Raw genomic sequence first — 72,089 nt, 5'->3', positions numbered from 1 at the left:
TTTTTCTGCCAAGTGCCAGTCACTCATGCTGTGTGCTCACACACTTTATAGAGCCTCATTTCTGGCTCTGCCCACACAAGTAGCAGTAGTCCAGCGCATAAGCTTTCTGCCTGCCATGCAGGAGACCAGGGTTAAACTCCCCACCTGGGCAAAAGCGACAACACTACACAACCTACAAACAGCATAGGGTGGGTTACCATGCGGTGGCAAGCACGGTCAGTTTCTGCTTCTTACTTTTTAGTGATTCAGACGCGCACACCCCGGCAACGGCCCCGAGGCACTCTCAAAATTTCCGCGGGGAATTTTCTATATTAATTCACTGTTGGGCCTTCAACATTAGTTCACTCATGTTGAAACAACATCACAATATCAACGTTGATTCGGTTTGCAAAATCAAAACCAAATTCAACATTGATTCACCCATGAGTTATGATGTTGATTCAGTGTTGAATAAATGTTAAAATGCCAGCTGGGTGGCGGAAGGCAGCCAGAACCGGCCCAGAAGTGACTGCTATCTGGGATCCCACCTGTGCAGCTCCCCGGCTCTCTCCAGCTTCCTCCGGCTTTCTTTTTCGCTGGAAATAATATTCAGTTGGCTTCATGGCTGACGAAAGAGGGACAAGGCATCAGTTTATCTGCTTCTGTACTGTGGGGGACTGCCCGCACTTCTGACGGCCCATTATTCCCAAAGCCCAACAGTCCGAAAAATGTCCCGTTGGGCCGAAAGCCATCGCTCCCCGTTGTCCCGGAAAAAGAAGCCCACTGTTCCCAGTCTGACAGGCCGTTATGCGGGCGCGCGCGCGCGCACACACACACACACACACACACACACACACACACACACACACACACACACACACACACACACACACACACGCTTCGTAACAGAGAAGGTGACTTTATGAACGGGAAAGTGAAAGTTATGTCAAAAAAACATACTGATACGTATCTTTGCGCATTTTCAAGCGGTTAAACGGAAATGCGGGACCTTTTCTAGTGGGTATACGCCGTATACTTGCGTATCACGTAGACTACACCACTGGTAATGGTTATGGTTATGGTTGGGGTTGGGGTTAGGCCGACTTCAGGTCAGATGACGGGCTGTTGGACTAATGTGCATCTTTACCTAACGGGCTTTCGGTCCAACGGGATAATAATTTAAATTCCTATGTATGAAAAACACTGACTTGGATCTCTCAGTATTGCCATAAAACAGATTAAATGTCCATGTTTAATTATATTTAAAAAAAAAAAAAAAAAAAAAAAAAAAAAAAAAAAAACAGGTTTTCATGAGGTGTGCTATTTTTTCAATGATGTCTCGTTTTTCTCCTGTTTCCAGCTGAGCTGTCAAACAGCTCTGCGCTAACTGAGAATGCTCAAGTGTTCATCACTCAATGTTACTGCTGTTAGTTCGCTAGCTTCAGATATGCTAACGTTAGCACCGCGTCCCTCAGCACTTTTCAGTGAGCAGGGCTTACCACACGCACGCACGCGCACACACACACACGCACACACACACACACACACACACACACACACACACACACACACACACACACACACACACACACACACACACAACTGCAATCTTCCATGAAATATACAGGCTGTTACCTTTCCCATTTGTCAACATTACAACATTATCTATAGTTCTTGATGATTTTATCTGACTCACATTTTCACCGTTCAGCCACTGGTCTGGCCTGCCCACGTGTTTCAGACCTGCGCTCTGATTGGCTGAGGCGCCTCGTCATTAACCCTTTGTGACCTGGGTGACAGCAATTTCGTCACAGTCAGTCCTTGTTCAAACCGTGACGTCACAGTGGTTACCTCATCACCACCTATACAGATGTCATTAAAGGGAGTGCCAGCTAACAGATCTCAGCCCCCACCCTAGACTCACCACAACCCCAACTGAAACATGCAGCGACCGCATGCAGAACCCAACACAGTGGAAGAGATCACAATGATCCAGGAAGACCCACTGAGAGAAGCCAAACATCTCCAGGAACAGGAATCTGAGCTGATGGGCCAAATATACCAAGAGCCCGAAGCCAGAGGCCTGGAACCTGACGACCACCTCAATGAGGTCACCTCTCCACCTCAAAGAGTGGAGAAGGAGGAAAAGGCACAATGCTCTGCAGGGGACATGTCCCCCAGCACCGCCAAGCCACCAGAGAAGATCAAGACATGGGAGAAAGAGAACCAACCCAAAGGCCCAGAACCCGGCGACCAGTTCCATCAGGTCAAGCGGTTCTGGCTGAAGAAGGAGGAAAAACGCTGTGTGGGAGGCATGTCCCCCAGCACCGCTAAGCAACCAGAGAAGATCAAGACATGGGAGAAAGAGAACCAACCCAAAGGCCCGGAACCCGGCAACCACTTCCATCAGGTCAAGCAGTTCTGGCTGGAGAAGGAGGAAAAGGCAGAATGCTCTGCAGGGGACATGTGCCCCAGCACCGCTGAGCCACCAGAGAAAATCAAGACATGGGAGAAAGAGAACCAACCCAAAGGCCTGGAACCCGGCGACGAGTCCCATCAGGTCAAGGGATTCTGGCCGGAGAAGGAGGAAAAATGCTGTGCAGGAGGCATGTGCCCCAGCACCGCTGAGGCACTAGAGAAGATAAAGACAAGGGAGGAAGAGAACCAAGATCTCCATCAAGAGCTGGAGCAGCTAAAAGAGAAACTAAGAGCCAGCGAGGCTGAAAAGCAGGTTCTCTGCCAAAAATTGGCAGTGAGCGAGGGTGAATACCAGGATCTCTGCCAAAAATTCAGAGCAAGAGTGACTGAAAACCAGAATCTTCTTGAGGCTGAAACAAAGGCTTTCCATCATGAATTGAAGACCAAGGAGGCCGAAAAACAGGTTCTCTGCCAAAAATTGGAAGAACTCGAAATTCTCATCGAGGAAAAGGACAAGAAAATCGAAATGGTTGACTTCAAGCCCCAACCAGACAGATTGGAGCTCGAGCAACTCCGAGCAGAAAATGCATATCTGTACAACACCCTTGCTATACAGCAGGAAACGTACGAAGAAGCAAGAGAAAACATGGAACAGCAACTGACAGAGTTGAATTCCGACTATCTGCACGCAGTCAGTGCAGCCCAAAAGGAGAGAGATATGCGGGAAGACTTGGAGGTCCTTCTTCAAGAAACACTGAAGCAGGTTAAGTCCAAGAAGAAGCCTTCAAGGATGAGGAGATTCTTCAACTGGATTTTTTGTAGACCAACGGGGCAGTAGCCTAGACACAAAGAACATTAAAGACCCACCCACAAGACCCCAAACCCACCCTCATCCCCCACCAACATGCAACATGCCCCCAACAGTGGCTCCAAAGTAACAGAGCTCACCAAACTCTACCACCCTAACCTATCACAATAATAATAATAATAATAAAAGTAGCAATAAAAAACACACTAAAATGCATCTATTGAGTATATATAGACCTTTCATCTTTGAACCTTTGCAAGCTATGAAATATTTCTGCACAACATATCAACATATGTTTGTGTGTGTGTGTGTGTGTGTGTATTTGTGTACATAATGCTAAAATGATTGCTGATGAAGAAATATTCAAAGTGGATACATATTCATCATCACACATTTTGAAAAGCGAAAATCTCACACCTCCTTTTAATATGATAAATCTCAAAAATAATAAACAGTACACTCACAGAATCATACAACATTGTATCAGTGTCATGTGACTGTTAGGATTTGTAACACATTAACAGAAATATGACAGCCTCTGCATTACAATGAGAATTGTATTGCATTAACAGGGTTATTATTGTATGGATGGTAAAATCTGACAGTAAAAGCTGCAGCAAGCAGTGGCTGAGTGAGCCACTAGGTGGCAGTCTGAGCTTTGCAGACTGTCCAGTTTAACTCAGCTCAGACAAAGCAAGCTCATTTTAAACTCAGGTTAATGTTGTTTGTTCAACCAATGAACTTCTGTCCCATTTCTTCTTCTTCCCTTTGCACCAACATCCAGTTTTCTTCAAATTAAAATCCCTCAATTCCCTCCTCACTGATGCAGTAAATTAATTAGTAGTTAGTAAACATTATAATTATTCTGGACCAGAATCAGATGATGTGAGACTCCAGCAGGAGGCAGAAAAGGTGCTTTATTTTTACAATATTCAATGGCCACAGAAGACAAAGAGCTATGAAGTGGTAGCTTGTATTTTTCTTTGACATGAACAAAAAAGAAAAACAAAACACAGGTTCAATGTACAGTTTAATTCCATCAAGATTCCTTAGTTTCAGAAAACAAATGAGTTGTGATGTCACTCTTTCTTTGGTTTTGAACCGCTGACTTCTTTCCAACCACTTTGTCTGACTTTGACTGGGTGCACCCTCATACAACTGATTCACAATCTCAATTCTCAATATTTGGGTCCAATATTAGTTAGTACATGCTGTTAATACAACCCCTGCTTCAGTTGAAACTGACCTGCAGGCGGTGACATTAAGCTGCATGGTTCCGCCCTACTGACCAAATGAAAGCAGCGTTTTGTAAAGCAAAGGAGAGTCAAAGTCAATCATTTCTGTTTCAATTTTGAAATTCACCCACGGGCCACAAAATGAAGGTCAGCAGGCCGCATGTGGCCCACAGGCCGCCAGTTGCCCATGTCTGATATAAACATTCCGCAGTTCAGTCACTTAAACCAGTGATGGTCACGACTCGGTCCTTCCACAGGCACAGGGAATGTGTTTGAGAAAAGTTGAAGACGGTACGTGTTGTTTCCAAGTCAAGTCAAGAAAAAAAAAAAACTTCTAAAAACGCTTTCAGTGTGGACTGGTCAGAGTGGAACTGGCCTTGTGCAGTTTGTGATCTTGACACAGCCGCCGTGGCAGGAGACAGCTGAGGCTGGTGGTTCTTGCCTCTTGAATTCAGACATCTGCCATCCAGGGATCCAGAGGTCTGGTCTGGGTTGGCTCGCCCTCAACTTCAAATCAGCAAACAAACCTGACCTGAGCAGGGACTGACACACCTGATATTAAAAAAGCGAACAAAAAAGAGACCACAGTTACATAAAAAGTCCTACTTACAGTATATCTGTCTTGTAGATAGACTGTCTTGCAAACAGATTTGCAAGACAATCTATCTATCTAGAGATTTTTTTTACTTATGCTTTAGGTTTGTTTAAGGTTATTTAAAATGTATTTCATTTTTACATACAATATACACTGCAGGGCTGGCTATCGGTACTCAATACCTTTTAAGCTATCCAGCGAAATAACCCAGTACCAGGTAGTACAGAACGTCTCCAGTTAATGATACTTGCATCTGATCCTTCTGTACCCAGACTGAGAAAAAAATGACCATTTGCTTTGTACAGTTTTATACAGTTATTTAATAAATATTTCAATTCAATATTTATGTATATGTATGTTTATTTATATTTGATGGACAGGAGTGGTGGCATTATAACAACACAGAGATATAAAATAAAGTTAATACAAATAAACCCATTTGTACTTTATTTTTCTTCCCCTTGCCCAGTGAGATTTGATAAGAGAATCGTTAAAGAATCGAACTGATAAGCAGATTCGATCATGGAATCGGAATCGCTAAAATATTATCAGTATCGGTAGTATCAGTATTATCATTATCATCAGTGGAGCGCGCCTGGAAAATCATCCAAAAATCTTCTCTTTAACTTGCTCAAACCCCCACAATTTTCACTTCACATCCATAAAAAAACGTAAAGTGGTAGGAATTTAATTTAATTTTCAATTCAATTTTATTTATTTATATAGCCCAGAATCACAAATTACAGCCTACTCTGTCCTTAGACCCTCACGTCAGATTGTTGAGGAACAACTCCCTAAAAAAAAAAAAAACTTGAACAGGGAGAAAAACAGGAAGAAACCTCAGAGGAGGGATCCCTCCCAAGGACAGACAGACATGCAAAGGATGTTGTAAGCACAGAAAACAGAGCACAGATAACATAATGCCAGCACAGAAGCAGTATAACAAAATTATAATACAAAAGATGTAATGTTAACGGTTGGTGTATGATGAATGAGATGAGGATGCCGAGCAGAGCCAGATGTACTGGAGCAGCCTGGGACCTGAGCCACACGATCACCAACACCATGGAGACCTGGATCAAGAAAAAACTAAACAAGCACTAGGAAGACTCACATTGACCATTCACACACACATACACACACACACACACACACACACACACACACACACACACACACACACACACACAGTCATACGTGATAACAAGAATAATCAATAATTGGATCTCATCAATCAATAATCTCGTCGGCAGGTGAGTTCTTGGTTTACTTCATCAAGACCGAGAACCAGCCCACTGTACCACTAATTGTCTGACCATAAGTTAAGCTGAAGAGATAAGTTTTGAGTTTAGATTTCAAGGAATCAACAGATTCTGATTGCCTGATGACAGCAGGGAGGTTATTCCATAGCAATGGGGCACGATAGGAAAAGGCCCAGCCACATGCTGGCTTCTTGTTAACTTTTGGTAGGCACAGGAGCCCTGCATTTTGAGAGCAGAGAGCCCGAGATGGAAAACAGGGTTTAAGGAGATCAGAAAGATAAGATGGGGCAAGCCCATTTAAGATTTTATAAGTTAACAGAAGCACCTTAAAATCTGATCTAATATGGACAGGTAGCCAATGAAGGGAGGCAAGAATTGGGGTAATGTGGTCAAATTTTCTTGTCCTAGTTAAGATTCTACCAGCAGCATTTTGAACCATCTGGAGGCTTTTGGTGCTGGCACGTGGCAGACCTGAAAACAGAACATTACAGTAGTCAAGTCAGGCTGAAACAAATGCATGAATTAAAGTCTCTGCGTCAGCCATGGACAATTGGTTCTGCTTCTGAAAATCTCACTACAGAAGCAAACCAGCTTCGACTTTTGACATACTGAGCCTTAAAGAGGCAGGAGTGCCAGCTCTCTGCCTCATAGACTTCCATTATAACTGAAACCCCAAATCTGGGGCGCGAAGGAGAAAAACACACTTTTTTACCACCCATTTTTGGGAGTTGGCACACATTTTTCACACAATTTGCCAGTCAAAGCCTTACATTTCTGCCAATCCATTCTATTTTCTGATTGGACTTACTGTCATTGATTAATTTGTTTGAGGAGATTATCTCACAACCAACACTGTCACTCATGCTGTGAACTTTCTAGAACATCACTTCTGTCTCTGGGCAGACAGTGACAGCTTGTCATTGGCTGGATGACACACACACACACACACACACACACACACACACACACACACACACACACACACACACACACACACACAGTGGCATTTAAGGTTTCTGTAATTTTCATTTCTGTGTGCATTTTGTGCTATGCGGATATTTGTATGCTGGATATTTCTACAGTGCAGGGGTATGACTTTTACTTTTGTAGAAGATCAAAGTATGTCTTTCATCACTGGCCATGAAACTCACATTCATCTATTATAGCGCCCCATGATGTAGCTACACTTTTTCAGGGTTTTATTTTAACTGTTGATATCCCTGCAAGATGTATTTGTGGTTTTGAGTATCTGTGGTCCGCTAAATATAGTTTCACAGCTCCTCTCTCTTGCCTTTCTCCCGGAGCTCTGGCAGCACGGTTCGTTTAGCCAATCAGAAGAGAGAATCAGCATCTCTCCACTGATTGGCTGACTGTTTTCTGAGTGACATATGGTCGGGCCAATCACAAGCAAGTAACTGAAACCAATGTTGCTCAGCGGAGCTCAATGGTGCTCATCGGTAAACGGGAATTATCATCTTATATAGATCTATATTATGTATGATTGTCATGGCTACCACTGAGCGTGATTTTATAGACCCGTTTACAGCCTACATCATCGAAAAGTAGGGCCCTATAAATTCTGTTTTATTTTTTCCCAAATTCCGTTTTTTCCGTTTTCATTTTTGGGAATTCCGTTTTTTACCTTTTACTCTTATTTTACTACCAAAAAAAGAGTGTGCTTTTTATGTTAATTACTAAAATGTTAATGACGATACCATTTTTTCCTTGCCAATCCGAGTCCGATACTAAATTCTGCCTAAAAGCCAATACTGATCCAATACCAGCGTGCTTCTGCTGTACCAACCTTACATGATATGATTGCTGTCATCAGGTTAAACCCTTTGTAAAACATGAAAGAACATACAGAGAATGAATGCCACAGAACTGTTCTTTTATTATCCAACTTAGTTTGACAGTCTAGACACCGTTTTGCCAAATGGCCGACATTTTGCAACTTACCGTGTTGACCCGCATAAAAGATGGCCCTGATTTTAAGACGACCCCTCTTTGGAAAAATACTTTTTATATGGACAAAATCTTGTTTGAATAAAAAAAGCCACTGGCCAGCATCAGGCCGGCCGCGGCACCGGTGCATCAGGCTTCACAACGTTTGGCTCAGCAACTCGCTCGGCGGGGCCTCACGTGGTTCAAGGTCGCTTGAGACGGTGCGTCTCCGTCATGGTTTTGTCAATAACTATACTTTGCACCAAAAACAAGCGCTCCCTTACAAGGGATCCCCTACAGAAGCAATAATAGCTTACCGGCGTGGCGGCGCCCTGCGTGCATCCGCATCACGTGGTGGTATCGGTGTATTAACTGGCGTACTCGCCAATTCCGACATGACCAAATAAGGCTATATCGGGCACTTCCCGATACCGGTATCGGTATCGGTACCATCCCTACTAAAATGCACACAAATGAAATAGAAATGACCTTAAACTAATTGAGGTAACAAATAAACAACACTTTTTTATTTATTTAACAATTATGTTGTTATAGCAATAAAAGGTGAAAATGATATGTTATTAATGATTGAACAAAAATGATAAGAGGATGCATCAGTAATTATTTCACCTGAGGGTTGATGTTGCATCAATCCATGCACACATTTAAATTACAAGATTGTTAACCGAGTGTTGACCATTGTACGTACAGGCTATTCACATTAACTTAGAAATGACAATGTTTAGGACGCTGCAGTCTCTTGCATCAGTGGTCTCATCCACAACAACAGAGTACTTTTTACCACGGATCTTTTGTAGCACAGAGGAGATATGTTGCTCAAACACTTGGTATGTAGTGTTAGTGTATGTTTATGAGTTGTAAAACATAATGAATTATCTTGAAGGAGTAGATGTTTATCAGTAAGCTTGACTCCAATAATTTAACAATATGTTGAATTATTTGTTTTAAAAATGTAAATTACTTATAAAACAATTCAACTACCAATGAATGAGCAGTAGTATGCATGTGATAACATTGAAAAATAAGCCTAAGTGATACCGCTTCTCTGAATAGACAAGCTAAGCCAGTGTGCTGCTACAGAGCCGAGTGGCAACTCTTCGCTTTGTTACACAATCTATGTCAGTGTGCTGCTGTAGCCTAGAAAGTTTCTTTGCCTTTTGGACTGGTATGGTGCCGGTGCAGTTGTTGTAATTTTTTTTCTTGGTGGTGCAGGCGCAGGTGAAACGACTGGAGGGGTTGTGCCACCCACATTTGCTTCCTTCTATGTCATTTTCACCAGACATACATTCATATTCCACACAAAAACAACAATTCATTCAAATTATGTCAAATTCCGTGATATTCTGCATTTAAAATAGATTCGGTTTTATTTGGCTTAATTCCGCGATTTCGTCCGCGATTCCACAATCGCGGAAACTATAGGGCCCTAGAAAAGCTGCACGCACAGTTTGGTAACAGAAATACTACTACTTTGCCCCGGCCGGACAAGTTAACAGCATTATATAATACCGTCAACAGCATCAAAATGTCGGGTTGTTGTGTATACAGTTGTCAAAATCGGAATTCTAAAGGTGAAACCGGCACTGTATTGTGTCGGGTTGATAAAACAGTCAGCGCTGAACAGACGAGCAAATTTGGACTAAAATCCTGCGGGACCCGGGGAAAAATTGACATCAGCCACTGGTCTCTAACGTGTGTTTCTTTTGGAAGAGTGTGCAGTGAAACACGAGTCTCCTTGCATCCGTCTGTGGTGCAGCCACGTTTCTTCGGCATGTCGCTAACTTGTTAGCTTGTTGCCTGGGGAGCAGAGGCGGGCTGGCTAGCTTCTTCGGCCTCGTTACGACATCATAAAGAGGTGGAAGTGCAATCTGGTCGTTTTACAGGGAGAGTTTCAAATAACGGGCTGTGTGCACTTCTCCGTTCATCACAGGTTTAATGAATGGGAGAGTATTTATGTGGCCTCGAGACCTTCCCTATCATGCAAAAACAATGAAAATTGCATTTTTCATGCCATGGGGCCTTTAATATTTACCTTTCAGTGTAAATTTCAAAGCGATTTCAGTTTGACCCTAGAATTCCCAAATGCCCCTGAATGCCTCTATGTTTCTCTCCTCTCCCAGCCTTTGCCCCAAACACCAACGCAAGTCCCTAGCAATCACCCCAAATACCACAGCAACAGTCCAGAACACCATAGCAACTGCCTAGCAACACCTTAGCAACCATCAGGAACACCATACCAACCACCTAGCAACCACCAGGAGCACCAGAGCAACTGCCTAGCAACACCCTAGCAACCACAAAGAACACTCTCGCAACCGCCTAGCAACGCCCTAGCTACCACCAGCAATACCATAGCAACCGCCTAGCAACCACCAAGAACACCAAAGCAACAGCCTAGCAAGGCCTTAGCAACCACCAGCAACACCGTAGCAACTGCCTAGCAACACCCTAGCAACCACCCAATCAACCATGGCAGGTACCCATAGACATCATAGTGGCTACTCAAAAGGTGCTAACAACTGCCTGGAAACAACCCGGACCACAGTAACTGCCTGCTAGTCCTCTAAAAAAAACACACAACCTAGAAATGGCATTGGGCTGGCGGTTTACCACATGGCCACACGGCCAGCAACGGTGGCAAACACATTTAAAGTTTCTTCAGAAACTTTAGCAAAGTCTAGTTTTTATTATTATTCTGCACATTTTTTGCCACGCCACTCCTCCCACAGTTTTCTCATTATCCCCATAAAATAAATTTGAAAAATGTGCGGCCCAATTGGGAGAAGTATGCTACTATAAGCACGTTTACTATAAGTTGTGTTTTTTCGTAAATTCCGTTTAAAATCGCGCTTTTTGGCCTCATTGGAAAATAATGGTGAACTGGCCAACACACATGCATTTTCAAAGCCTCACAGCTCCCTCATTCTTTGGCCAACAAACTCCACTCAACGCTTAAACAGGTCAACAGAAGTTCAACTTTATCTGGGTCAACTTCAATTTTTCAATTTTTGTAACTTGTTAAAAGGGCCAGAATTTTCACTCCACATGAATATAATTTTGTAAAGTGGTAGGAAATTGATTTCGCTTCTTAAAATCGAACTACAGAAGCAAACCAGCTTAAACTTTTCTCACACTGACACTTGACGAGGCAGGAGTGCCAGCTCTCTGCCCCATACACTTCCATTATAACTGAAACCCAAAATCTGGGGAGAGGAGAAAGACACTTTCCATGTTGCAAAATGACATTTTTGAGAGTTTGCACATAATTTTTTAACAGTCTGTCAACCAAAGCCTTGTTTCTTCTGACACATTTTATTTTTCCTCTGATACATTTATTTTCCCGATCCGACTTACTATCATTGATTAAGAAGCATTTCTTTTACCATTACTTTGAGGAGATTATCTCACAAGCACCACTGTCACTCATGCTGTGTACTTCAAGTATCATTTCTGCCCCAGGAAACACAAGCCCTGAAGGCAGAGCGGTTAGAGTCTCTGCCTGTCATGCAGGAGACTGGGGGTTCCATTCTCTGCCAGGACAAGAGAGCATCCCTGTTTTATTAGCTAATTTTGTTGTTGACAGTGAAGTGGTTGTTATTATTCTACCTGTCACTGACTAGATGACACACACAGTGGCATTAAGGGATTCTGTCATTTTCATTTCTGCACTCTTTTTTCATCACTGGCCACAAAACTCACATTCATCTATAGTACAGGCCAAAAGTTTGGACACACCTTCTCATTCAATGCGTTTTCTTTATTTTCATGACTATTTACATTGTAGATTCTCACTGAAGGAATCAAAACTATGAATGAACACATGTGGAGTTATGTACTTAACAAAAAAAGGTGAAATAACTGAAAACATGTTTTATATTCTAGTTTCTTCAAAACAGCCACCCTTTGCTCTGATTACTGCTTTGCACACTCTTGGCATTCTCTCAATGAGCTTCAAGAGGTAGTCACCTGAAATGGTTTTCACTTCACAGGTGTGCCTTATCAGGGTTAATTAGTGGAATTTCTTGCTTTATCAATGGGGTTGGGACCATCAGTTGTGTTGTGCAGAAGTCAGGTTACTACACAGCCGACAGCCCTATTGGACAACTGTTAAAATTCATATTATGGCAAGAACCAATCAGCTAACTAAAGAAAAACGAGTGGCTTTCATTACTTTAAGAAATGAAGGTCAGTCAGTCTGGAAAACTGCAAAAACTTTAAATGTGTCCCCAAGTGGAGTCGCAAAAACCATCAAGCGCTACAACGAAACTGGCACACATGAGGACCGACCCAGGAAAGGAAGACCAAGAGTCGCCTCTGCTTCTGAGGACAAGTTCATCCGAGTCACCAGCCTCAGAAATCGCAAGTTAACAGCAGCTCAGATCAGAGACCAGATAAATGCCACACAGAGTTCTAGCAGCAGACCCATCTCTAGAACAAAGTTAAGAGGAGACTGCGCGAATCAGGCCTTCATGGTCAAATAGCTGCTAGGAAACCACCGCTAAGGAGAGGCAACAAGCAGAAGAGATTTGTTTGGGCCAAGAAACACAACGAATGGACATTAGACCAGTGGAAATCTGTGCTTTGGTCTGATGAGTCCAAATTTGAGATCTTTGGTTCCAACCACCGTGTCTTTGTGAGACGCAGAAAAGGTGAACGGATGGATTACACATGCCTGGTTCCCACTGTGAAGCATGGAGGAGGAGGTGTGATGGTGTGGGGGTGTTTTGCTGGTGACACTGTTGGGGATTTATTCAAAATTGAAGGCACACTGAACCAGCATGGCTACCACAGCATCCTGCAGCGACATGCCATCCCATCCGGTTTGCGTTTAGTTGGACGATCATTTATTTTTCAACAGGACAATGACCCCAAACACACCTCCAGGCTGTGTAAGGGCTATTTGACCAAGAAGGAGAGTGATGGAGTGCTGCGGCAGATGACCTGGCCTCCACAGTCACCGGACCTGAACCCAATCCAGATGGTTTGGGGTGAGCTGGACCGCAGAGTGAAGGCAAAGGGGCCAACAAGTGCTAAACACCTCTGGGAACTCCTTCAAGACTGTTGGAAAACCATTTCAGGTGACTACCTCTTGAAGCTCATCGAGAGAATGCCAAGAGTGTGCAAAGCAGTAATCAGAACAAAGGGTGGCTATTTTGAAGAAACTAGAATATAAAACATGTTTTCAGTTATTTCACCTTTTTTTGTTAAGTACATAACTCCACATGTGTTCATTCATAGTTTTGATTCCTTCAGTTAGAATCTACAATGTAAATAGTCATGAAAATAAAGAAAACGCATTGAATGAGAAAGTGTGTCCAAACTTTTGGCTTGTACTGTGTGTGTATTAATATTTACCTTTCAGTGTAAATTTAAGAGCAATTTTAATTTGACTCTAGAATTCCCAAATGTCCCTGAATGCCTCTATTTTTCTCTCCTGTTGTGTCTCATTGGCCACTAGCACTGCTGCCACTACATCCCAGCCTTTCTGGGAGTTTCTTCAGAAACTTTAGCTAAGTCTAGTTATTATTACAACACTGAAATATTGCTGAAATTCTTTTTTTAAAGGTCCCATAGCCTGAAAAATGCAATTTTCATTGTTTTTCCATGATAGGGAAGGTCTTGGGGCCATATAAATACTGTCCCATGCATTACACCTATGATAAATGAAGAAATGCACACAGTCCGTTTTTTTTTTTTTTTTTTTTAAACTGTCCCTGTAAAATGAATAGATTGCACTTCCTTGAAGTTTTGAAGTCAGTGTCTGTCCTGACGTCAGTGATTCCACTCACAGCGCCTGCGTCCCCAGGCAACCAGCTACCAAGCTAGCGAACTTAGCCAGTACTCCTCTGCTCCCAGGGAAGCAAGTTCACAACATATTTGCAACATATTTAACAAAAATAACTTACCATTCTGAAACATCTTGTAATAAACGGATTTGAGGTGGGTCGATTTCTCCTGCTGTCTGTGGTTCGTCGTACGGTCGCATAACATCACGCTCAGGGTCCCGGTTTCCCGGGTCCCACAGGGTTTTAGTCCAAATTTGCTCTGTTGGGCTCATTTCAGTGCTGACTGTTTTATCAACCCGACGCAATACAATGCCGGCTTCGTCTGTGGTTCGGGATCGGAGTTGGGCTCAAGTACGTGCGGTTGTATAACATCGCGCTCGGCGGTAGCCATGACAATCTTACAGAAGATGATAACTCGCTTCCAACAAGTTTTCAAATAGTTACTGTATCTTGTTGGCTCTGCTTTTCTCTCGCTCAATATGGCGGCGCGCTATTGTTTACGTCCCAGCATGCATTGCGCAGTGACGTCGGTTGATTGGCCCGACCATATGTCACTCAGAAAACAGTCAGCCAATCAGTGAAGAGGGGCTGATTCTCTCTTCTGATTGGCTAAACGAACCGTGCTGCCAGAGCTCCAGGAGAAAGGCAAGAGAGAGGAGCTGTAGAGCTATTTTTAGCAGACCACAGGTACTCAAAACCACAAATACATCATGCTAGGGATATAACAATTAAAATAAAACCCTGAAAAAGCGTACACCATGGGGCCTTTAAAATCTGCTTTTCTGTTTTGATACAACATACTTTGAAAAACAAACAGTATAACATGGGCCCCTTAATAAACAAACAAACAAACATACCTAACAAACAATTGCACTAGAGTGAATAAATGCTCTCTCTGAATAATAATAATGAGATCCTAACATTGGGGAAACATGTGATGGTTACCTGTTTTAAGTAATGATGCTACATTTCATCTGAACACACGCTTGTGTAAGCCAGTAAATCGTTTCTATTTGTATTTGCTGTAATCATTCATCATCATCACAGTGAACCCTAAAATCACCAGGATTTCCTTGTTATTGAATCCCTTTGCAAAATAGAAGTTGATGAGGGCTTCAACTTCAGGCGTAAAGCACAGCAAGCAGCAGCATCTGCAGTGTGTGTCTGATCCAACCTTTAAAAGTCAAGTGATGGGTCCTAATAATAATTAATATTTTTAGTTTTCAGATTTAATAATCACTGAATCTTTGTATTTTTGTTAGGTTTCTCTGTGTTCCATGTAAACATCATACCCCAGATATGCTCAAAGCCAGGATAAGCCTCAAAACCAGGACACTAAAAGACCTTGTAAACACAGTCAACGTCTTAACTCTCAGATACACAGACAACATTCCAAGCCAATAAGAAGTTTTAATGTCAACATATTCAACATTTTTGTTGAATACAACTCACATTTATTCCCACTGACTTGATAATTAGCATATCCCTGCTAAACAGATACTGTCACCACTACCTGTATTCATTTGGCTGAGGCAGTTTTTGGCAATGCATAGAGGTAGCACAATAAAAACATAATGAAAACTATAAAAATATATTCAAATGGTTCTTTTCCACAATGTCATCTTAAAGCAACAACACCCAAATATCTGACTGACAGCTGGAGGACATAGCCTTCTCTAAACATTGACAAAGTGAGGTGTCCTTCATATTCAAACATACATAGTATCTTAGACTACCATACTTGCTATTGGGTACATTTGGGTATTTGGTTACACTGTGCAGCCTGTTGCTGAATCTCATTGAATCTTCCTTCTAGTTTGTCTGCCAGTGAGCTGAGCTGTAAAGCCCTCAGCATCTGTGGGAGCTTCCTCAGCTGCTCCTCTGGAGCCTGGGCCAGCCAGGCTGTGATCTGATCCAGGAGAGGACTTCTGTCTCTGGGCAGAGTGTTGCCATTGAGTTGCTCCTGTCCTGCCCTCTGGACGTGCCTGGTGGAGGGAGATGGTGATATTTTGTGGTATGTATTTATGAATGGATAGGCAAGGTGAGTAGTTAATGGTGATAACAGGAGGGAAGAGGAAAAGGAGAGTCAGAGGCAAAAACAGAGGACTGGACTGGACAGTCTATTGGCCTACCTGGCGACCAATTTCCTCATTTTCACCACACGCATCCTGTGAAATGCAAAAAATCTTGGGAGGAATGCCCTGAGTATCTTCACTCCACCTGAGGAGGAAAATAGCAGTGAACCAGAATTTAGAAACAGGTGTGCATGTGCTTGTCCAAAGACATATTTTAATATATGCAATTACCATTGATCACACTTTTCTTTTTTTCTGCCCATGCTCTGGATGAACCAACAATAAGTTGCTTCGGGATTTTGTCCTCCGCTGCTTACTCAGTTTATCTGCAATACCTTATCTGACTTGTGCAGGTATTTTAGGGTGTCATATGGATTTGGTCAGTAAATCTAATCAGCTCTTAGATCTAAAATAAATAAATAAATAATAGGGGGGAGTTATCATATAAGAGCCAGAATTGTGTGCTAATAGCTGTTGGCACATGGCACGTTAATTCTAAAACTTTCCATTAAAAGTCAACAGTCTTTAGACGACACCAACCTTCATCTTTAAGATCGTCACAGGAGCCACACATGGTGTCATGATAGGCTGAGCCCGGCAAGAGGACCACTTGTCCGCTAGAAGCGCAGTCCTGCTGCTTTACGCACGGCTCCAGCGCGGAGGAGGAGTCGGAGAAGAAGCCATCCGCACACTTTTCACACACCGTGTCCATCTGCGACGTACCTGGGAGAGAAAACAGTTTACTCTAGGTTAATTTTAACAACGTGTTAAGCGCTACCACTGTGCCTCAAGAGTGTGTGTGTGCCCTGCGTCTTGCGTAATTCGGTGGAGTTGCCATGTGCATTTCGTGAATTTTTCACTTAAATACGTTAAACTTGAATCATGTTCATAAGCCGCCACTATGTCAGGTAATGACTGATTAATGTATTTAGCCTATGTATGCTGTCTTTGTATTATTTTGATGTTTATGTTCAGTTCATTTGATTTATTCAGGACTCAGGACAAGACTTTGACGGCCGTGTGTCCATATTTCTTGCTGTGCAAAACGTTTATAACAAGAAAAAAAAAAAAAAAAGATGAATGTTTTTACACATACCATTCGTTATAACCCCGTGTCCGATGCCGCACTCCTTGTGTCCGATACAGAAGTCATCTTTCGAGTAGAAGCCCTGCTTGCACCGACAGACCCTGTTGTTGACGGGTGAGCACTCCTTCTCCACCTCCTGGTTCTCTCCACAGTAGGTGCTGCAGTACAGACACCGGTTCAGGTAGTTCCACAGCCCGGTGTAGTGCTCAGCTTTGCACGGCACACACTTCGTGGGCGATGTGGCGGTGCAGTGCACGGACATGTGTGTGCCGGGCTCACACTTGTTGCAGGTAAGGAGCTCTCCAGTTAACGGGTCCTGGTGCTGGTAGGTCGGTACCTCTGTCAGCAGGACTCCGTGGAGGAGATCCATGAGTACCAGCAGCACCGGCAAGAACAGCTGTTGAGGGAACCTCGGTTTGTTTACTGTTGTCACTTCAGCCACTGTAGTGGAGTAGCCTATTACTGCTACTACTACTACTACTACTACTATTACTACTATTACTGCTACTACCACTACTACTGCAACACTGCTGCTATTGTTACGACAGATATTACTACCACTACTACTACTCCTAGTCTACTCCTCCTCTTTCTCCTACTGCTACTACCACTATTACTAATGCCACTACTATTGCTGTTTCTAGGATTTAGTTCTACGGGACTACTGGACCACAAGTAGTGTGCGATTACTGCTACTGTTAATATTACTACTACTAGCTTACTGTATTGTTACAGTAGTAATAATTTGTCAAGAACTTTTTGTGTCTTTTGTGATAAAAGAACTCCTTTTTGTTGAATAGAAATAATAAACTTATGTGGGCTTGGCACCAGTACTGGTGTATGGCACTATAATCAGTCAGTCAAACATTTTATCAATCAATAAAACTACGCCGCTAAGCTGTATACTGTATACTGTTATCACTCCTGTATGGACCATACTCCACCATTTACACACACTAGAGATATAGAATATTGTGTAGTGTGTGTCTGAGTGCATCAAACAGACACCTGACCTGGATGTCTTTGGAGTGTGTGTGTGTGTGTGTGTGTGTGTGTGTGTGTGCGTGTGCGTGCGCGCACAGTAAGATCACAATATACTCACCACTAAGTACCACAGACACACCTTAAATCCCCATTGGAATATTATATATATATTAATGATAAAATGAAGTAATTTGTGACTTTTAACTCACTAATGATTACTACACTGTCTCACATCAGTCCCAACAGGAATGTCATCGGAAATTTCAATGGACTTTTTTGTTGGGATTCGATACACAAAACCAAACAATAATTTATGTTCAATACACGTACGACTAATTCAGTTTTAGAGCAAAGTAGAGCTGACACTCAGGCATAATGTAACACAGCTCAACATTTTGCAGACCTGGTCAACAGGATTCTTTGCTGCCAGAAGTTGTAATGTCATACATTTTTGCTTTTGTTTTTACCAAATATGTGTTGTATGCCACGGCATATTTATGTTTTTCTATAGTTTGTTAATGGTTATACACTCAGTGGTCACTTTTTTAGGCACACCTGTACAATCTAATGCAATCCAATTGAACTGCTCTGCCATAAGGTTTACATTTCTGCTGTCTATAATGCTGAGGTTTTCTTTCTGTAACAGTAATAGAGGTGATTATTCATTTCTAAGTTTGGCATTGAGCTCATAGATGGTGGTGCTGTTGGACTGGACTGCACTTTATTGAGAGGTGTTTCTTCTATTCTGTCCCTCTCATTTATATAGATAGGGATGACAATAAGTTAGAAACGCCTCTAAATATAATATAGTCCAGCACAAAACATCTGCAAACTACAACCTCAATAATAAACATAGAATTAATTTTACACATTCTCCACAATGTCAACAAAAAGTGAAGGTTATAAACTTTCTTAAAAGGTCGAATTTATGGCAGAGCTGTTGCACTGCATTAGACTGTACAGGTGGACCTGATAATGTGGCGACTGAGTGTACATTCAACAACATCTGTTATATCTGTTCATGGATTGTCATATATTAATTTTCCATATCGGATATTATATAAAGAGTCACTGAGCCTCTCTCCTCACCACACTTTGCTACATTTTACACAGACTCCTATCTTACACAGAATACTTACCATGGTGATCTTGTGCATGTCTTCACCTGTGTAGAAGAGCGTTTGATGTTGGGATCAGGTTGAATTTATAGTGTTAGTTTAAGGAAGTGATGTAATTGTGTGTGTGTGTGTGTGTGTGTGTGTGTGTGTGTGTGTGTGTGTGTGTGTGTGTGTGTTGGCGGTGGGGTGGGGTGGGGTGCATTAGAGGGCTTGATGACTCTATTGTATCACTCAACTCTGAAAGTTCCACTTGAGACTTCAAATTTAGACCTGAAACTTAAACACTGCTGATAAGTGGCTCATTTTTTTAGCTGATATGAAATAAAAGATTTCACAGTGTTATTCCTGCCATTATAGATACTCAGGTCAAAATATTTGCACATAGATACGTCTTTGCCAAAACTAGAATCAAAAGACCTCTGATAATGTCATATGGTCAAACACTTCTGAATCTGACTGACTGTTCAGGAATTTAGGTAAATGAAATATACTCTCAGTTAACTCAACCAAAGCAATTCAGTGGTGCCATCGAGTTGCATTTTACTTTGGGTTGTATGACTGCAGAGCTCTCAGCTGAGAAACAGCACAAGAGCTGGAAAAAAACTGACCCTAAAACCTCATTTTTGTGGTATCTCTCTCTATGCCAACTGTATAGGCATGTGGGTGCTCATTACGTTACAGCTTTTAACTGGGAGCTGTGATGTTAGGGCACAGATCAGACATTCATTTGCCTATACCATGATGTCAGCTGAATGAGACAAATCTGTGTCAACTCGCCTCTGTGTATGACATCGTTTTTCCTTGGAGAGATCTACATGATATGTTTATACAATGTGTGAGTCACTGAATAGTACACGGCACTCCACTGATAAAAATGTATTTCAGCAAAGAGATTTATCTATGATTTACCATGAGACTCAAACATGGCTCTAGCTCTAGTAGAGTCAATTTCTGAGAAATGGAAATGATTGCTATAAAATATGCTTACACTGAAGGGATAATTCACCCATTTTGAAAAAAATTGTATTATTTCACTTACCCCTTAGCTGTTTTGTCAGACAGTAGTGATGCTATAGTCCCACCCCTGTTACTGAGAGCTTTCTGGTGATTTCTGAGGATTCTGGCTGGATGCTTGAAATAATTAATGCCCCTCCTCCCCTCCAAACAATGTCACTTCTCAAATTTGTTCCCTGAAACAGCATAAATCCAGTGTATTGTGAAAAACAGGGACATTTCAGGTGACACTTCTTGTAAAACAGGATGTCCCCTGTGCTTGATGTTGAAATTCAGTAGTAGCACTGATGGGTACATTAAACCTCGTGGATCCCCGTCCCTGTCAAGCTCCTTACTGTATTTGCAGGAATAAAGCTCATGACCTTATGGAGGATTATCCATCTCCACTGCAGTGACTGCATTAATTTCTAGCTTGACATTTGGTTGATACTGTGATACATGCTGTGATTCATCAGCAGCAGTCACATTTCCTGGATATGACGGCTGATGGTAATTTCCTGGTCGCTCTACATTATAGTAGTTTCTAATATAAAAGGGAATCACAAGGCAAAACCACATGTAATCTGAAGAGGAAATTGAAATTGTCATAGATTTTTTTTGTTTTGTTGTGGTGCTGACTAAGGCTTGAGTCATGCATTCATCTGTCCATCCACCAGAATGAAGTATTTTATATTCTTTAAGAAGAAATGTGTTTCAAAAAAAGAACAAAAAAATGATTTTAATCATTTTGACATTAGTGTTCACAAGTTACAAGAGCTTAAAAAAGGAACAATCAAGCATATATATACAATAAAGAACATACACTTAATAATATAAAAGTGATAAAACAAAATATAAAACAAATATCACTTTATGAATTGCAGCATTTGGAATCCAGTATCTTTGATAAAAGTAATAAAACAAGCCTTTACATACTCAGTAAGAAAAATTATTAATTTTTAAATAGAAAACAATTGCACTCCTTTGTACATTCATAAGGCTGACATTTTCCAAAAAACAATAAAAAAAAAATCTTTCAGATGAGCTTTACGTGTCAGCAGTCCAGAACAAACAATCAAACCAACAAACAAACAAAGGAAAACCTCAGAAAACATTTCATTATGAAACCAAATCCTTCCTCTCAAACAGTGAGAAAGCAATAATAACAACACAATGTCTGCCCGCCCTTCTCCCATAAAATAGTGTACTATGTACATCTTAAATAGTTTTTCTTTTTTCACAGACTGTGGTCGAACAGCTCCCAGGAAACATTTTATAGAACTTGTTTAGGCCTGCCTAAATATGATGAAAATTTTATTTCATCATATTTTATCACAGACAGACAGATTGAAGGTGGGTATGAATGGATTAGTGTCCATTGTTACCACATATTTCTAAACACTCGACAACAGGTTTTAGAGAATAACGTGGGCAAATAACAAGAATTTACCTTCCAATCACGCCCTTTGTTACATTTGGACAAAACTCTTCCTGGCATGCAGTGTGTAATAGCTTGATAACATTTGATATGTTAAATGAATCGACTGTGATCTAACATTGACAATTGACCCTTGTCTGTTTAATCTTTCACATACATTTATCCTCCTCCTCACTTTGTGTGTGTATCAGTTTGTGACTGTGTTTATGGGTGTGCATGTGTGTGTGTGTATGTTTGTGTGTGTGTGTGTGTGTGCGTCTGCGTGTGTGTGTTCACTGTTTGACAATGCAAGTGTGCATGCGGATCTGCATCAAACTGCATGAGATTGTGTTTGTTCGCCCCACCCCTATTCATTGTACGGCTTGTGAGTCTTAAAACACGAATCATCCTGCAGCATGTTGACAAACATCTTCTCGTACATCTTGTGCACCGAGGTGGTTCCTATAATGCGGCTGATCTTCTTCAGTGCTTTCATCAGGGTGCGTGGCGCCCCCTGGCTGCGCAGGACCCTCAGGCTATGAGACAGACCTTTGGCTAGATCCAGGTCGAAGTTTGCCGTCTTCCAGAGGTGAAGGAGCTGCAGGATGTACTGCCTTGTCGGGCAGGACGACACCACAGCCCGCACATCCTCCTGACGAATTCGGATCCCCGGCAGGCTGTTGGTAACCTTCAGGAGGTCGTCCAGGGTCAGGTTCTTTACGCCAGCACAGCGGGACACCTTCCTCTCACAGTGGTTCACGCCTGAATTGACAGTGAGTACACGTTGTCACACTTGAAAAGTTTCAGTGAGTGCCACTGAAAGCAATTAAAGGAATGCCTCACTCCGAATACAAAAAAAAAAAAAAAACATCCCACTTATCCCTAGCTCAGTCTATCCATCCAGATACAAAATAGTAGGGCTGGATGGGTATTCTTTCACAAAGCTGTGAAAATGTATGTACAAAACACTCAACAGCAACAGTTCTTTCCAAAAACAATGACACAGATAAGAGTTTCACCATAAGACACCACCAAACTGTATCTGTCCTTAACAATGTTGTGATCTCAAAAGTTTGGAAAATAACACAGAGGCCATCAAAATAGATAGGGTAAGTCAAATATATCCTTTTTTTTTTTTTTTTTTTTTTTTGTATTTTGGGTTCCTTTAGAGATTAACCTGGGCTGTCATTACTTCATGTAGTGTATATAGGTGCTTTAACTGTGTCATAAAGCTTGATGACCATATTTATACTATTCAGGATACTGCTGAAAAACTGCGAATTTCCTGCGGGATGAATAAAGTATCTATCTATCTATCTATCTTACAGAAACACAGAGGCCCCTCATACACGTGTTCATCTGTGTATACAGCAACTATTGTCATCTGACAACCACCACTTTTTGTATATGACGTATTACACTGTCATGTAGGAGGAGTGATAGCCAGACAAACGATTGGCTGAATCAGTAGGTTTTAAAAATTGTTTCACAAAACAAATTTATTATGTAATTGATTATGTAAATAAAAAAAAAAGGACTTTCAGCGCATCCCCCTCAAATGTCGACATGTACTCCCTCCTGACCTTGTATGATTCCGTACAGCTTGTCCTGGTCTTTGTTCTGCTCCCTCCACAGTCGCAGCAGCTGCAGGACCTGCTGCTGCGGAGTGCAGGCCTTCTTCAGCCTCTCCAGACTTTTGCGATCCACCCTTCGCCCTGGAAGACTCTCCAGCAGCCGCTCCAGGGGCACTGAGGACAGTCGCAGCGATGCTAGAGACTGGAAAACAGCCTCCTCACAAAGGGTCACATCTGGAAAGAGAACACAGAGACAGGAGAAAGAGAGAAATCAGGGCTTAGGTGATACTTCTATTGGCTTTATTATAAAGAAATGGAAATGGAAATGGAAAGAAATGCCTAAGGGAGAGAGCTGAGAAACCTGCTTAACTAATTCTGCAACATGCTGAATTGCGCTTTCTCGCCCTCACATAGTCGGTGTGTTTGTTGCACTTGGTGTTCTTGATCACAGGACAAAGGACTGCCGAAAGCCAAATTTTATGTAAGAATTAAGGTGGAAAACAAGCAGGATAAACAAGTCACATCTCTCCACACATGGACTAGGCCGATTCTAACAAGATTTATTTCCCAGAGGGGCTTATTTGATGGGGCACAGGTGGTGATTAGACTTGATTCCAAATGTTAAAACTCCACTGATTACATGGCAGGGTCTCTGAGGAGTCCCAGAGCTTATTATATGTCTGGATCTGTTTGTGTGCATGTATGTGTCTGTAGCCGTTAGATTGTAACTAGACCTCAGCAGAAATAGGGGCTTTCCTCTCTGTGTTCCCCAGTAACAGTCGGGCGTCACACTGACAAGCCAACCCAAACTGAACCCATCTGTATTGCTCCACACTAAACAAATCAGAGGTGAAGTGCTCTTTAATCAGACTAAGCTGGGCCGTGCTATGCTATGCTAAACCGAACAGAGCTAAGTTGCCAAGCTTCACTGCAGTACGTACAGTATGTTCATATTATCCCCAATTGACAATTAAATGACAAATTATTTTTTTAGGCACACCTGGGGTTTCAGGATCCTAGGTGGTCCAGTGTGCCATAGTATGTGCCCTGCCCCAGCCAGTCATCCAGGACGAAAACTAAGAACTTTTACACTGGTGAGGTAATGCAGCGTGAAATGCAGCTTTAAACTGGACCACACTGCGGTGTACTCGGCTGCATCACACCATTAAATTCCCATCGTTTCTACGCCCTGAAGAGTCCTGAGGAGTACACAGAGCTTTCTCATTAACCGCTGTCCCAACCTGCCGCCAATTACTGGCGCCAAACATTAAAAAACATGATGTTGCGCATCTGTCAATATGAACAGTTCTTGTAAATACAAAGTATCTCCTTACATTTGTCCCTTTCTTCCAATCAGTGATAATGAAGCATCAAGGATCGGGTGGTTAAGCGTTATTGACTCACAGCACTGTGGCTATGTCACAGAGAGACATCCAAAATTAAGAACAAATGTTTTGTGAATTTCATCTCGGTGTAGTTTGAGCACCAATCGCCATTCTAATGTGAAAAGATTATCGGGCTTGTTCCTCTGATGTCCATATGATGTAAGAGCGCCTTGGTCTGTAATTGACATTGACATTCCCGTGGTTTCTCCAAATCACACTCAGATTTGGGATCCCCAACTGCTTTCAATTTCACAATTTTAGTTTAAAAAAACTGTTAAACTGTTCCAAAGTTTGCTGTAGACACTCTGTGGTTGCGCAGCCCGCTTGAAGACAATTTGTGAATGAATTTTTGAGGAGAGCATCGCTTCCCTGAGGGACACAGTCTATAGCTGATGTGTATGTGTGTGTGTGTGTGTTCCAGGGTGTGTGCACTGGTCTTGTGTGCATATGCTTGTTTTGTGTGTGTGCGGTGATGTCGGGGTGTTCTACAATGACTGCGGTTTGTCAGGCTATGGGAATCCAGTGTCATATTTGAGGCTTCCCCATTTAAATTAATTGCCAGCATCTGTCATGGTTAAATTCTGAGCAACAAAGCCTGACCAGCTTGTCTCGTGTCTCATTCCTGTTTGAGTCAGTTTCCTCTGTTATTGTTGTTTGAGGATGTGACAGTTAAAACATAATTGATCCATCCTGGGTCATTATGACAGCAATCCCATAAACATCCCATTCAAGCCTCTCGTCTTTCTTGTCTCCCTCAGACACGCAAGAATCTGGAAAAGAATGGAATCTGAACAACGAACCTGACCAAGGAAATCCCCTGTCTTCAGTGAAACATTTTGACCGCACATCTAAAATAATCCACTATTGACTGATGTTAAATTGTTGACAGTTTGCTTGGCACATTATCACATGAGCATCTGTGTGCACTGTGTACGCCTTAACTGATAGAAATCTCTGATACAACAGATAGAAATGATTCCACCCTGCGTTAGCACTGCAATCTTCCTCTCAGTTCCTGCTGAGGCTGGCACTCGACTGCAGCCACCGTCTATCACCATCATCTACAGCGTGTCGTACAGTGTCTGTGGTCTCACCAGTGTGGCACCGCGCGTGGTGCTGAGAGCACTCTGGGACGGGGTGTTTGGTCTGATTCTCACAGAGGGTGTTCATGGTGGAAGTTCCCTGTCTCAGTGTCTTCAAGCTCGAATCTGTGCAGTTCCTGTGGGGTAGACACGGCTCTGTGGAGGAGCTGCCACTTGAGAAATGACCAGGGGGGCAAGGCTCACACTTTGTGTCACTCTCCGGCGTACCTGGAGGGGATGCACAAATACAGACCGTGTTGCCAAAAATATGCATTTAAACCTTGACTCAAGCCTAAAAAAATCATTGAGGTTTTCCTACTTTACAATGATGTCAAGATACAGAGAAACATGTAAGAGAACAACACTCAGTGAAAATGACTGTGATGAAGTGGTTTAAGATCATCATCTTGGATTGTCCAGGGGTTATGAGAATGCCAATCTTGAGGATTTGTTGTAGTTAATTTCATTTGTTTGGTGTTTTGGAGTTTAACACAGTCTTGTGGTCCAGTCCAGTGTTGACAATATATATAGGCTGGTGAATGTCTAATAAGGGATTTATGGATGAAAATATACAAGCGATTACCAACCAACTTTGCTATATAAAATGCAATGGTGAGTGTCATACAAACTGAGCCCAATCAAACAATTTGTATAGCACTTTTCATACAAACAAAATGGAACACAAAGTGCTTAACACAAAATACACCCCTCCCTGTGTGCGCACACGTGCACACACACACACACACACACACACACACACACACACAAAACCACAACCTCCTTCCCCCCATCCATTCACTCACAACCACAGCAATTGTTAAAAATAGGAACAGGAACTGGAACTGAACTGAGAAAACACTACTGTATGCGAGGAAACACCAGAAGCTGAATAAAAGCTCAAAGTGAAAAAAAAAGAATTAAAATCAATCAGTCAATAAAACTCTAAACAGTAGGTAAGAAGTCAATAGATGGTAAATTGTCCAGGGGTTTGAAGAATGGAGGCAGCAGAATATCTGTAGATTATATCACCATAATCTAGGACTGATAGAAAAACTGCCTCAACTATACAATTCTGTACAAAAAAAAAAAAAAAAACAGTTTTGCTGCAATTTGGTGATGAGATTCTGAATATGACATTTACATGTAAACAATTCATCCAATATAATTGTCATTTTAAGGTTATTTTGTTAGATTTTGGGTTCCTTTTTTTTCCAAAGAGAAATTTGCTGACCAGAGACATAACCTTTTCATGATCATTTTTTGCAAGTTTTATCTTTCACAGCGCAGCAATTTCATGCACAATTCACTTCATAGGCACCAAGTTGCAGATGAAACAGAAAGATGCTGTGATTCCAGGAACGTCGACCACATCAACATGTGAAGAGCACGTCAGAGCAAGAAATGGCTTTGTCAATCTGAGACTGAGAAAGTCGTAACTTTGTCAGCGACACCGCCCTCTCGGTTTCTATTATGTTTGAAGAATGATACCATGGTAATGCTCCAAGGCATGTTACAAAAGGTGAGTACTACAATCAGCCTTAGCAAAACATGATTCTCACATTCAGCTGACTGAGGTGAGCGGGAAAATTATTTTCCAGCATAAAAAAAATACGGTTACCTCTCATCGTCTTGCGTCATGCTGTACTACACCTACCGTTGCCATATGAATCAACCAAAAATCATGCAACGCACAGAGGAAAACAGATCACTGCTCTATATTACTGTCAATCTTATTTGTCAGTGAAAACACTGACAAAAGTGGAGAGGAAAAGGAGGAGGAGGTTGAAAATGATGAAAATGGTTAGAGAGACTACATGTAAGCTACAAGTTTGATCCGTGTTACATGCAGTAATGCTGACCACCTCCTCTGACCCGTGTCTCAGAGGGATATGAAAACTAAAAAATGCTGCTTAGATTGTGTCTAAAGACTGAGGGCTAAATGTAATACAACTATATATAAGAATGAATCCCTCCCAAACCTGTTTTTAATATGCCACATAGCAACTGATCATGTAATAAATTGTCAAAATGTCCCTTTAAATCAGTTGAATATGTAATAAAGCCTGTTTAGATTAAATGACAGTTAATACTTCATAATGAATGAAAGATATTTTTAAGTAAGCATACTATAATGAGAAAGTAATATCTTTATTAGTCAATGGGATTATTACATCATCAGTTAGAAAGTTACCTCAGATGAGATAATAATCAGAGCATGGGGTTGTACATTATCCACCACCAAGGATAATAACAATAATAATAATTAGGCTATATTTTCAACTGATCTACAGTGAGTGAGTACAGTACAGTGAGTTTTTTGTTTGTTTGTTTGTTTGTTTGTTTATTAATTTTGACCCCATAGTATACTGTACATAGTAAATTGTACATAGTAATGGTACATAGTACATAGTAAATTGTCAGTATACATAGTATACTGACAATTTACATATGGAGTTGAAGCAGTGGAACTGGTACTGCAACCACATCCTTATTTGATTTTTTTTTTAACCCCTGCAGGGTAGAAGTGAGAGCATGTAGGAGGTAGAGAGGTACTTATATGACATTTAACCTTTGACGCACTTCCACACTATTCATGACATAGCACGTGTTTTTCTTGAGAACATTTCAACCTTTTACGGTAGTCGCATCAAACTCTATTTCATTTTAGCATACGTTACCGCAACGCACCAGCTAATATGCAGAATTTGTGCAAATGGGGGCAAATACCTCGTTGACCACTGCTGACAGGCTTTAAATTTGCATGAGAATGATTCATGGCTACACATGCTGATAAAGATCTTTCGCTCTGAGAATTTCCCCAACCCGCAATTTGTGAAAAATCAGCACATTAGCACTTTGCTGTGCGCCTCAGTGTTACCGGAGCAGGCCTGTTTTAATACATCTGTCTCCTACACAGTAAAACCTCAAGATATAAATTGGTTACGGTTACACGCATAAGAAACTTCTAAAATGAATAACTGATCGATTCACTTTTTGTTTGTTCATTCATTTGTCCATTCATTCTTTTTCAGTTCATGAGGTACAGATATTCAGTAATTGTAAATACAACTTTTAGGTATAACACACACTTTTAAACATTCACTACCACTGTCTTTCCTCACCAGTACCAACCAATGCAATGCCTTCTCATTATGTATGTAAAAACACAGGCAAGCTACACAGGCAAGCCAGACTCCAGTGCAGCTGTTGTTGTTGTGTTAAAGCAAAGTTTTAATTATGTTTTTGTATGTGTGTTTCTAAGAGAGAGAGAAAAAATGGGAAAAGAGAGATAAAGAAAGGCAGAAGAATAGAGAGAGAGATGGGGTAAAACATCAAAGAGGTTTACTGTTGGGGGCTGAAGCAAAGGCTACAGTATCTAACATTCTGTGGCTTAAAAACCACAGCAGCTCAGGACATTACATAATATGACCCTGTGCCTCAGGGAGGGGAATCCCTTCAAATGCTGTCTCATGGCTGTGTAGCTTCACTGACCTCCTAAGTCACATCTTAGATCCACATCAATGAGGGATTTATGGAAAATACCGTCTCATCTTCAAGTAGTGTCAACACTGCGGGGGACAGAGCCGTGTATACAAAGGACTCATGGAAAACACTGTGTCATCTTTGCAGCAGCTGGACTGCTACACTGAGGAAGTCATGAAAAGTGTAGTGCCACTTTCTCTCTCACGAGTTTCAGTAGCAATTGGTATCAGACTCTACTTACTGGTTCTCATGAAGAATTCATTCAAATTATTGTGTCACACTTGTTTATATTTATGGTGCTTATCATTACTGCTAAATATGTGATGACAGGCATCATACTTGCTTCAATGAATTTTCCACAATGCTGACAGCTATAATAACGTGGGTAACTTTATATTAAGAGGCACTTTGGTAAATTATACTGTGGAATCAAGAAATGCAATTTGCATTGAAATGGACCTTTAGGCTTTCTTGACCTCATTCATTAATACCACTACAGATTACATTGTGTTTACAGAGTAATATGCAATGAAAACAACACAAAATGCACATAACTTAACATAACACATAACTTGAACAGCACCTTCTTGTTTGTTAATCACCGACTCACATTTCATTTGTCACATTTCTTTGTAAAGAAAGGCATCTCAGAAAAATGCACAGAACACAGAACAGTTACTCAATTTGCAAAAAGTGACGCATGCATGGGTGTGCACATGAACTTCTGCTTCTCTGGCTATTTCCAAGAACACACATCCAGTGTTACTCAGAAGTGAAAACAAAAAAATCAAGAGCAATAGAAATTTGTACAATAACCTCTTGTCATTCTTACAAAAAAAAAATGACAAGAGTTGCTAACTAACCCAGGAGGAAGAAGTATTTCCACAGAAAGCCACAAATAATCACAACCGCAGGATGATTCAGTTGGCCCATGCTTTATCCACAAAGAAATCTCCATAATGGATAATATAACTGAGCTGCTAAACCAAGACAAGCCAAACATAAGTGCATTCCATGAGGAACCAAGGCTCAAGGAATGCAGGGAAAAGTCTCCGCCACTGTAGTGATAAAAACAACCGATAAGCTACTGCATTAAAAGTCTGCAGTCTGTTTAATCAAATTAAAATCAACTTCTACAAGGATGTATGAGAAGCAGAGATAAAACATCTCATGGAAACAGTTGTGTCATCCCCTTTATGGTTATCGAACACTTGAAGATGATTTGATGTTTCCGGGCCAACAGAAATTCATCGCTCCATCTCTGTTGACAGGTTTTCTAAACTAATCCAATAATCTCTTGTACGACGACCAGCTGTGCCACTGAAACCAACACCAGCTGACACACCTGCAGGCTATGAGGAAACAGGACCTTGAGAATTCAAGGGAAAAAGTCCTTAACTGGGTTATTAAAGTTGACGTGAGCTTTTCCAGATAAAAGTCATTATGGCTGCGGTGGTTTCTGACTGACAGACGCTGGACTGCAGCACAGTCATCAGTGATGTATTAGGCTATAATTTCTTACAGACAGTGTGGGTTACACCTGCATGTTTAGAGGAATCGGGAAAACGTTCAACCATCTGTGGGAATGGCACTCATGTCGCCAATATGCAATCAAAGATGACTTATAGATTCTGTGGAGATGAAAATCGGTTATTTTCTTTGCCCAGATAAAACCTTTTGAGCAAAAGCCAACGCAGTTCCTCAAAATAAAACTGACAGATATCGTATAGCCAACATTCATGACTCATATTCAATCCCCGCGTATGCACTCTCAGTGTGTGAAGACCTGCGGCTGAAAATGACTCAGCTGACCATACGGATATTCATCACTGTGATGGTTTGACAGTAATAGAAGTTGTGTCTCTGTGGAATTAACTGATGACCTGTCACAATTTCCAATTTGACACAGTGAACACAAACCATTGGCCATAACACCATACATGGAAAATACAGGAATGATAGAGTTCATGGAAAATATCAGGCTGTCCTTTATTTCAGTGCCATAGTAGCTACCAGTCTGAAGATGACATTATATTTCCACAACTACCTCATGACAATGAATCTCATGACACTCTCTTCCACTAAATTTAAAACACGGCTTCCTGATTCAGAAATTATTTAATGCTTTTTAGTCTACTGACCTGAATTCAGAAAAGAGGCACTAGCTTCTCTCTCAGACCAACATACTTATTTTCTCTTTTAAACATTCCTAGATGCCTGAGTGAGTTCTCCCATTCATCTGCCATAATGTCCCTATAATTAATACCATATTTCAATCTGAATGAAAACAAAGTGACAGCTAAGGAAGATAAACTAATCAACTCAACTACAGGTCCTTAAGAGCTTTAACACACAAATGAACCACACCTATAAAGAATAATCTCCTATTTAATGTCGGGCTTAACATGTAGAGAGGAGCATCTAGTTGAGAGTGAGAAAAAAAACTGAGATCTTTCTCTCACTCTCTCTCTCTGTGATTGGAAAAAATGACAGATTGAGCAGATTGGAACAAACCAAATATTCTTTATCCAGTACAGATGCTTCAGTCTAGACAGATCCTGTGCTCGCAGCTTCACAGGACAGCAGCTCACTTACATTAAACTGAGCCACGGGCTTTATTGTGCTTTTCAAAACTGCTGAAATGCAAAAAAAAATTGTTTTTTTTTTTTTTTGGTCTGGAACTGGCAAACATTAAAGTTAAATGATGACTAAGAAGACACCGCCACCCTGCAGTGCAGGCCAGGTAAAGAATTGCAACCATGAAAAACTACATAGAGTCTATACTGACACATGCCAACACACATGCACCCACACACACACACACACACACACACACACACACACACAAAGTGACCGTAATAGAACAAGCACCGGCTGTGTTCTTCATGAGTATATATATACAGAATGTGTCTTCTTTCTGTGCTAGGAAAAAGAAAACAGAGACTCAGAGGAAATCCCAGGCAGATCCAGTTAGAAAGGAGAATATTGCCCATGACATACTTCTATTCATCAAACTGTGACATATCCAGGAAGCCTCAAACCGCACTCGGCCTATGTGTGTGTGTGTGTATATTTGTTTGTGTGTGTGTATGTGTCTATGGAAGAGAGAAAGACAGAGATGGAAAAAAGCAGATGTCCTCACAGACATGCACATTCAATACTAAATACATTCTATGGTCACCAGTGATGCTAGTCTGCAGCTGTGTATGTGCATCATTTATGTATGTGTATATGTGCGTATGGGTGTGTGTGTTTGTGTGTGTGTGTGTGTCCTCAGCCAGACAATGTCCCTTTTGGGAAAAGACTCATCTGTGTCTGGAATGGGTCTGATTCACAGAAACTCAGCAGGGAGAGGAAAGAGACAAAGAATGAAAGAAAGAAATTCAGAGGAAGGAAAAAAACAGGAAGAAAAGAATTAAATGGCTTACAGATTAAAATAGATTAGTAATGTTTTTTTTTTTTTTTTTTTTTTTTTTAATGTAAACATAGCCAATTCTAAAGACAAAGTCAAACAATTATATTTGTACTTTGTTATGCTAAAATCAAACGTTCTTATGAGTAGAAAGATCAGTGATCTGGCTTAGTACTGCTGGCATACACATTTGGACAATGCACATGTCGTCTTTATAAATAAGTGTCTGGCAGACCGATTTATTCATCAGTTGATCAAGTGACTGTTGACTGATCAGCAGGATGTACTCTATTAGTGAGTGAGTGAGCTGGTGAAGGTGATTGCTATGGCGTCTATCGCACCCACTCTCACTGCCAAACATTGTCCATGAACAAGGCACTGAATCTCTGACTTATACACTGTGGCCAACTCTGCACGCTGAATCAATTCATACCACAATATTTTCTATATTAATGACAATAACAGCATGATTATTCACAAAATATGGACGTTCTGCATTTTAACTACAAAGGCCATACAAATGTCGACTAAAAATGAAACGCATATTATATTATCAGCATGACAAATTCATCATTAAACAACCTAACATAGTTTGCTGCATTCATATTGTGGCAATATGTGGTGGATGATTAATTGGTCTTTGTTTTCTACAGGGAACTGACTGTAAAAAACAAACAAAAAAAACAAACAACCAAAAAAAAAAACCACTCTAACAGTGCCTCCTATCACATCTGTAGATTCAGATTTTTCCCAGCTTTAACCATCTATTGTGGCGATGAATAAAGGGATGTTAAAACTTCTTGAAAAATGGATATAATGTAGATGCACACATATTTGTGCTCTGGCTGTTCATTTTTGGAGTCTGGTAGAAACGCACCATATACCATATACTGATTTGGCTGGGCTATTCCACTTCTCTACTTTGGCGCCTTGTCACAATAGGAATCATGTTAAAAGACAACCACGAAAATCAGACACCATGAACTGAGATGAAATATTGAAAATGAGCAGTTTGCTTTTGCGGTTTTCTGACATGCTATGGCACTGACCAGAATGGCCTTTTTGGAAATGTGAATGCAGAATTAGACACTTGCATGTTTGTCACTGTAATAATAAATTTCATAAAGTGCACATTAAAAAGAAAATTTCCAGTAATGCCACTAAAATAATTTGAATTTAATTCTAAACCTTCACCTTAATCTTGACTAGTTCTGTGCAGTACTTGTTGGAACTGTAGTTAGGATAGAACAGTGATCAGTCTTACCCAGAGCTACGACTCCATACCCAGGGGAGCAGACGCTGTGTTTTATGCAGAACTCCACCACAAGGTGGAAGCCTTTTGCACACTCACACAGCTGATCATGGGTGCTGTTGCACTGCCTTTTCACCAACTGTCTCTCCTTACACACCTAAACATACACACACACACACACACACACACACACACACACACACACACACACACACACACACACACACACACACAAAAACACATTAAAAAATGTGCCTGGTTGGTCCTCACACACCTTGACTGCAACAAACAGGAGAGAACACACATTAATATATATGGGCATATCAAAAAATAAAACACACTTTGCAGTAATAATACAATACTGATAACATGACATGACTGAAAACCAGGTATGGATGCTGTTATTCCAGCTGTCTCACTTAATTAAATGCAGACAAAGGACATGCAGGACAGACTAGAATAGGAAGATGAAAACACACAGGTGACAGCAGGATAATAACAGCTGGCTGATGATAATCTTGCACAATTTACCAAGACAAAGATGACAACAACATAAAAGAAAGCTCATTCTATCGCGCACTTAAAAGCCTCAGACTTTGCTGTCTGTAGACTGTAGTCTCTGTAGTACCCCTTCATTTTTATTTTCTTTTTCTTTTTATGTTAGTGAGCGTTGCTTTTTGTGTGACAGTTACTCAGGTTGACAAGTGAGAGCTGTTTGCCTACTCCTAGAGCTGATATGGCTCCGTGGCAGCTGTTCAAAACAAATTGAAAGGATTGAATGAGCTTTGATAGCCGTGGACTTGTATAAACACCGGCCTCATGTGGATTTTTTTTTTTTTACTCTGAGTGAAACTGACACTGACATTTTTTTCTGTTTAGTGGCCTTCTAACACCTTAAAGTATGGCCTTGCATACATTGGCAATGGACAGGACACCAGGGAGGGAATTCAGTAGCACACATAAGAATAACACAAAGATTTCACTCTGACATCATTAGTTGGAGTTCTCTCTCTTCTCCTAACACCTGTACACATTCTATGGCAAATGCTGGGGAAGGGAGATGTTAATTACACAAAAAATGGTTTTTGTTAATGCAAAACATGTTTAGTCACACTCCCGCTTTACTCATCCTTAGCACAAATACCTAGAAAAAGGAAAAAAACAGGAGAAAACATGCAACGCTGTGGTATACAAAACACACACCACAGCAAAGAGAGCAAAAACCAAAGAGAACAATTTAATAAGAGGACACACAAGTCTGTGGTGTCACATACCGAAGTGCAGTATTGGCACGTATCACCCCAGTGCCAGTTTTCAGCAAAGTGTTTATCAGGGCAAGGCTGGCACTCTGTGGGTGTGTTGGCAGTACAGTGCTGTTTCACGGCCATGCCAGGAGGGCACTGGTCACACAGTAGGAGGTCAGAGGTCACGGGATCACGGTGCTGGTATTTAGGCGGTGTAGCTTGCTGCTGGAAGGCCCAGGAGAGAGAGGCAGTGAAGAGCTGCAAGAGAGAGAAGCAGGTTCAGTCACCGAGCAAACAGCAAGAAATACAACCTACCACAGTGAGTCCATGGAAACTAGGCTTGCTCAACATTTGGGGATGCAACAACTGAAAACCTATCTAAAGCAAAAAGGAGAAAGAAAAACAAAAAGTCAGAGGACGCACAATTTTAAAGTGATTTCCTTTGCTCATAGTAAGCAGTTCTGTCAAGTCAGAGAAACAGGAGAAAGACTACGACGAGATTTGTGGTGATATAAATGGGGAACGTTGTCATTATATCGTTCATTCTTATATTTTCCAATTCCCATCCGTGCAGATGGCAATACTGCTTCCCTTTACTGCCTCAACATGTCTGCATATAATTCTGGGCCTGCACAATTATGGCTACAAATGATTATCCTGCTCGTCCTGATAATTTATCTAACTATTGCAATCATGCATGTAATTCATGATTAATAGTCTTGATGAGCTTAATGTCAGAGCTGATTTATTGCACCTCTGGCATTTTATATCAACATCTTGACTATTTTCAACCAGAGATGACATTGTAGATTATATGAAATGCTTGTATCTTGCCAATGCTCTGCGGATATTAATGGTAGAAACTAAAATGTCAATAAACAGCGTGATTACAGACCATTAATCGTGCAGCTTTGTGCCATCTGATCTGAGCAACAGTTTCCTAACCATCGTAGTAGGTCTGCAGGTTAGTGAGGGAGGCTGCTTTGTGGCTGAAAAGCATCTGATGTGATCGACAACACGGCCAACATGCCCGTGGGCAAGAGCACTCCACACCCATCTATCTGTTCAATAACACGTTCAAATGGATGCTCTGTAAAGTGGCAGGCTGTTATGAGCCTCTGTGCGGGGCATCTGTAGCCTCAAAAACAAGCCCATTTATCATCGCCTTAGTAGGATCTGAATAACATTACCCGAACCTAAATTCTAAAATATCAGTTTGTGAGTGTGTTTGACATGTAGCCATGCAGCTGGCTGAGGCCACATGCACACCAGATGTCACACAACAGACTCAGCCATCGGCTCTGCGGACTTTCCCCTTGGCCTGGATACATCCTCGCTGCCTGGACACACTGGCTAACAATAGGCTGTTCTTGCTTTGTGTGTGTGTGTGTGTGTGTGTGTGTATGTGTCTGTGTGTGTCCATGTGTCTGCATGCCTGTATGTGGTTTCCTGCATACAACTGTGCAAATGTGTGAGTCTCATAGCGGTACATACATGTGAGCTCTCATGTATTACTGTATCAAAGTCATGACTGTGCGTGCGTGTGAGTACATGCATCTGCTGGTGTGTTTGTGCATATCCACATGGGCACATGTTTGTGTGTGTTTTTCAGCATGCATGTTTGTGCGTGTTTATTTCCAAGTCCTCTCTTCCTCAGCCTCTGTCTGTGTGTCCTGTGGTCTCCTCTCCTGGCTGCTGTTCATATAGAGAACTGTTGGAGGTTGCTGGGCTTTCCCCATTCACCACCAGGATACAAAACATTCACCCACGCCGGTATACAATTTACCCGTCACACACCATTGATCTCAGGCCTGTGTTTGTGTGTATGCGTGCTTACCCCATTCATCTTACAGTACATAACTTTTAAACCACAAAACAAAAGTAAGACTTATGTATGTGAGCACATGTGTGTTCTCATTCACTATAATGTTGCAAAATGTTTACTCATAAAAATCTACTCATCAGCAAAGTATGTGCGTGCCTATGTGTGTGAGTAAAGGGACAGCTGTGTCTTCCCCATCTGCCATACAGTACATATTGTTCAACTTCAGTCTACTAACTGTGTGTGAGCCCGTGCACGTCTTCCCTCTCTATAATATATTCTACTCACATTACTCCCTTCCTAGAGTGATGCACCGACCTGAAAAAGGGGGGGTGGGGGTACAGGCGCAGTTCACATTCTTAGATTTCTATTTCCATTTGAGATGAGGGTCATTGAAAAAGATAGTAAAAATAGATGAATGGGTTTGACACACCAAAATAGAAACCTAAGCTTCAAACAGCCTGGCGAGCGCAGTGGTTTTCCCGGCAAAAACCTATCGACCTCCCAGCACAACATTTGGTGGATGGCTTTCATCCAGAGGGACTTGCTGAGCAGTACCGTGACTGCATGTGTTTGTTTGTAGCATGGGTGGCCCCGGCGGGAATCAAACCCATAATCACAGTCTTGCCCTTCAAATTAAGAAGTGTATGTACACACTATTAAGCCATGAGACCACATCTAATCGATTCAGAAATGTCAGGAGGGTGGAGTGTACCCAGGAAGTGACTGTGGGTCACCTGATTGTAGCGAATCTGGCTACAGTTACACTTGTCGTTTCAATTTGACTGTAATCATCGGTTCATGTCAGGATGCGTTTACTGGCAGATCTGGACAATGCTCAGTCGGTGCCGAAGAGCCAGACCGCATGTGGAAGTGGTCAGGCTCGCATTGTTTTCCAAATTGTACATACAGTACAGTAGTCAGGCCACAATGCACATCAGATCAATGTGCAGAGATGGAGAGATGGAAACAGAAATGAAGATATAAAAAAACTGCAGCCATAAGAATCAGCTATTTTGGGCCAAGAGGGGATGCCCAGAATTTCAGCTTTAAAACAACACAACACATCTGAAAATTCACACTGAAATGACAGTTTTAAACACAGTTTCCCATGCATTCTGCGACAGTAGAGAGCCACAGTCTGGTTTAGTGCACTGACACCCAGCTCTTATACTCTTAGACTGGACATTATGCGGTCTGGTTTGCAACTTTTGCAGCATTTTCTTCCCTGCCTTCTCTTTGCAATTGCTCTCCATCGTGAATTGTTCAATTCAGCAAATGTACAATAAGTGCCAATCTTTGGCAAAAAAGGGGTCATCACGGATCAAGCATGCGAGTTGAGACTGAGGGCTGCCTGGCATCCATCGGCTCTAACATTTTACAGCTCCTCCAAAATAGACGGGGAGCTTGGAGGCTTTTGAGGTTTTCAGGGTGGCCCAAAAGACCTGTGCATTAGACCAAGGGAAACTCCTCCTGATGAGAAGGCAATGTTTGGGTCTTTTAATATCTCAGGCAGAACTCATGTTGATATTGCCATCCAGAACTTCTAATCAAACCAAGCCAACCAGGACAGTAGCTGACTACTGCTGAAGAAACTGTCAACTTTTTGCGAATTGGCTTATTGGTAAAATGCATCGTGGTGCGTGCATGTGTGTCCATCAGCTACTAAAAGAGATATTGAACTTTTCACCCTCCTCATCGCTTTAGAAGTTGCCATCTGACGACATTGGGTACGACCGCTGGAAACCCAAATTACACAGCAGCCAGGGGCCACTGACAGCCATAATTATACTGTTAGCATCATCAGAGGGAGACTCAGTGAGAGGCATATCCTATATGGAATGTGGCCAGCTGAGAAGAAAGGATGGAGTTCAAGGTATGAGGCCTAATGAGCAAGGTACGGACAGAGAGAGAGAGGGAGAGGGAGCAGGTGAGGTGTTGAGTAAGGCTGCTGCAGAAATAAATGCAAAGTGTAAGAGAGGTTGGAAAAAAGGGCCTGTGATTGGTTGCCAGGTCAAGTCCCTTAACCAACTGTGAAGTGAGGCACTGAACCTCCAACTGCTCCAGCGGCCCACAGTAGAAGACTGTGTTTAAACTGTGCAACCTGCATGTGAGTTTTCGTAACTGCATGAATGGAAAGCAGGAGGTTGGTTGCTGGAAAAGAGCAAGAATGCTCAGTGAAATTTTCCTGGATAAACAATGGTTAAAAGACACATATATATTTGTGTTTGTTGAGTCTGGTTCAGCTTCCATGCTTATGTATTTCATGCCGACAAATCCCATTTGAACAGAGTTGAGAGAAAACCGTGTGTTTATGGAGGGGGAAAGATGATTTTTACCAGATTTTTTAACAGAAAACACATGCTATTGAGCAGATGTTATCCTTTTGAATGAAACAAACAACAGAGCACAAGTGTAATCCAGTCACTGATGGCACTGGATATACAAAGTCATTTTGGATGAAGCAGATAGGCAACGCTTCCGGCAACAGGCAACAAAGTAAGGCATGGGGTCAAAAATTCATTCAGATGTTTCCTGGCAACAACATGGTGCTGCACTTACGAGTCAACTGACCACACGTTTAGAAGCTGTGATATTCCACAACTGGAAAAATAACAATCTTTTTTATGTCAAAAGGGTTTATGACACTCTGGGTTTGCAAAGCCTATCTATTGTCAAAAAATACCCACAGTGATGTCTTATGATGATGATGATTACCTGCTGCAGTGTCAGTATAGTGAAACAACATGCAGGCAAAGCTTGGCAAATGGGGATAAGCTACGTAACTATGGGGGTCAGATACCTGACAGAAATAGCCATAAATGTAATCTCACTCCACGTGCTTTCCATATGACCCCATGTACTGAACGACGTGTGCACATAGTGGGCATTGCTTGTCAGAGTTTTCCATATGAGTTAAATAAAAAAAAGGCAGATTTTAAGAGAAACTCGATTAATAAATTTAATAAATGGTGCATGCACATCAAATTTCATTAGATTTCTATATTGCAGCTGAAATGTTTTTCATTGGATGTAGCCTTGCTGGCTTTAAATGTAAGCAAAAAGAACATTAAGTACATGTGGTCTAGGATGCATATCAAATAAAAAGAATTAGCTTGACTATGGGCCACAGGGCAGCTCCACAGGTTTAAAAATTGCTGACATAAATGACATAATATCCATGTCACACGCAAAGCTTCCTCGGGCTCTGCAACATCAAACCACGCACACTTATGATGGTTCAGTAAATCATAATTACATTTTGAAAAATAAAGACGCCCTGCATTGTTTTTGCAAATACTTTAAACTACTTCTAAAGTCTCAAAATATCGCCCACCATGGTACGCATGGTAAGTATAAATGTCACATTGAAATTTAAAGATGCAAAGAAATGCAGGGAAAACGATGCCTGAGGTCAGGTTTAGATCCATGGCACAAAGGGACCAAACCACACTACACCAGCTTATCCATCATGGCACATGGCTTCAGTTAACTGTAGAACGCAGATGGTCGGAGGGGGGATTCCAACTCTTGCAAGTGTGTGTGTGTGTGTGTGTGTGTGTGTGTGTATTTGATGACCCTGTGAAGATGGAGTCGCTCCCTCTTTACTTTTTACAGAGACAGAGAGACTGACTATACGTGCTATGTTACCTAAACAACTCTTATCATCAAAAAGTGATTTCTCACAATCATAGCTCTATGATCAAATTCAAAATTCAAAACATTTCTGTCTATTCATGCAAGTAAAAAATGGAAATCTTTGGTTTGTACAAGTATGCATACATACAATGTAAAATACATATCTATATCCTCATATATCGCTTACATATCATATAATGTACAGAATTACATGTGAAGCCACAGCTTTGACTATCACCTCGCATAAATGTGTCAGATTTCATATTTCATAACTCAAACTTGTGTGTGTTATTAGGTGCTAATTGATAAAAAAGGACCAATAAACTTTGTATTTTTCACCTTCACAGGGTCAACAATTATGATGTTACACTCCGTAGTAAATGATTTGTAGCTTTCACTGATCATTTACTAAACAGAAACTGTGAACAAAGTTATTTATCTTTCTCTGCTCTGCATGTGTCATTTGTGGGTACATTACACAAGCTGACACAGAATGCATTCCCTATTTAAAGCAATTGCATAAAGAGAGTAGGTGTGTGTTTGTGTGTGTTGCTGTGGTGTGTTTGGTCCACTGTTGAGGGAAGCACATTGTTTTTCACTTCCCTTAATCTAGGGATTCAAACAAATGACTTATTTTAGTGCGCCACAGAAACTCTTCCAGCGTCACACACACGGGCGGCATGGCAACTAAAACAGCAGTTGCAGCAGGCGCATAGATTTGAATACTTAAAACATTCAAATATGAGAGGGATTTGTCTTATCTTATCTTGCAAGCCATGTGTTCAAAGTCATCACTGAGACTGGCTGTTTAAGTTTCAAGCAAAATAAATCAAATCCACCGCAAGTAGCTGGATCCGATATATTTCAGCCTCGGCCCGTCCGTGACACATAATGTAAACATATTACTCTGCAGGAATATGCATCGGGTCGGTCCTGCTGTTTTTAATGTGACTCACACACAGTAGCAACAGCAAACAAAAGACATAGGCCTATATGTCCCTGTGACACAAATACACCACTGGTCTGCTTGTCTCAATCAATCACACACACGCACGCACGCACGCACGCACGCACACAGACACACACACACACACACACACACACACACACACACACATGCACACACAGATTTTTGCTATCAGTACACTGGTCCTGGAAAAGGGGAAGTTAGAGTGAGGACTTTCCACATTATTCGTTGCTTTCTGAATAAACGTCTGTACCTGCCACACACACGCCCCCCCCATACATAGGCGCACACACACACCTGCACCCCTCCACAAGCCATCAGTGCATCAGTGCATGAAAAAAAAAAAAACATCAATGTTGATTCTCTACTAGAGGCGTTTGATTGAAGCCCTACATCTCTCTGCCCCCCGCCCCGAAATCTCTCTCCTCGTTTGTCTCCCTAGTTCCTGTATCTCGGTGCCCCTCCCCCCTCACTTTGTTTGTTTAAAGCACAAGTGATGTTGGTCATGTATCTGCACACCTCTCTCTCACTCACACACACACACACACACACACACTTCCTCTCCCTTTCTCTTTTTCCAACTGTTTGTGTAGAGAAAAAAAAACTGTGAAATCGTGTTGATTCTCTATGGCCAAGTGACCTCTCCGTAGCCTCCCTTGTCTGCGTGTGAACCTGCAAGCAGGTTTAGGGAAGTTGTTGAGGCTGATGCCAACTGTCACCACAGAGAGAGAAGAGGAGAGCGGCATAAAGATAAAAAGAGCACAGATAATAGATAAAGGGAGATAGAGCAGCTTCATGCATGGCGATAGGCGGCCGGTGTACTGGATGGATGGATTAGATGGTAGGGCTGCACGGAAAATATGTGTTATGTGATAATGCTGGATATTGTGATAACAGAATGGTGATAAAAGGTAGAGTGTTCTGCCTCTGTTCCTGTATGTTAATAAAATAGACCCAGACATTAACAAATGAAAAGAAGAAATATACATGCATATATATTTCCACAGGCTGGGCGATCAGCCAGACACCTTGATGTTAGCTGCCATGTGATTTGCCAAAATCTGTTCGAGGTTTGCATGTATTTGTGTTGTTGATGTGAATTCAAACTCACTAACTGCCATGCTTTGCAGTGGATAGATGGATGAATGGGTTAAATGCAGGCTAACTAACTGCTTGATACAGGAACAGACAAACTAATGTAAGGGACACATGGCCTGGCTAAAGGACTGGCTGGACAAATGACAGACTGGCTGAACGGCTGATTGACGAGCTGATCAACAGGCAGTATTAACACAGATATTACTGACTGACTGAGTGGTTTTATGGCTGGCTGTTCAGCTGGCCAAATAACTAGTTGGATGGACTGAATGACTGACTGATGGACTGAAATGTAACAGGTACACATGGTCTAGGGGATTTCTATGTCACTAACAGAACCATAATAAAGGCCCATATATGGAATGGAACTGGCACATTATCATACAATATCCAGATATTAAAAATACAAGCATCTCCCAACATATATGTTCAACTTGTATGGGTTATATGCATATATCACTATAGTACTGGCTCATAAATGACTGTTCTGGTTAATGATTTATTTTGTATGTATCAGATTTCCGCATGGGATTGACTGACGAATAAGAACACATGTTCAGTGCATATATTGCATATACTCTGAAAATCAAGTGCTGCACAGAGTGTTAACATAGAGATTACTGACTGGCTCACTACCTGATGAGCTAATGGTTGGCATGAACATTTGGTATCATGCGGTTGACCGAATGATGGACTGACTGGCTAAATTCCTTGCGCACTTTCTATAACAAGGACCAACTGGATGGACGATTACAAGGTTGTACTGAGCTAGAGGAACTACTCTTTATGGATGATATATTGAATGAAGGCATACATGCACACATGCACAGGGTATACTGGGTGTGTACATTTATATTTGGCTGCCTAACACACCCACTATGCACACAAATCTAGCAATACATCTTATAAACAATATTACTCATTGACCAAGTATAGTATTAAACAGAGCTTTCCTCTCTTTTCTCTCTGACACACAAATAGTGCACACACACACACACACATACACATGCATGCACAGCCACACGAACACACACGCGCACACAGACCACAGAGATAGATAGTAGGTCCAATGTTTTGTTCCTACAGTGTATGTTCTGTTTTCGTCCTGATATCCATCGCTACACGAACTTATGCAAAACTTGCAAAGGCCCCAACACAGCACAGCATGCAAAACACACCAAAGGAAATAACGGTGTTTTCAGCTCCAGGCGCTATCATTTAAAAACACTTGAGAAGTGCCTTAGTGCAAATGAGTCTAATGATAGGCCTGTATTCAACATTATCTGGCATACTGGGGGTGCTGGAAATAGAGAATGAACATTTGTAAATCTATTTTTGGTGTGAAACGTTTCATCATATTCAAGCTGCAAGGATTTCAGGCTTGCCACAGAGCAAGCAGTGAAATATGACCTAATGTAACCTTTCACACATTGAGTCAAACTGAGGACAGGCCTGTTTACTGGATACAAAGGATGCCTCCTATGTGGTAACACCGTGATGAATAAAAAAGCAGGCAACACATGAGCTCCGGTCAGAGATCATCATAACACAAACAACAACATTATGACAAATCAATTATATTTTCAAGAAAGCGCTACTTTTGTCCTCTGATGACCATATCCTCATACACAGAAACTAACAAACGCCTACACCTGCCTAGAATACACTCTATGAATAAACCTTATACAAAATTATGTCAGAGTGTTAACCGCGTTTAGGTGGGTTCACCCTCCATAAGGTTGTATGGCTGCGGTAAAGCAAAGGAAAAACAGCATCCTCAACCAGTTTCTAACAGTGGAAAGCCTATGCAAATATCGACCAACAGTTAAAGTCCAGTGGCTCTGCGGGTACAAGTTCATACATGTGTCACACCTTTGCCGTCCTGTATATGATAAAGCGCTATAGGTAAAATGGATCATATAACCTATAAAAAATGAATACTGACAACATTTCTGGGGAAAAGGCGGGGTAATAACAGATGACGGACTAGATATTATTATTTGGTTAATATAAGAAAATAAACACAAGTCACGAGACTTTTGAACAAACTCACAAAGTTCATATTATAGGGGTCTGGCCTCAATACAAGTGATATAATGCGATTTTAATGTGTATCTTGATTGGTAAATTTATACCTTGCTTGCTCTATATTTTCCATTATAATGATAAAAAAAAAATGAACATCACTCAGGCAAGCGCCCATACCTTTCTATACCTATAGTGACGACCTGAATAATTTTCCTTATCATGACCATCACAACAAATACCAGAGAATGGACCGTACCATCAAAAATGACACCCCGCTCGTAAAAAAATGTGTCCCGGTTCAGCGTAACAGACCCGGCCAGAGGAGCAGGCGGAGAGGCAGAAAAGCTGAAAAACAGCATACTCGGTAGGCTACTCACCACTATCAGTTTCATGGCCGGGTTGGATTTCGCTATCCGAGCGCTCATCTCTACTGCGCAAAGTGAACTGCGGTGTGATGGGGTCTCCATCAGACATCACATTTATACAGCAGAGCAGAGAGAGAGAGAGAGAGAGAGAGAGAGAGAGAGAGAGAGCAGCGGAATGGGAAATACTTTCCCTCCCTCCCTCCTTCCCTCTCTCTCTCTCTCTCTCTCTCTCTCTCTCTCTCTCTCTGGTCCTAAAAATAAATTGTAGCATCCTCACGACTTTGCGTTGACATTACGCACGGAGTTTTTTTTTTTTTTTTTTTATGGACACAATCGCAGGTCTGAAGAGGAGCGCCAGCAGGGCTCATCATATCATGTTTTACACACCCTCAGTAACAACAAAGTAGCGCATCCCCTCCTTCTCGGATCTTCTCGTCTGCAAATTAAAATGATAGGCAAGCCGATTTTGCACATAGTCCTACTAAAATGGAAAATCCGACAGTTATGCCACAGGTGATAAAAACACAAACTGATAATATAAAGTACAACAATGTCACTAAGCTCACAAAGCCCCTATTTGAATGTTATAGAGTCCATCTAGAAGGTCAGTGTTAAAATATTGTAAGCAATATTCTATAGCAATATCATAGGAATATCTTTTTTTGTTTTGTTTTGTTTTGTTTTTTGGCTGGGGATGTCAAGTGGACGTGCAAGAGCACCACAGACTCCAATTTGTGTCTCAAATTTGCACTGTGGCAGAATAATAACGATCTAATATTCAAAAATAACAAATTCCATCATCTACATTACAGAATTTCAAAAATGCCTCTCAAAATGTGCTTGACAAATAGGCATAACTTACCTAATCTCTCAAAGTAAAAGAAAATCAACTAAATCTATGAGCGAACCAAACCATAGTTTAATCAATGTGAATGCCGGATCATTTTCCAGCATAAATGTTTTTGTCTAACTTATGAGGCCAGGTTTGACAGTACATAAATACAATGAGTGACATCTGTTTATTTGAACCAGTCAGAGCATTTAGTGTGACCGCTTATTTTAACCTCCATTCATGGAATCTGGTAACAGCACTTCAGTATATATGAACAATAGTATAGGCAGCATGTGCAGCGTGGAGCTGATTTAGGGACCTGAAGGTTGAGACCTCTGACTCAAAGTGTGTTCTCAGTCCTTGTTATTGTCTGTACGGGACTGGTTCCCAGTGTGTAGTAGCTAAAGAGCTCCAGTGTCTTTCGAAGCATCCCAGAGTTACACTGCATTTATTCAGTGTTGGAACTGTGACGAAAACATGTCAGAAAATCTGCCATAAAGGGCCTATTGGTGAATATTTGGTCCACTGGAGGCATTTTTAAGCCTTATTCTCAAGAAAAACAATATTTTATTGTGGCGTTAGCCAAGAATTGGTTTGACTGGCTTTAGTAAAGTTGACTTCGGTAGAAAAATGAGGTGTTTTAAGGCTCCAATCCTGGTAACCTATGGTGTTTTATTCATCTTATACTGAATTCCAGGGACTCAGGATGGCTCTGTGAACGTAACATGGCCAGAAGCTTTGGATATCAAATATTCCTGTGACTAGCCTTTTGTGTGTGGCTAAAATGACAATATTTGCATATGTATGTGTGATAAACAAACTCTGATAACATGTTAGCTGGCTGTAATGGACGTGCGTAGTGCCACTGAGATGCAAAAGATTTTGGAAAATATTTACTTGCTAGTCAAAAGTTGGTTTGGACATAGGCCACCTATGTTGCTATATTGTATGGAAGATAATGTGACACTATATCCAAAAAAAAAAAAAATCAATATTTCACCCAAAAATTTCTCCCTCATCAGTGGTTTAAATCACTTTTAATTGGTGGAGACAATGAAGAATGACCTTCACTCTTTTGTGAAAAGCATACTGTACTGTAGACCTTGTTGGTCACTCTTGACATTCACAATTAAAACATGCACAGAAACTCCCTCCTTTTTCCTGAAAAGTGCATTTTTATGCATATTTGTATTCACTAGTGTGCACTAGTTTATTAGCTAAACTGCACTGTGAACTAATGCCACTGAAGATTTTAAAACAGTTTAAAATGACCTTTTGTTTTCTCCCCACTCCTTTCCTGTCATTCTGCATTCTCCCCAGAAATTGCCAAGAGGTTTCAATGTGTGACGCGCTTCAATGTGAGAAAATACCCCCATTTACATCATAACTTCCCACCCTTCCCACTGAAAGGAGTGCTCCCACATATTGACCGAGACAAACACGGGGCATACGAGACAGCTCATGTGAGGAAATTGCAGTTTCAGAGCACTAAGGCAATTCACATCCATTCCACACACAAAAAAAGGGCACTCCCACACAGTGATGTAACGGCATGATGTTGATGTAAGCCCACTGACGTAGAAGATACCAAAACAGATCTGTTTCTCCATCCCAGTATCAAAGTTCCTTCTCCCCCCGTTTGTCCAACGCACTCAAAGGCATGACAAACGGTCACAGACAGCTGACGTAGGAGGCACAGGGCCTCAACGTAGTCAGAGTAAATATACACTGATCCACCTACTGCTACGGGTCGGCATGGCATGTGAGGGAAATGTTAGTGGTGAGGTCACAGCTCACCACAGGATGACCGAATGCACTCACACACACACACACACACATGCACACACACACACACACACACACACACACACACACACACACACACACACACATATAAAGTGCAAATACACAGAGAAACACACATGCACACCACAGTATCGAGGTCAGGGTATACCACAACAATGGCAGAACGGAAGCTGGAAGTGCACTCTCTCTCTCTCCATCTCTCTCACATACAAATGCACACACAAGGGTAAACACACACACACACACACACACACACACACACACACACATTAGCACAGTTGCCCAGTCGCCCATGCAGGGCCTCTCTGACGCGTGAACCAGTCGACGGTGAGGTCTGCAGCGTACGAGCAGGGGAAACGTGGGTGTTACGAGGTGAACCAGATACTACCACTAGTTGACCACTACGCGCTCACACAAACACAAACACACAAGCACACACACACACAAGGGCAACCCACATACCCACACGCCAGCAAATAAATCAAATTAAAGAATAAGTTACACTGGCAGCCTGTTGGCTTATTTTCATAAACTTTTGGCTGGCTTTAGCCTCCAAGCATTAAATACAACAATGATACCACTTCGGAGTGTGCAGGTGAAATGAAAACAGCTGTGTCGGACTCTATTCAGGATGTGTAACGGCCGCACTACCGGCTCAAAATCCAGGTGAGGCTGTGGTGGTACGAATAACTTATCATAAGCAAAGTCCTCTTCCACAATGCTCTGTTGTGATTAATCGTTCTGTTTGATTTGGCCTCCAATCCCTGATTTAAATATAATTCAACTGCAAAGATTTTGAGATTAGTTCCTTGCAGTGCTGCTTATAAGCAAGTGAATCTTTTGCCATCTTTTTTGCATACTACAGGAAGATAAAGGATCTCTGGCTGCTGTTTCCTATTATTGTTCAGCTCTCTGGTTACCCCTGTGGGTGTGTGTGTATGTGTGTGCACCCAGTTGCGTGGCACAATGACCTGTGTATGCACTTTAGTACCTGTATGTCTGTATGTGTGTGTGTGTGTGTGTGTGTGTGTGTGTTGTGTTAGCCAGCAGTGAATCCATCCAAATCCCAGTCATTTCCATAACAGATCCCATAAACGAATGAATGGAAAAAGGAACCGATAACTGTTATGTTTGTCGATGATGACATGACAGCGTGAAAGATGAAAGAGAGAGGGGGGGAGCGAGAAAGAGAGAGAGGGGCAGTTAGAGAAGCAGAACCAGAGAACCCAAGCACAATAAAACAGGATCTCCGAAACAAACAGTGAAAATAATACGAACAGCTAAAGAAAATACTTTCAAGCGAAGTGTTTCATTAGAGACACCGAGACATGACAGCAGCAATATATCACAAAATACAATATTTATAATGGGTTCAGGTTTTGAAAATCGTTAAAATTTTTATGCTCGTCAGAAGTTCAAGTAGCCTCCTGCACTTTTGTGACTAAGACCGCAGTATTTTCATTACTGTAGCTCCATGTTGAACTGCACGTCTGCAATGCCTGTGACAGGGCACGCTACAGGCCAGCTGACAGTTACTGGTTTCGCTTCCCATATTTTATTGTTGCATTTGAAAACTTCTTTTTCCATTTCATATCACTTACATTTCAGTTGGCTTCTGAAACTAGGAAGTGGGAATTTGGTTTTATTGCTTTCCCTGGTTTCCTGATTAGGTAAGTTGTAGCACTTTAAACCATGAATTTGCATGATTTGGATATTGCATATTTTTTGGTGGATTAGCTGTTTGTTATTAATTTTAAGAGTGAGCTATTGTTGGTGATTTTGTGTTGTTGTTTTTTTTTTTGTTGTTGTTGTTTTTTTTTTCAGGTTTATGTTTTTATTTGCCAAGTCACTCTCAGCCACCACACTGTTATTATAGTTTTCCCTGGATAACAGAGACTCTCTGGCCATTGGTGGCATTTTTATTGTGTAGCTCAGGGTGTGGCAGTATTTTTTGCATCATTTTATTGATTTATTGTGTTTATGATGTGGGAATGCATGAAGTGTATGTTTAAATTGTGTTGTTTAAATTGTTCATATTTCTATTTTTTTCTATATTCCTTGTTTATAATGCTTATATTGCTTTTTGTTATTTATTATCTGTTTATACTGTTTATAATGTAAATTATGCTTCATATTTTGCTATCCACTTTGCTGCTGTAATGCGTGAAATTTCCCCACTGTGGGACTAATAAAGGAATATCTTATCTTATCTTATCTTATCTTATTTACATTTTCTGTTTCCTAAAGTATAAAAATTATTGTCCCTACCCCATCCCACCTTGTTTTAAACGCACCCAAAAATGTTTTGATTTAGTGTAATTCCACAATTCTTTGTGCAGTTCATACACACACATGCACATACACTGCACGGTGAATTTGAATTGCCTGTTTTGATAGTTGTTCCTTTCTGGACTAATGAAGGTCTGTGGCAACTATGAGCCAACATTGTTCAGACATGTAACAGACAGCCTAAAAAAACCCACACTCACTTGCCTTTCAGGTCAGTTTAGTTCTCCTGCAAGTCAATGGGGTAAGGTGACCTTAGCGCAAAGAGGTTTTCAGGAAACCCAGGCCACACCACTTTAATCTGTGTTGTTGTACAGCCTAGAGAAGAACCATGTTGCCATGTTAGGTTCTTGACCTTCTCAAGTTCTCCTCTCCGCCTTCCTGCGGTCCACCTCAGAGTTCTAGTTTCAGTGTGTTTTATATCTTTCACTGCCCAGGCCCCTCAGATGTAAATCACAGTGGACAAGTCTTTATTTTACTGACTGATGAAAAAGCCTCAACAGGATACTGAAATTATCAATATGGGGCATAGATATCTAGAGAGAAATAGGGAGGGGTGGAGGGATATTAGAATGAACAGCAAGAGGAAGTGGAGGAAGCAGGGCAGGATAAAGTGAAAAAGATGTAGCAGTGTTTTGAAGAGGGCCTGCATTACACAGATGGAGAGAGTGTGAAGAAAGTGAAAGAGAAGAAGAAACAGAAAGAAATAGGAAAAGAGAGACGGGCATGAAAAAAGGAAGAGGGTTCCAGTGGACCTTGTGTCCAGCGTTGGATGTCTTGCCAGTCAAAGCAATGAGTCACATGTGACCCTGAGAGAAGAAATAACACCAGAGAGATCCCTGGACTTCCATGGCAGCTGATGTGGTCACCTTGTTTTCTCTTGTGGGATTTCTGAAAATGATTTAGGGGAAACACTACTAAGCACATACAGCGTGTGGTATCAAGAGCAACACATGCAATGAGGATCATTCTCAGGATATCCTCCTGAATGCCTGTCTGATTACCTTGAATCACTCTCAGCACATTCTCCACATCACCCAGTCACACATTTTTATGTTTTGGGCCAGTGTTTCTCACAGGACACTTTAATATACAGCCCATTTAATATACTGTACATATGTTTTATATGACTACCAAACATTTTCCAAAACATACCATGCTTTTTTACGTTTTGGAATATAATTTTTCCTACTTTCCAGGTACCTATACTGACCTTCCAGAAACTTGAAATTTGCTTGAGGTAGGTAATGTCTGCAGCTGGACTGGTGCATTCACATGCTGGTGGGAAGCACTGACATGCAACCCCTCCTGCTGAGGTGTGCCAGCAGTGTGTGAGGAGCCATTTTGCCCACTTCTGGCTGTGCTACCTGTGGCTGGAATGTGACAACAGCAGAGCTGAATGTGGCAACACACTCTCCCAAGCCTGACCTTTCTGCCATGGTATCTGCCTTCTGTCACTGTGCCCTCCCAACACTGCCACAAGAAGATCAAATGCTGCCCTTGGATGACGCAGATGACAATTCCTGCCCATCCATCTCCACCCAGACGGCTTTGTGGTCTTCCATCACTCTGGCACCTTAAGCCGCAGACATGGTTAGCTGCATGGTGACCTTCAGAAATAGACGGGGCTCTGCGGTTCTTTTGAAGGTAACAGGCAATCTGTGGCTGTGGGCCATGGCAAATCTTCAAACTCTCAAGGCTCCGCATATTCCAGGCTTGGAGTTGGCTTAATGTCGAGTGGTGGTCCCTGGTCAGACAAGTGGGGATTGCATGCTAACACAGTGGACAAGATTTGGACTGTGTTTTGGGAAACCAGATATGGGCCTCTTTGCTACAAGGCAGAACACACACTCGCTGTACACGCTTAAGCTCGTCAGCAATCCGAGCATAGAAAACTATACACAGTTTGCCAGTCAGTATGGTCACAAGAAAAAATTAAGTCAAGAAATACATTTAGTTGATTTAATTCTACTATTTAGATAAGATGATGTCTTATGTAACTTAACACTATTTAGCTATTCAAAGTTTTAGTTAACACACTGTTTATTACCTTCTTGCTATTAGTGAAGAGCTAATATAGCAATTAAGAGCAATCAAGGTCTCTCCTCTCCTGCTGTGTCTCCGGTCGTCCCCAGAGGAAAGCATGTGGTGCTGAGGCTAGGGCCCTTTCGTCCTGTCCTTTCCTAGCCACCTGTGGACTAGCCATCTTGGTGTAAAAAGCCCCATCCTTTCTGCACTGGACTTAAACACGGGCAAGAGTTGCTTGCAGATCCTGAGTCCTCTGTGCACAGTGCCTGAGAGGAGTGGTGCTGATGAGTGTCTACAGCTTCAAAAGCCAACCTGTGCCTCTCAGACAATGTTGCTAAGCCCAAGCACCAGGAGGATGCCATTCTTCTTCCAGTCTTGCTGCCATGGCTGGCTGGTTGCCTTGCATAAGGTGTATAAACAAATGGCGGTCAAGTTGGGGATCAAATGGCCTGCTTCTTAGGTTAGAGGAGAGGACAGAGATCTGTATGAAAGGAATTATACTGCCCTTTCACCAGCTTCTCACCAAACAGCTCATGCCTGCTGTTTCAGCTATTCTGCCACAGAATCCCAGTCAAGGGCTTCTCAAGCCTGGAAGCACACAATGGCGGCAAACTGAGTCAAGTCCACCCTTTCCTTGGCTGGCCCCTCCCTCCCTGGGAAAATGGAGAGCGAAAGCACTCCATCTAGCAGACTGGAAGGTGTTGGAAAGATCTCTATGGCTCAACATTTCAAACCTGCAACACCAGTCATTTTGGATGCCCCTTTTGACCCCTCACCAGCCAAGGGCCTATTTGAGGGGGTTGTCACATCTATGCAGAAGGCCTGAAATCTGAATAAGAAACAGGGAAAGGCTTTTAACAACCTGCAGCACACCCTGCAGCACCTAACCAACACAGGCTCCACCACATCGGTAGTGAGATGTGGGCCTGCTCTTGTCCCAAATTCATCAGGGACTAAGGGACATGGACAAGGGTGGTTAAAAGAGAAAATCAGCACCCAAGGAGTTACAACTGACTTAAGGCCATGACATACAGCATGTTGAGAATGTGACAAATAAGAGAAATTCAATGTCGATCACACAATTAGAATCACTTTATCTGTTAATCACAACCAAGTATAATTGTTAACCACAACCAGGCTGCAATAAATTTGCCTTTGTGACTGCTTGTGATTGCTATTAAACAAGTTACCGAGTTCAGTGGAATAATCTGACACAAAAACAAAACCGATTAAGCAATAAGGGCTCTAGTTTCCCGGCGCAGCGCGGGGTGGCGCAGTGAGGCGAACCCCGCGCAGAGCTAGTTTCGACCGGCGAAGCGGGAGAGGCGGACAGTCTCCAAGTTTCGCAGGCGGAGGTTCGCCGAGATGGGAGTGGTGGCGCAGCGGGGGGAGGTGCCAACAGATTCAACTTTGCGCAGTGACAGTTTCGTGCCAAAAGGCTTCGCCGAGGTGCGCCAAAAGCTCGCCTCCTGAAACCACGTCTACTTTCCGCGCAAGGCGGAGCGGAGCCGGCGCAGTGGAAGTTTGGCTGGCTGGCGCACATCACCAAAACCTCACAATCAGCACAAACGGTGCCAATCTCCTTTGATCTGACATCAGCTGTGACGGGACAGTTGATATGGAGATATATGTATGTGCTGATTGTGATCGTAGCATTGAATAGTGTTTTTTTCGGTATTTATTGCATCGTTCATGTGCCTGACACTCCGGAAGCCTGCCTGTGAGTTTTTGGTGACGTGTGCGCACTGCTCGCCGGTCTCCGCTCCGCGCCTGTCTCCTGAGCTCCGCTCCGCCTGCGGCAATAGACCTCCATATCAGCTGTGTAAACTTTCATTACGCCTTCGCGCAGCGCATTTTAAAGGCAAGGACAGGGGCTCATTTGATTGGTTAAATGTGAATCGGCTGTGTCAAACCCACTCCACGCCTTCTCTCCTCCCTTGCGCCGGTAGGAGGGACGGCGGAGTACTTGCGCCACCGAGCACGGCGTGCCAAACTTGGATTTACTTTCCTCATATTTCCAGAGATTCAGACCAGTGACCTTCCAGCCACAACACACTTCTTTAACCACTGTGCCCCCACTGCCTCAAAGCGTTGCATGTGTATATTTACCTTCATGGACTTCACTGCCATATTTCTTCACTTTCTAAATGACCCTGACATTCCCTGGCAGACAGCACCACCCTAAATTAATATGCAAAACAAGAAATATGCAACATCCTGCTGCTAGTTGACGAGCTAATAAGGGCTGTCTGGCAGTGCCACATGTTAAACAACTGTGAGAGCCAATAACATGTTTAAAAGTCTTATCAGCCAGCAGAGGTAGAGCATAAGAGAGAGATTGCATAATTACTAAGACTGAAGTTGATGTTACTGAAACAAGTATTGTTTTGTATAAGAAATATGATACTGAATCTCTTCGCCATGATAAACTTTGCTGTGAACTAGACCGTGGACTATGCACCAATAGGTATTTAGATTTAAGTTGGACCTGAAATCCAAAGCAGCCACGATATTTATGAGGTCCATAAAGTCAAGTGCACTGTAGCATTTCAGGTCCCAGATAGAACCGTGAGAGGACCAGATTTCATCCATTTTCAAGAATGAATGAGCCATTTGACAGACAATTCTTTTCCGGGAAACCGCCGGATACTGTAATATGCATCTCAAACAAACTCACTGCTGAATTACAAGGTCTTATTTTACAACTTTTTAAGCATTTTTCCACCAGCGGGGGAAAAGTGACGGTCAAGGAAAGTCAACAGACAAGCGGCAACTGGCTGTTTCCTTGTTTGTCTAATTCCTTTCATGAGTGGAGTCCTGAATGTCTGTGTTTGTGCCTTATGTTTACCATCCAAAACGAGCGCGTGGCAGAGCAGTTCCTACTCACCAGCCACAATCTACAGTGGCGTGAACCCAAAGTAAAGATGGCCTCACTGTACAACTACTGTACATAAACTATAAGCTACAAGCTTTCACCCCTGGAGACCTCAGTTAGGCTTTAATAAAATAACTAGAGTAAAAATAAAGTTGCCATACCATAGAGAATTAGGAAATAGATTTTGGCCACAGGCCTCTAATCTTATACATGATTTTAGGATATTTCTATGTTTCAGTGTATGAAGTATAGAGTACGCTACACAGCCAGCCTCACCACCTTCTCCCACCAGGGAAAATGAAAATTGCCATCTCATGAAGAGAAATTTATGGTTAATTATTTGTTTTACAGAAAAAATATATTTATAAATATATTTATTAAATTAAATTAAATATATTTTTGACATTTTGCACACAGAGCAGTTTCCAGAAAGACTGACCATGGCCTCTCTTTTGTAATACATGTTGTGCTGCATTTTTGTGTTATTAGATACAGTAATAAGTGACAGGAAATATGAGAGATGGAGAGGATGACATGCAACTTAGGCTAAAACCTGGATTCAAAGTTACAATATACATGGAATGCAACAGGCCCCTAGAAATGACTTGAAATGTGTTCTTGCCAGCAGGAGAAGGCTTCTGCAACAATGTTGAGGCTATTTGACCTTACGAAATACCATTGAAACAAATACAGCTGCGATTGTTCTTGGCAGGGTCACCAAACCGTGGCTACTCCGCAGCAGGCAAAACATTGGGATGCACCTCATCCTGCTGTAATGGAGCACCTCAGTACTAAATACGTTTATGCTTATAAAACATTTACCAAAAACTAGTTTGTTTGCTTTGTTGTCTTTTTCCATCAACATACTTAAGTGCTACACATGGAATGCAGAGCCAATGCTATTTAAACATGACCTAATTACCACTTGGAGACAGGGTTTCCCCTTTTCTCAATCTCTCATTTTTGCTTTTCTTTCATTTTTATTGCTATCTGAGACCTGCTATCGCCCAATTATTTTGCATTTAGTACTCAGCATATTTGTTCAAAAATGACATAAGGCTTGACAGCGGGGTTTCCACTTGAGTCTTACATTTTCGCTTTGTTGTCTTTTTCCATCATTATCTCTGTGAGTATTTTCCACAAGGCTAATCTCCTGCAGTCTCTGGTTACCTTGGAAAAGATGACAAACAGTCCAGCAGCCTCTGAAACAGCAGCATGTTTTCCTGCTCGCTCACCAGGACGCCACTGGCATGTTAACCACTGGGCTTTCCCAGCACTGGGCATTTAGCGCTGTTGAAAGGAATGGTCTTTATGCATGTGTGTATGTGTAGTCACTGGGTTTCCATGTGTGACAAAAGACAGTTTTCAGATAGGGTGTTCAGTTTGCGTGTGAAGGTATCTGTGTGTGTGTGTGTGTGTGTGTGTGTGAGTGGGCTACAAATTATGTGTGAGTTTATCTAAACTGACCTGATGCACTCTTGGCCTCCAGCATGCTAGCTCCAAAGGAAGGGTTCAAGGTTTAAAATCACCTTTTCATCACCTCTGTGTTTACACTGCCTTCCCCTTCACCTCTCGTCAAATAAAACTGAAATGAGTGGAATGAATGAATGGGTAGCTATGGGTCGCTGAATTAATTTCAGCCCATATTTCAGAATTTCTCAACATCCCTTTGCAATAACAGAATATTACAGTATTTGTAACGACATTATGTCATGCTCAAAATCAAGCCAAGGCTCAGTATCCTGTAATCATTGTGATTGTGACAGGAACGTGATGATGTGCAGCGAGTTAAAGGTGGTGGTGCTAAAATAGCATGTAGGCCGGTCTAACTAAATCAGCTGTCACACTCCAGATGCAACTGTTCATAGAAGTCTCGCTTTTGTTTCATGCATGCAACTTCGTTGATATACTTACTCTCCAGGGAAAAGGGAAATTTTCACTCTTTTCAACCATCCGAAGCCACATGGAATAGTACAACAATCAACGCAAGAGATATGTGAGAAAGCTGTTTTTGAAAGCAGTGATTTTGCTGTATTGAATAAAATGGGTTGTCAGCAATTGCTACCGCAACAGTTATTCCAAATTGGTGCATGATTGGGAACATCTGCATTGTCTAACACTATCTAAGTAAATTGGTGAAATTCTCTCTCATTTTCCACAGCGCTCGTCAGAGACAGACAATGGCCAACCCATTCAACTCTGAGCCAAGAGCATGTTGAAGGTTCATGGAAAAATGAGGTGTCAGTTATTGCAGCAGGCACTCCAACAGAAGCTCAGTGATACAATGCACGGTTTCATCTCAGTGACTCATGCACCTAGTAAAAACATGGTGGAAAATTTAATCACTCAGTTTCAAGCAGTGGTGTTGACCTCATAGGAATCACTTGACTCTGAATAGAGTGTTATATTGCTCAATATGCATGAGTGGGCTCATCGAAAAGAGATGCTGACCTCAATATGGCATATTACTCACCTTCAGGATTTATATTTATCATTATGATGGTCTAACACAGTTTAATCGGTATTCATGAACATAACCTGAACCTGTCGAAAAATATGAAATCTGGGCCTGCTACATACTGTCACACAGCTGAACGTCAGTTTGGATCTTAATTCTGAATTCATCAGACAACAAACCAGGAAATCCACCTGGGTGCCTTCATCACAGTCTTCTCCAGTTTATTCTCTATGAAGCAGCGTCAGTTAAGTATGTCTTAACAATTACAGCTGAACAGCTTAATTCCCTAATTTCCAGTTATGAGTTGTTCATTAATTAGTTGACAAATTGAGTGAACTGTCCTAGATGGTGGCAAAAATGTGTGTATTCAATATAAACATCACAACAACTGTGTACGACATCAAATTGAGTCATGTTACTGGTGCGGGCAAGTATCTAGCTGGTTACGACTGGTTAGCTTAGCAGCCAGTTTCAAGCATTATTCAGTATGTTTTACAGGCTCATAAAACTGAACTGGAATGCTTATTTGACCAGCCACACCATTGCTTGACTGGAACTTGCATAACCGTCTGGATAACTGATGACAGCATTGTTAAATTGTTAAAAGTGTTGGTGATCTACCCTCTCTTCTTTGGCGAGATGTACTGACAGGAACCAAGATGCTGTATAAAAAAAAGAAGGATATCATACAGCATCGCTTCAACAGCGAGAGCTTTCATTAGAAGCATCACTGAAAGGTGGGTGGTCTGGTCGGCACTGTCATGTTTAAAATAAGTAAATCTTCACTTAATGATATAGGAATGAGTATTTCTGCGCGTATTTGAAATTTTAGACGGTTGAAAAATACAGAATTAAATCATACAAAAAGCGTGCCAAGTGGTGTCTGGCTCTGTGCTGACTGTAATTATGAAAGCCCCAATTTTTTCATCCTTGCTAAAACACATATTTCTGCTATTACTGCTACTTCTGCTGCTGCTACTGAATTTCTCCTTCAGAGGATCAATGAAGGTGAATCAATCAATTAATCATCCATCTGTCTATCTATTAGAATACAGGATTGCAGCAGCAATATTAGCGATTGCAATTTGTTCCCCCAATGTCAAAAATACAGTAGAGTCAGATTAACAATCGTTTTGAAAAATTTGTGGATTTCTTGAATTGAATTGCTCAAAAACATACTTGTAAGAAGATCACATTTAGATTTTCAGATTATGCAGTAGAAACTCATACTATAGGTGAACTATAAAAATTGCTGTGGGTCATCTGAAGTGAGGACATTTGGGCGCAATGGAGAAAAATATAGCGTGCAATATCAGTGAGCTGGTCCGAGGGTGAGAGCCATGTTGATTTAACCATCAAACTGCATGCCTGTACCACATTTTTTTGTCAGTTGAGTCTAAAGGGTCCTCACTTTAATCCCTAAAAATCCTTTCCATCAACTCTCAACAAGTTTTCATAGTGTAACTTTATACATCACGAAATAAAATAACTGCACATTCAGTGAAATTCTGGAAACAAAGTGCTGTTACTGTAACTAAATGATCAATGGAATATTCAACATGTCTGAGTATTCCAGTCGACATTGTTTCTGATACAATTTGACGCATGAATGAGTAGCCTAATGTGTGACAGATACGAATTCGACAAACACCTCCCCAGTCATTTTGTTGCACCACTGCTGCACCGTTGCTCCACCCCCAGGAGGAATATTTTTGTAAATTCATCCTGCACAACCTGCTGTACTGCAGGGTTGCTGTAGCATCAGTGATTTTCGACAGTTCTGCTTTTAAAAAGCCAGGGAGCAGCAACTGTGCGAGTGGTGAAACTGAAAGAACTGACTCTGAAACTTGAACTCCTGTAACAAAAAAAAAAAAAAAAAAAAAAAAAAAAAAAATGACACGAAACAACAAAAAAAGTAGTCACTGCCATTTGAGTAGTAGGGCAGAATAGCTCATGGTGTAATTTTCAGGCAATTAGCAGTATTTCCTGCACAAATATTTATGTATTATATGCTAAAACAAGGCCGATGAATGTCAGACATTGTAGTCTGAGACTGAGAGTCTGAGAGGACTAAAGGCCCACACAGAGATTCCAGTCAGCCTCTTGCTCTCATTCACTTTACAGCCAATTATCCCTGTTTGCTTTTCTTATGAGGTGTACTTAGATCCCTTGCTAATTTTACAGTGATGATGACCCATGGTGTTGCACATACACACACATTCAAACAGAATACAACTCAAATGCACGCCTAGATATACACAGACACACGCTTTCATTTTCTTTTCATTCTTTTTTTTTTTTTTAACTTGTCAAACTACCGCCCAGCAAGGAGCCTGTGCACGAGCTAAATCCACTGATGGATTCATTGCCAGTAAAAGGGCGTTGAAAACTATATTTGTCTGAGCTGGGATATGACTGACTGGAAACGGAACAGAGGAAACCGTTGAATCCTTCAGGAGAGAGAAACTGATAGGTGCACAGATGGAAATATGCCTCAAAAAATTACAGAAAGACACAGAGAGAGAAAGAGGTGGGGGAGAATAAAAGCAAGAAAACTTAATCTGATCTGTAGATCCTCATCTCAAAGATGACGAATAAGGAAAAAGAGATCGGCGGGCAGAGGGAATAAATAAATATCAATTGAATGCATTCCTTCGGGCCCTCACCACACCATACCGTATTTGTTTTACAGAGGTTGTCAGGAGGAGAATTTTCTTAAGCTTTGCCCCATCCATCCACGGGAGGTTTTCTTTTCAGCAAGGTCTCCCTCTCTGACCACAGCGGCGGTCTACTGACGGTCACGCTGTGGCCAAACTCTCGGCCCGCTCGACTTTCTTGGAAGCGTCATCGCGACCACATGAAGAGAAAGAGGGAATACCAGACTGCTCTGTTAAAGGAAGAAGAGGAGGACCTGTGAGCATGTGTGCAGGGCAGGCAGGCAGAAGACATCTGCACATACACACACACACACACACACATGCACAGACACACAGATCCGAAAAGGACAAATGACCTCTTACGCCAGAAACAGGAGGTGGAATGGGAATCATCACTGAACAACTGCTTGCCAGGAATAGGATCAGCGCGGAGAGAGTTTGAGAGTATGATTTAGTATCTCAACTGTGATTCCGTCTGTTCTTTGTCTGGTTATTGCTAATTACTTTAATTACTTTGAGTGCATTTGCTAACTGGTTCAATGACAGCAGATGTGCACTTCCACATGTTAATGTATAGATCCCTCAGAGGAAGAAACAGGAATGGAGCTTTCGCAGACTTATACTGTGTTCACGCCACACTGGAAACTGGAAGTCCAACTTGTGAACCCAACATCTTACACGGCTATGCTGAGTTCTTGATTTTGATTGGCCAATTAAAGCATTCTGCGGCCCATTATTTCTGAAAAACAAACCACTGCAAAGCTTCGACTTTATCCCCCGTACCTTTTCGTTCCAAATGAATGTGTTTCACCAAAGAAAGTCTGGCTGCTGTGTGTGTTGTGGATTAGCAAGCTAGCTACAGATACAGAAAGAAGTCAGTGGCTGACTGGTGAAACAACACAAAGTGTCAAAACAACGTCACAAGCTGTTGTGCTTACCTGTAGAATTACTGGGCTCCAACCACTGCAGACAGGGAAAACTTGCAAGATCCAGTAGGCCTTGCACATGTGCTGGCTTGGCTTGACGTTTGACTCAGCACATCAGCCTGGTGTGGCTGGAATTTACGTTTCCATTACAACAGGGCTACCCGCTTGAAGGTGTGTCATGTGGCCTTGTTCCAACCTGGTGTTAATATCCGTCCTGAGAAAGCTGAATACAAGATGACACCTCTAAGTACAGGTGTAAACAGCAGCAATGAGTCCTCAATGCATCCTGAGTGATCAGATCTCAGGATGCATTCGGAGGTGGTGACTCTTGTGTCCACATCGCTTAAGAGGGTGAACTCAAGGACTGCCTACTAACCTGATGTCCTCTGTCTTGTCCAGCCCAGAATCCCCAACACAGGCTATACCATCAGCTTTCCAATAGAAAAAATATCTAACCTGACTCTACCCAGTGCAGTTGAACTGCCAGCTGATTGATCTAATGCAAACTGAAGTGCAGGTCAACTGTAAAGCAGCTGGTTAATAAATAAATCTCCCCTTAATAAGACATGAGCTCACCTAGGAACATGATGCAAGAAATTTGGGTGGGTCTCTAAAATATATATTGACAATATGCAGGGGGTTCTCTTCCATATAAAATTCAGAGGCGGTGGCCTTTCTTAAATTTTGTGCCCTGGCGCAAAATGTTGCTGTCACCATAGGAATACCAGAGAAATATTGCAGGTGGATTCACCACCTAAGCAGCGAACCCTCTCTAACCCACTGGATTGATTAAATAATCTCAGCCTGAACGTGATTGGGTCAAGCCTGTAACTGATGTGAAATGTGTCTTCAGTAATTGACACAAGGATGTCTCCTTATGTTGAATATCTGCTGCCTGTTAAATGCCATTTTATTTGTATTTTTTGTGTGGAAGAATGACTAGCAAAGTCTCTTTCTCTCTCTCTCTCTCTCTCTCTCTTTCTTTCCCTCTCTTTCCTTCTCTCTGAAATGATACATGTTTATTTGCATATAGAGCAGGAAAGAGATCAGATCACAAGTGGGCAGGACGCATTTGGAGGTGCTTGTTAATGCCAGGTGTGTACGGACGGACTCAGAACTGTCCACCTGTATTCAGAACACCAAAGACACATTTTAATGTTACATGGGGACAGAGCCTAACTGATGACGTGCTTGTCTTGAGTTGATGACTTTTAGAAGCAGCTCCCACTTTAGTACTACTTACTACTGCTTTGTGCAAAGACTGTTGGTAGCCAGCTACTTATCGTCATGGATTTGCAGGCTGTTGTTAAGATTTTGACAAGACAGGATGATGAAATGAGTCTAGAAGAGGAAGCTATGATTTGAGCCCATCAGACAAAGTTAGACCAAGCCCATCTAACGTCACTGCAACCTGCTTAGAGGTGGGTCTGACACACTTTGGCCCGACTCCAGAGTTGGTCCATCTCAGCACAACTTGGTGGATTGAAACTGACAATGGAAGTGCAAATGAACGTGGCATAGTTTGATCCGGCACAGCCAAAAGCACCAATGGAAAAAATGTACTCACAACCTGCCTGTCCTGGCGTCACTAAGCTACTTGGCAACCTTGAAATGTGAACAACACAGCATTGCCCACCCTGAGAAGAAGTTTAATTGTAATTTCTTTGCTTTTACTACCTTCATGTTGGTATGTAGACTGCTAGACAAGTTGTGTTATAAGCAGCACAATCCTCTCCAACGCAGACATGGCTTTGTGGGTGGGTCTAAGGGGCCTGGGTCCACCCACTTGTACATCTGGCCCATCCCAAATAACTTGGAGAGCATATCTTAACTTTTATTTTTAATTAAAATTCATATTATATAAAATTAAATATTTAAATTTTGGAGTGATGGTTCAAATCTGTAATTCCAGAAGTGTAATTGCAGAGTGAAGTCCTAGTTGGCAGGCAATATTAATCAGCTTTAACCAGTTTTGATGCTATTATGTAGTTTCCTGATTGGTGGAAATGGCTTTTATTCATAAAAGACGAGAATTCATTTCAGCTTCACCTAGGTTACCACCACTCAGTGTAAAAATGCCAATCTCGTACAGCTTTGTGAGAGCATCAGTGCCACCATCAGAGTGTGAGCTGCAGGTGGAGGAGCGGGGACCCCACCTCTCTCCAGCAGGGTCTCTAGACTGTTCTCCTCTTAGTCTTGCATTGACATGGTCCTCTAATAATGCGAAAGCCACAATTCTGTCATTACACATGGCTGTGCCTATTTATCACGCTCATAATGACTATTCATTGATCACACATGTGCTCCTAAATCAGTCCACAGTCACACCTGTACCATGTGTGACAGCCATATGTCCACTCACAATATTAAACAGATAAATAAGCTTTTACAAAATCATATGCGCACAATGAAATCGGATATTAAGGACACCTAGTAAATTGAAATAAAAAAGTTACAATAATAATGTCATGTAAATTCCCTGTTTCATGTCTGTTTTCCATCAATTTCTGTGTAGACAACTGTGTATGCATGTTTTCATGCATACACATCATTTACACCTCTGGCCCCAGCAGGTGCTGTGGCTACTTGCAGGTAACCATAAGCTTCTGGTGTATTTATAACGTCTTTAGAACCCAAATGCACCTATTTGGTTTTAGTAAATCTTAGTAAAATTATTTCCATCTCAATTTTTTTGGTGTTTCTTCAGTATAGGAAGAAAAAAAATACTAGATATTCTAAACACCTGAAAGCATTTTTTCCTCCTCACATTTTGGGAATTCATTAATATTTTTTGGAATCATAATCACAATACACCGCAAAATTGTCATCATCAACCAGACGTGCTAGTTGCTTTCCACAGCATGATACAAGACTACTAGGTGGAACCTACCAAAGGAAGCCAAACAGTATTAACTTCTGTAATTACAAGGCTCAGCCAAAATTACTTGGGCCATCCAAAATTGAAATCCTGGCGCTGTGCCTGCCCCAAGGCGGTCTGTCTATTGAAAAATAATGACTGAGGCAGAAGCGAAGAGCCCCCCAGCATGAAGCGGAGGGGGTTTCTTCTACCAAGGTTCTTATTTTTCAATAGCTCTCTCCTCGACGAGGCCTAATGATGAGACAGATTTATAGGCTAATAGCAAACACTGAAGCTCATGCGAACCTGTTGTATGAATGAACTGAACTAATGTGTTTTTAACTGTAGAAAAGTTTATAGAGACAGCTTCGGGACCTAACACAAGTACTGGTGACACTTCTATGAAGAATGCTTGTCACAATAATGTTGATGACATGGCGTGACAATGTGGGAGAAATCATGTGGAAGTGGCAAATCCAGAGTTTCCATGTGGTCACTATGACAAGGGAAAGATGTGAATGAAGTTGGCGGGCTGTTTACAGATATAACAACACAATACATGAATGCAGTATTGTGTCACCTTGTCAACTTCTTCTTCTTTTTTTTTTTTTTTTTTTTTTTGTTTTACCTTTTACCAGCAATGCTTCCATGACAAACTCCATGCTTGTCAAAATCTTCCATGTTGATGAAAGTGGTAGACATTGTGTGGATGTAGTTTCCAAGTAGTAAATAAAACTAGGGAGAGAACATAAAAGGTTTTTCCAAGTAAGAAGATGGTATTTATGATTATAACAATAAGGCATGAACACAGTACTACATTTTGTGAAAAGAGCTGGGTTTCACAAGACCAGGGCCCATAGCAGGGGCTCAGTTCCAGTCCTCATGGGCCGGAGTCCTGCATGTTTTTGCTCCTTTGGCAATCATGAGCTACACCTGGTCTGTATCTGTCTCACTCCAGGTGTGGCTTGTTAAGCATCAAGAAAAACAAAAACCTGCAGGACACCAGACCGCAAGGACAGGGAGGCTCTGCGGGATTATCAGGCTGATTTACATCATATTTTCCCTTCCTGACACTCAAAAGGGCGCCAGCTATGACCTATTACCAATATATGCTTGGCAAAACTGATTGGCAATGTAAGGAAAGTACACATTTCTCTACTTTTAACATCTTTCAAACTCATGCCAATAGACACCGATGCCAGTAAGATTGTATTTTCTCATCCATTTATATAAAAAACCATCATCACTGAAGAGGTGACTTTAACATGCACCCATAGCCATATACATTGTTAATTCCAACTGGTAAAACCATCAGACATTTTTTGAAAGCAATCCCACCCTTCCTATCAAATTAACCTGCATTTCTCCCCCCCTAATTGATTGGTGTATTGAATGACTTTATGTCCTGCCATACCATCCTGTTTCAGCAGGAAACGCATTTCATTAAGGAAGCCCGTTGCTCTAAAAATGCAGTTTTTGTGCCATTAAAACATATCAGATGACTTCAGGCTTATTTTAAATGCCCTGATCATGTCAAATGTATTTTATTTTTATGACCTGACATCATCTGCATGGGTCATGAGGCAGGCAAAGATCACAGATTTATTCCAGCAGTGGAGACCTACTGCAGAGATGAAGCAGAAAAAATATAAAAAGTAACATTGAAGATGATAATTAATGACAATAATGAATTATACACATTTTTAAATGTTTTAATTCTAAAAGTCCCACACTGAATGCAAGCTGCTAGTCCAATTTGCGCTCACCCTTTTTCTGATGAGATCTACTCAAATGTAGATCTTGCCTAAAAGCATCCAGGCCATGTTAACAATTTTTGGTCTTTTTTGTTTGTGTGCACATAAATGCACATTGTTTTCATCTCCATATTGTGATTCACATACTGATTCACGTTTGATGGCGTGAGTTCCTGTCAGATTGGCAGTCCTGGCGTCAGTGACGTGTCTGCAACCAGCAAGATAATCCCCTATATTATTACGAGTGAGTGATATCCTGTCCTTAGCTCATCGTCTAGTGTGGGCAAATTTTGGTCTGAGAGACAAAAAAACTGTGAAATGCGTCATTATGTGGAGGAGCTGTGACTACAAATCATTTCTTTGTGGGCACTCAATAAATATTGTGTTTGTTGACCTATGTCACTGTATGCCCAGGGAGGATAACAGTAGACATGATGGCTCACTTTTGGGTCATTTTCTGGTAAAGTTTTGTTAATCTCTTCATTTCTGGAAAGTTGTGAGGCCTTGTGTGGGGGGGGCTTGTGGGGGTGTTTTCTAGTGTGTGTGAAGCAATTCTCTTTCACCACATCTGAAACTTAGGAAATGCTGTACTTGCGTGATGTCATGTTAACTTGCACGCAAAATAATCCAAGCATTTGCTTTTTTTTTTTTTCGTTTGTGCTAGAGAGGAGTAATTGAGATAAGTTTAGTAGCTATGTATTATTTAGTTTATGAATTATTTTCAGCCCTGCTTTGATTTGACCTCCACGTAATCCTGATTTTTTTTTTTTTCCTGTCAACTAAATGTAATGTAGGTATCTCTTAGGTGAGGTCAGTTGTCCCCCCGCTTTCCCACCAAAAAAAAAAAAAAAAAAAAAAAAAAAGTAGTCACATCCAATTATTTTTCAGGGATAGATCAAAGCAAATCTTATACAGTGGCATAAACAAAATTTTCCACTGACACAAATATTTAGCCCATGGAAAATGTAAGGCTCATTTCATTATGAAACATCATTTTCCTCCATATGGTTTGAATTAGATCAATAAGATGCTGTCAAAGAGAGTGTGGAAAGTCATGTTTAGATTACAGCTAATTGTGAGCGAATTTCCTGCTAACGTCTCCTTGACCTAGATTGTGAAACCAAAAATTAGCCTCCATACTGGGACGAATTGTAATGTTTAAAATGTGAATTCCATCATGCCGAGAAGCAAGTAAAATTAAACAATCAGGTTCCCAAACAATTTTGGTGTCATGTTTTTGTTTTAGTGTCATCTCATGTGTCTTTATTATTCTGAGAGCTTCATCCTTGCACTCATTGTGACGGGCATAGCAGCAGAAAGCATCTCTGAAGACATTAGAGTCTCACATTTGTGTTGTTTTCCTGAACTCAATCTAATCAGTGAACCAAATACAATACATGGAGTAAAAGTGTAATTTTTACACCCACTAGTACACTATCCGACACTTGTAGAATACAAGTCAGTGTAGAGACATTTATTTGCACAAGGTAGGACGTTTTTTCATTCTTTTCCAGAGTCTTTAAATCTACGCCAAACAGCTGCTCTTTTGTCTTTCCGGAATCTGATTATCATTGAGGCCTTGAATTACATAGAGCTATTCAGGGTATTTCCCCAAATTTGCCCTTCTACTTCTATTAAATATGAACAATCTGACGGAATGTTCAATAGAAAAAAAGAAAAAACAAACAAAAACTTCCTTTCTGAGCGTAGGCCTACAGTAGGACTCCTCATGTGGTCCAAGGACAATCTGAGGTTATTCCAGGCATTCCTATTGTGGAAAATAAGTGTAACCTTATTGTGTTACAATCTATGCTGTCATCTCTCTGAACCGCATAGAGAATATGAATGACTCTGGGAAAATACGTAGTATTATGTATTCTGAAATCCCTCTGTTCCCATTTGTCATCAACTGAGTGTACGAGTTTAGTGCCTATGGATGGATTTGCACTGGAGCAAACTCTTATGTGGCCCAGAATTGACTGATTCATGGCTGCACAGACAGGAATGATGGGGAATTAAAGCAATCAGCTTCCATCAAGGCTCATTTTGTTTCACCAGCCCGTCAGAGAGCACATCTGTGCTCTAAACATTTAAAAATTAGATTTTCTGTTGCTGTGTAAATGCAGCCCAAGAGGCCATGATCTACAACACTTTGGCGATGCAGTTTAGCAATCCCTCTCTGGTCGGAAACTATTTATTTCCACATTCAAAGGGAATAGGAAACATAAATGAATGTTCCCCAGTGGAATCACATAGTGGCTCTGTGCTGGGAAGGCTGTGTGGGCCAGCCAGCAGTGCCACTGCTGGTAATGCTAAGCAGTGGGTGGTAGAGTGGTGGAGTACTTTTGTGTCAGGGTTGAATAAACAGTGAGGTCTGCTCCTGTAATGGTTGGCAAGGGTTAGGTAATCACCTTTATCACTAAATACACCCCATGAAAATCAGAATTAGACCAGAAATGCCAGGGTACAAAAGTAATTAATTCTGCGAAATTCAGGGACTTTTCCTGGGAGTGAGGCAGTGTGCATGTGAGGCTGGCCATGTTCACACTGCGCCAGGTCAATCTGAAAACACCTTTTTACCGGTCTTCTGTTTACTCTAAACTCGTGTTTTCCATGAAAATGGGGCTTTTGTGTTTTTTAAACACTCTCTCAAGTGTTTAAATTTGAAAACACTGACATACAGGTCGTAGTCTAGTATTGAGCATGCATAGGCTGTACACAAATGCTCCATAGGGGACTTTAAGAGTTTTGGGTCTCCATGGCAAACTTTTGGAAAACGGTCTGAAAACATCCATGTGGTGTAATGTCGATGCTACACCAAAATGTTTTTTCTTTTCCCAAATTTACCCATGAACATGGCCTAACTGGAAAAGGGATTAGATGATTTATAGGCTCAATAGGTGGTTAAACTCTGTGGGCTAGCTGCTGTAAAGGTACCTAGTTCTTCTTCTGTTTATTCCAAACAAACCGCTGTTGCCACTGTTAAAATCACAAAATCACATCACTTCATGTGTGTCAGAGGATTTTCTCCTAGACCCACCTGACACTGAATGTTAAGAGCATCAAAAGTAAAAGTTTTGATGTACTGGGTACATGTGGATTCACAGTAATGTTAGGGCTGTAGTTAACCAAAGAAAATCTTGGCTTAGTGAAATATGACCTTCTCTTCAAGCAACCAATTGGTCCATGAAAAAAAAAAGAAAACAGACAGAACACCTGCACATTGCACAGTCTCTCTCTTAATCTACATTTCAGTGCAATGAGTGCACTCTAACCTGTAAGTGGTAGCCTAAATGAATTATAAATGAACATAAAAATTAAGTTGTAGCATATGGAATAATTGTGATTACTTTATACTGACATGATGGTCAGTATTTACCCCTGGATTGTGGTGATGCTGTCCTCTTGGATTCCTCCTCCTCCTCCTCCAACATGTCCCCCACCCTCTGAACCTTGGTTTAGTCACAGCATAATCTCAATCTGGGGTGAATCTTCAAACTGATTGCTGTTTTCATTTGTTTTCGTCAAACTAACTGATACACAGTTCAAAAAGAAATGTTGCAAAGGCACTCTGTTTAGAAAAAAGTGTCAAAAAAGCCTTTAATTTTCACATGGTACTGCTACACAGCTTCAATGCCGCTCCCCTCACTCAGGTCATTGGCTGTTGTCGCTGTCTGAAGCGCAACTTTAGAAACTTTTTCGATGGATTATCACTTTAAGAAAACTACGTGTCATGTTAGTCATGCAGTTGTTAGTTATTAGTTGCCTATGCGGCAGCCTCCAAATAATGACAAAGTAAAATACCTTGGCTTTAACAGGAGGCAGTGTGGAGCGGGCCAAAGCACAGTGTGAGCACTGAGCCAGCACGATAGCTCGTAACATATAATAATGACTGTTAGAGTTAGCTTGACTAATGGGTGATTAAACAATGGCAAGCTACTGAAAGCGCTGGCAAAGCTGTGTGGCCTCGACCATATAATGACTGCATGTGTGCGTGTGTGTCTGTGTGTGCGCGTGTGTGTATTTCATTAGAAAAGACTAAATATCCCTTTCTCTACACATCTCAAATACTGTAGATATTGCTATTATCTTGTTGTTATCATGTTTTTGGTGACGTGGTAGATGAGAAATAAAGAGCCTGTGCTGGTAGTGGAACAGTGTTTACTCAGTCATGTACCTGGAATGGCTGACGGAGTGGCAGAGGACAGTCATGATCTCGAGGCAGGCTTGTGGATGTAACCAGTGTGAATCTCCGGGCAGGCTGGGTGGGGAAAGTGAATGAGTAAGAGTCTCCCTCCCAAAAAAGAGCCACTGTCAAGGCACTTAACCCCCATTTGCCCCAGTGAAGCTTCTCAGCGGCCAACAGTAGAGGACTGTGGTTGCACTGGGAGCCCCTAGGTGTAGATGTGTGGACCTGCATGAATATGAAGCAGAGTAGTGCTGAAAAAAAATATGTGGGCTCAGCAAAACCCTTACTTGTCTTTAGGTACAATATTACACCAGTAGGATAAGTTTATGAAACTATTTGTTAACAGCAAACAAAGTGGTAAGTTATGTTAAAAAGTTAATTTGTTAATGTGTTAAAGTAGTGGAGGCAGATGAATTTCTCAATTTTAACAAAAGAAACAGAGTCAGGTTTTGATTTGTCCTCCTTTTCCCATTAAAGTTGAGGCTTGGCATTAAATAACAGGGATGCAATATATTTGGTAAACACACTTTGGGCTACATGGATACCATTTGTCTTTATCATCCCTTTAACAATTTCGTACTGGAGTGTGAATGAAAACTTGAGCATCTAATGGACCAGCTGTTTGGGGATGAGGGCTACAAAAACAGGTTGCATAAAAATAAAATTTTATTAAGGGATAAAAAAAAAAATTGACGCTTTCTTTTAGTACAACACATAAAGCATTTATGACACTAAATACATCTGTTTTTTTTTTTTTTTTCAAAGAGAATATTGTAGAAATTCCTTGTAGAAGGCTGTGATAAAAATTTAATTCTTGTGTTTAATACATCTGTTTCCAAAGAGAATACTGTCCAAACTCCATCGGCAAGGCGGTGATAAAATTTAGTAGCAGCAGTATTTTATTGCAAAGCGACTGAGCAGTGTGTGTGATCATGGTCTTACGTGCAATGACTTCCTTGGAAACTCTCTGAACTGATCTGGACACACCTCCAACAGATCTGCTGACAAATACCAAATATTAGCACATGCCCAAACCCACCTACCTGGCTCCCCTTTCCTAGCACAGTCCTGCCCTGTAACGCCCTGGCTGCGAGCCACAGCAGTTCTTTTCATGCTCGCTGCACTTTTACTGTCATGTTTGTAAATGTTTTGAGGGTTAGGGTTGAGAATTTCCTTCAAATAGCTGCTGCCTCACATTTCCCTGGGTATCTGCGGTAAACACACAGGGGTGCGTTGGCCTATTTTTGTTAACAAGGCAGGCACATTTATACGGCTAATTCTTGTTAACAAGGAGAATGCTTTCACTCAGTCGTGTGAGGAAAGTGGCTGCCATCCCACATCGTCACTCCTCAAATCACCTCCGGCCTCTGGGGAGCTTGACTCACAGTGCTGTTGCTCAACTCCCAAGAGGAGAAATGACAGTTGTGTCTGTTGTAGTGCAGACCTTCATCTGGCAGATTACCGCCAGTTTAATTTGATCCACAGTACAATTTTGTTCTGGCATATTATTCCCAGTGTCAATGTCTCATAACTGATTGTTAAATATATTGAACACTGTTACGACGTAACCGGTGTGGTCTGTAAATAGGTGTATGTGGGGACAAGGAGATGATTGGGCTGGCTGCGATTCTTTGATTTATGATTGGCTGCTTCCAGAAGCTTGGGTGATATAAAAAAGACCCGGATGACGTCACCGAGGCGCTGGGGCATTCCCATCTTACTCCTCTTCCAACTGGCCACTGATCGGGACATTTCGTCATTTCCGATTTTGGAGTTGCTAGGGGTGGACTGCCAGTTTACTTAACTACATTTTCTCATGCTTAATTTTTAGGCAGGTAAACTGTTGTTCTTTGGTTTCTTTGGTTTGTTAGGTTATATTGATTACTTCTCAAATAGATGTAGTAATAGTGTTTTGTTTGTTATGTTGGCCTTGGTCCATGACTCTATTTATCTATTTTTTTTTTTTTTTTTAATTATTTTTTTACACTGTAAATAAATTCACTGTCATTGACTCGAGCTTATCTGTCTTTGCGGCTGATTGGGACTTGGGGAAGATTGGGCTTTTTCATGTTGTGTCTCAGACACCCCTAGACAGGGCACAAACACAAACACTGGTAACTAGTGCCACATCAGCTGTAACATACCCAAACCATAGCAATAATTATTACCAATCACTAAATTCATATTGAGATAAAATCCAATCAAAACACAACCTGGTCATTACTGAAGTCTAATGCGGTAACTGTATCCAAGTTGTGCTTGAGACAAGATGAAGCTGAGACTACTTAAGCCAGCGGAGCCTGTAGGTCTAAAGTGCAGCAGAATGAGGCCATGCCCTGATTAAGCTG

At 41.5% G+C, this 72,089-nt stretch overlaps 2 protein-coding genes across 2 annotated transcripts; both read right to left on the bottom strand.

Annotated features, from left to right (window-relative positions):
* Window positions 1–15,521: 15,521 nt before the first annotated feature.
* LOC115373904 (tumor necrosis factor receptor superfamily member 6B-like) lies at window positions 15,522–20,408 on the bottom strand. The gene is made up of 6 exons (XM_030072537.1): window positions 20,352–20,408; window positions 19,334–19,359; window positions 17,220–17,607; window positions 16,664–16,846; window positions 16,181–16,268; window positions 15,522–16,033 (listed from the first exon to the last, which is right to left on the bottom strand). Exons 2-6 carry the CDS (start codon window positions 19,349–19,351, stop codon window positions 15,793–15,795), a joined length of 918 nt encoding a protein of 305 aa, XP_029928397.1. The 5' UTR covers window positions 19,352–19,359; window positions 20,352–20,408; the 3' UTR covers window positions 15,522–15,792.
* Window positions 20,409–21,023: 615 nt separating this feature from the next.
* LOC115373876 (tumor necrosis factor receptor superfamily member 11B) lies at window positions 21,024–45,167 on the bottom strand. The gene is made up of 6 exons (XM_030072492.1): window positions 45,086–45,167; window positions 35,185–35,412; window positions 33,923–34,067; window positions 25,776–25,991; window positions 23,306–23,530; window positions 21,024–22,484 (listed from the first exon to the last, which is right to left on the bottom strand). Exons 1-6 carry the CDS (start codon window positions 45,131–45,133, stop codon window positions 22,090–22,092), a joined length of 1,257 nt encoding a protein of 418 aa, XP_029928352.1. The 5' UTR covers window positions 45,134–45,167; the 3' UTR covers window positions 21,024–22,089.
* Window positions 45,168–72,089: the final 26,922 nt, after the last annotated feature.

The sequence above is a fragment of the Myripristis murdjan genome, chromosome 16, assembly GCF_902150065.1.
Source record: "Myripristis murdjan chromosome 16, fMyrMur1.1, whole genome shotgun sequence".
NCBI classification, from domain to species: domain Eukaryota; kingdom Metazoa; phylum Chordata; class Actinopteri; order Holocentriformes; family Holocentridae; genus Myripristis; species Myripristis murdjan.
This window is presented reverse-complemented; position numbering and strand designations above follow the sequence as displayed.

Excerpts from the sequence above, each read along its gene's own strand:
- LOC115373904 (XM_030072537.1), bottom strand. Across the intron at positions 16,269-16,663 it reads TGACGATCTTAAAGATGAAG|GTGGAGTGAAGATACTCAGG; the intron begins GTTGGTGTCGTC and ends TTTCCTCCTCAG. Across the intron at positions 16,034-16,180 it reads ATGAGGAAATTGGTCGCCAG|GCACGTCCAGAGGGCAGGAC; the intron begins GTAGGCCAATAG and ends TCCCTCCACCAG.
- LOC115373876 (XM_030072492.1), bottom strand. The coding sequence starts at position 45,133 with ATGAGCGCTCGGATAGCGAAATCCAACCCGGCCATGAAACTGATAGTG. Across the intron at positions 34,068-35,184 it reads CGTGCCAATACTGCACTTCG|GTGTGTAAGGAGAGACAGTT; the intron begins GTATGTGACACC and ends GTGTATGTTTAG. Across the intron at positions 23,531-25,775 it reads CCACGCGCGGTGCCACACTG|ATGTGACCCTTTGTGAGGAG; the intron begins GTGAGACCACAG and ends TTCTCTTTCCAG.